This window comes from Protopterus annectens, chromosome 11.part0, assembly GCF_019279795.1.
Source record: "Protopterus annectens isolate FY-2018-M chromosome 11.part0, PAN1.0, whole genome shotgun sequence".
In the NCBI taxonomy this organism is placed as follows: Eukaryota; Metazoa; Chordata; order Ceratodontiformes; family Protopteridae; genus Protopterus; species Protopterus annectens.
In genome coordinates this window covers 181,472,964-181,545,052 of record NC_056745.1, presented here as the reverse complement: position 1 = coordinate 181,545,052, position 72,089 = coordinate 181,472,964, and positions in this window count along the sequence as shown.

Genomic DNA, 72,089 nt, shown 5'->3' with positions numbered 1-72,089 from the left:
ACTTCTTGTAGGCAACACTGGTTGTATAAATAAAACTAGAAGAAATAGATTTAATTCATGTAGCTTTTAAAAGCACTAGGCTTCTAATTACCTGAATAAAGCTGAAGTTGTGTAGAGAATGCCCTGCTGTAGGTTCAAGCTGGTATTGTTTTTTTTTCTCTCTCTCTAAAGCATAAATTACTATAAATCTTTTCTAAGTAACATTACTGAGCTGCTGTGTAATGAAAACAGTGTAGAAAGGGCTCATTAAGAAGTTATTCTGCATTTCTGACCAACAAAAGACAAATAACACTGCACCACTGAGGCAACTGTGTGTTTTCCTAGCTAATGAGAAATTCAGAGATGCGGTAAATTTAGTGTATCGTCAATGAGACAAAAGGTAAGACGTGCTTTAAAACTGTACCAGACTGTGTACACTTAAATGCAGAGCATGGTGGAAAGGATATACAAATCACTCAACAGGAGAGAATATGGGCCCAGGGTTAAATAGGGTGAAACTGTATCACAAGAACATTCAGTGTGTACTCAGAAAAACAAGAGGTTTTTTTTATTTTTTTATTTTATTATTATTGATAAGACTCCTAAATATACCAGTTTTAGGTTACAGACTGTGAGGAAATAAGAGGAAGCATGTGATGCTGTCGAAAGAAGACCCGTGGACTGTTGAGTCAGTCTGTATGTTATAGCAAGCTACAGTGTAGCTTTCCCTTCCAAATCCTTGTCCTGTCCTTTCCAAGCCAGTAAACTGAAAGAACAGACCATGACTGGGTCACAATGAGTTCCAAATAGCAAATATATTTAAAACAAAGGCACTTCAGTATGCATATGAAGTTTAATGGGCTTACTACAAATGCTTGTGTGTTAGTAGCCCATGACACACCTGCTTGCTGCTACTTGCTCAATAAAGCAAGTGCTCAAACTCCGATTAGTCTAGTGCCCCATAACTACTTAGCCCTCCCAACAATGACCCTGTAAAACTGTATAGCCCTACCAGAACCCAAACTCTAACCCTAAAACTCCGACCTAGTTGGTAACCCAAGTTCTCGCTCCCTCACTCTAGAAGTCCAACCCCCCAATCTAAATTCCCCAATTGCTCACTAACCCTAAAACTTCCCTTCCATTCCCTAAACCTAAAACTGCCTTCTGACTCCCTGATCCTAAAACTTTTCTCCCACTCCCTAACCCTTAACTCTCGTCTCTCTATCTTCCTTTAAACCTAAACCCCTTTCTTGGCTGCTGCCCTACTCTACATGACCAACCCTTCCCACTTCCTTCCCAGCCACTTACCCAAACTCATGTTTGGGTTTCAGCGTGAATGGCAGCCTACACGAGCAGCAAATCACTTGAGTCCCTGGCCTTAAGATGTGGTCTTTGAGTGCTTGGAACTCGAGTGATTGTATTCTGCAAGTAGTGACTTACCCCGGTAATAACAAGTTGCATTTGAAAAGTAGTATGGCAGTCAGTACAGAGCTTTCCAAAACTTATTTTTAGAAGAATCTTATTTGTGATCTCCCTAAATTCATTAGAGTCATATTGGTAAATTTCTCTGACATTTTTAAAATAATGGTACTACTATGAGTTGACTGCTGTCTGATTCTTCAAAGACTGATTCTGTGTCACTGAGGTACCAACATCACTTCTTATTGACAGGGGACTGGCCGACTTTCAGATTTTTCAGTTATCCCCATGTCCTTACTTCACTGACAGTGTTAACCTTAGCGTTAGAAATCCTGCTTTCTATGGTCTGATTCATTTTCATGTCATCATTTTGCAGTGAGCTGCCATACATTCATTTAACACTATACAGTTAACTGTTGTATTTATTGAGACACCATTAAAGGTAGTCACCCATAGCAGCTGAATATTTTATAGGATTCCTTCTAATCTTATATACACATTAATGTTCACAGTGAGTGTTTTAGGGTTGTGTTAATCACAGTCACAATGATCATATGTGTGGAATACAGTGGATTACTATATTTTTTCTCTTGCAAAAGATTTCTTAAGACACATGAATGTTGTAAAGCTGTAAAATGCAAGGAAGTCATTCCCTTTTACCTTACTGATTTCTGACACCGTATATACGGCTGTCAGATACTGTAGTAGACACCTATCTGAGAGCTCCATCTCATTTCAGGTCATAATATCTGTCTTTCCTCCAGACTGCTGACATCATTTGGGTGCTTCTTACATCTTATTTGATGTAGTGCCTGGTCAAGAAATATATGCATACTTCCCCCTGCTATAGCACTATATGCTGCTTGAGGGTTCCTCATCACAGCTGACCTTCAACTCTCCCCAAGACCACTCATCATCTACCTGGTCTAACAGGCTCTCTTTTCTTCCCTCAGACTAATGCTGACCAAGGCTCAGGGCTCATGATGTGATCGAGACACCTGGAGCAGTCTCATATTGCTATCAGGGAGTGCTTTACAGTACCTACCTTCCCCTTGTCCTTTCCATGGGTTCCTACATCCAAGGCCAGCTGTGCCATGGGACAGGCTGGTATATTGCCTCAACACCATGGTGGCTCAGTCAATGCCCCCACTACCACATGGACAATTCTCTCAGTGTGTCTACTGGGGATCAACTGTGAAGTATCCCTGAACACATCCCTCCAAAAAAATAGGCATACCAATTCTCATCTCACCAACTTCTCAGATGTCTAATCATTATTCAACCCCAAGTTTCCTGGGCCTTTGCTCCATTGTTAAAACATCACACCAACTCACTATGTAGATGTTCTCTTTTCTTAAATGTGTAAACCACAGTTGTAAAGTAAAATGTAGGCAAAGAAATGTAAGAGAATGTAGACCTGATGACCAAATATTCAAGCAAAGAAATTATTGAAATTGCTGCTGAAAGGTTTTGCAGAATACCTAGAATGTAGCAGATTGCAGGGCCAGGTACAACATACCATTATAAAAGAAAATTCTGCAAAACAGCTCTGGGTGATTTTTCTGAATGAGTGGGCATGATTTTGGAATAGAAATTTTAGCAATACCTTCATTACACTTAATTTTAGCAGGCTTCTAAAAAGAGTCTGTAAATGATGAAAGTAACATGAGGAGAGAGAGAGAAGTGGTAGGAGACAGTTTACAAGTAAGTGACACAGGGCTGTGGTCAGTAGCACTGTGCCTAATACAGCAATAATGACCAGTTGGGAACCTCAAAGGCCACTTCAAAAGGTATTTCTTTCAGTGTTTTCAGTAGCATAATGGGGGAGGTACAAGGTCTTTTATTTTTTAGAAGACACAGATGTTCAGTAGAAGATGCTCCTTTTAGATGAGGGAGGAAGGAAAGACTGATGAATTGCTTCATAATTAGATGAAAACTGTTTTAATGTACAAATAAATGCATTACAGTCAGGTTCCAACAGATGAAGTAAAAAAGTGCCTCCTACAAGCTTATTTTTGTACGTTTATGCCAGCGTATGTTAAGATGCAGACTTGAGTAGCACAGAAGGGCAGGACTGTGAGCTGCTAACAAGTTTCATCCTATAGCCCTGAGTGTGACTTCCTCAATTTAGACTTTATATTATAAAATTCACAGCACGTTACATACATAGAACATGCTCTCTGATCACTCCCATAAAAGCGTACTTGTAGCTAGTGAGCTTACCTTATTAAGAAATGTGTTTTTAAAATGTTTTTATGAGATTCCTTCATTGAACACCACTCTGAGATGAATGATGTATACAAAGATTATAATGCTTTCAATGGGTATATATTCTGCGATGTTTTAAAACAAAGGACTATTATATGAATCAGAAAGGAAGAAATTCAGTAGAGATATAAGAAGCAATCCTTCAAAGAAAAGGTAATAAATGCCTAAATCAAACATCCAGAGGAGGTAGAGAGGAAGTGAGACCTGTACTGTGATTCAGAAAGACTGAGATACCAGTGAACAAGAATAGCAGAAGTGTTTGCAGAAAATGGGCAGTCTGTGTAGGTAAATACGCTTTCTTAGTTTTTATGTCTCTGAGAATTTCCATGCTATTCTTCAATTATAAAATGTGCAAGGTTCAAACTCAGATCAGTCCCCTGATCACTGTCCTGTATAGCATATCACAGCCGGTGTGTTTAGAGTATGGGAGCAAACCATTTCTTTGAAAAATAAGCCAAGGCAAATTTGTGACTGCATAACAGTTCTGATAAGTGGTATTCTCTTGAAAATAAAAATGTTTTATGAGAGCATCATTATACAGTATGGAAATGATACTATGCCCTTACCATCTGTGTTAATTCCACATCTCAGAATGACACCATTACACATAAGCTAACACCTCGATTGCCCATGTGTACACCAACAGATTCAGTCTATATATGATCTGTAATGTATAAGATTAATATTTGTGAATCAGGGCATTTCCTTTTCATGTTTTACACGAATGATGAGAAAATAAACTACAAAGTTTCAACATGCAGTGGTCAATAACAAAGCTTAGCAAGCCAAAGAGTGCACATTTTTTGGGGAGGGAGTTCAAGATGGATATCTCAATTTTAAGTAAGTTGGGAGTTACGTTTAGATTTCCCAGCAGGATGAGAGCCACAGGATCGCATGCTCTATGTCAGTACAGAATCTAAATTAAGGATCTGCTGCTGATTTGCATCATTCATGTTAGTAATAAAATGCTTAACTGAGCAATGCGCACACATTTCCATCTTATATATGACCTTTCTCAGATGCAAAAGGCTCTGACATGATTACATAACTTGGAAACTTCTACTGCTCTTACATACCCATGTGCCTGAGATGCAGTGGTTGCAGAGTATGCAAGTACAATTTGTTCAGTGTTTGATGACATCATTTTGGCTACTTTTTGTAGTTAAAACTGAACAGTAAAATCAAAGCAAACCTTTATGAAAATTAGTTTATTCTACCAAAAAGGCGCTGTTATGATTTTATTTATTTGTTAACCATGTAAGCTATTAGGTACTAGTCCCTGTTTTCAAGAACAAGCAAAGACCTTTTAAAAGAAGGCAGCATTTGAATGAGCTATGTAATGGATGACTAACAATGAGTTGATATGTTAAAAGTGATGTATAATGTTTGCAGCTACAGTTAGTTGTGTTGCTATGATTTATTGTCATTTATATAAATGTCATACATGATAATTAAATAAACATGTTTTATTTATAAAAAAAGAACAATCAAAGACCTGTGTAGTCAATTTATACAGATAGACAGAGTTACAAAACTTGCAAGTAGAGACTAAGGGAATCAATCCTAGGAAAACAGAATGAAGCTTGTTCATAGACAATAGGCTCAAGCCAGTGTGCTGAAATGCCAGTAAATATATAGTTACCGTTGACTGACTAAAATATCTGATTTACAGCATATATCCTTTGCAGACTCAATAATCTACAAAGTTCCAGCATGCACCATGTAGAATGACGTCATCATTCTGAAGAGTGTAATGACAGCTGCCCACCTGTCATATAAACACACACCTAGAACACTTTGGCAGGAATAGGTGTGCTTTAATGAAGGACTGAAAACAGAGGGCAGACAATTAACAAACACAAGCTGATCATGATATAAAGGGACTAGGCATCAGTGTCCATGCCCCTTTTTTTAATTTCTCCAAGTCTTTTGGATTCTAATATCATGACAAGACTGGGCCCCATTCCTAAGTCAAAGTATGATTAAAGTTCATGAAATTAGTATTGTTTCAATCTTTGATGTTAGCCAGAAGTGCTCTTGGCAGCACCCGCAACGTACCCAGAACTGACTCCTGCAATTCGTACAGAGTTACATGTATTGGTAACATATCTAAGTATGATTGTAAATTCTTTTTTATAAGACCCATTACTCCTACTACTACTATTGGAACTATTTGGGTGTCCTTCTTCTATATTGCACTCATTTCTGCCTGCAAATCTTGGTATTTTATGGCTTTGTGTCTCTCTGTACACAAGACACTGTAGTCACTGGGTACAACACACAGACACACACTAAAACCCTACCCAAAACCCATAAAACACAAACACTTACCTACTTCTCCAACTACCCACTCACACACCACAACACTTTTGCCCCTTCTGGTCTCGAGCTACTGAAATTCGGGATTTCAGTAGTTTGAGATTCTGAAGGGAACACACACACACACACATATATATATATATATATATATATATATATATATATATATATACATATATACAGTCATTCTGAGATGAGTAAAAAAGGTATTAGAAAACATTATTCTAAAGAGTGAACATGCTCAGCCAAGGTGTTTTGCTTAGAACTTGGACTACATGCCAACATGTCTGGAATGCATTGGAAATGATTGCTGTTTGCAATTGTTTGTTGTGTCATACAGCTTTTACCACAGAGTTTTTGCTCTCCAGCATGTTGTGACTCCCTGCCTTACACAGTATGTCAGATCACCGATGGCAACATACATTTCTGCCAAATCAGGTTAGTGTACATCAGTTTGGCATTCCACCAATCACTTATCTTTAAAAAAAATGCCCCTTTGCAGCTTTTGCTAATCACTCACTAATTTAATTTACTGTTTTTATTGTATACCTAAACAATACCTCAAATGCAGCTTCCTTATGACATCACCAAATCCCTTCAAATGTCCACACTATAACATCAGCCTTCTCTTTGTTGCCTTTCCATTCAACATGATTCATCGGGATGGCAATGAATAAAAAGTACAAATATTAAATAGTATATATTGATAGCTGTGGTCATAGATTGCCAGTTTGAAATACAGCAGCAGGTCACGCCATAACAATAACTCAAGGCAAATACTTTTTTTAACATGCTGGCAGTCAGCCAGATAAAAGTGGGTCTACCTATGTGTTATGGATGAAATCACACTTTCATTTGGCTAGTTTGATGTCCAGCATTAACAGCTGTTGTGGATTTGTGTGAAATAGAAGGGAACATTTAATTTTTTTTAATATACTGGCAATTAATCAGATGAGGGATAGCTGTGCTGTGGATGAAAGCAACATGGGCTCTTCATTTGCTCAGTTCAAAGTTTGGCATTAAAGGCTAGTGTGCATTTGTGCAAAATAAACTGGAAAATGTACACTTTTTTAATACAATGGCAGGCAACCAGCTTGAGGGGGGGGGGGTAAATGCACAATGGGCAAACACAACTTGCCCACTTTATCTGCAGATTTGAAAGTCTGGTATTAAGGGTTACTGTGTATTTGTGTGAAATAAACTGGAACTCTTTTTTAACTCAACACTTATGTGGTGTGGAATGTTGCACCTCTTACAGGCCTGCACACATCCTTGCATTCCAGAGCATTTTCTGAAAAATTAACTTAAAAATCATAATATAATCAAGACTTTTCTTCTGTAGGCCATCCTAGACTAACAGTCTTAGTGTCATTTTATTAATATTTCCTTTTGTTTTCTATTTCAGTCTATTATAAGCTGGTAACAAACTTAGTTAAATAGTCAGTCCCAAGAAAGGTCTGGACACCATAAGGAGCTATGGGAGTTAACTAGAAGTATACAAAAATGTGCTATAGGCTTGAATACATTAATCTACTGGCAGGAAATAAAGTGGGAAGGGCTAGCTGTGGTAAGGATGAAAGCAACTTACCTTCTTTATTTGCATTAAGGACTAGTGTGCATTTGTGTGAAATTAATTGCAGTACTTACTCTCTTGCCGGTCCTTATGTGAATAAAATTTGAAACTTTCCCTGATTTCAAAGAATGTCCATATCTTCCTAATATTTTAGGCCTTAAACTTACCTTTTTCGTGCAACTTACAGTCTGGCTTTACAGAACTAGTGTGCATTTGTACAAAATAAAATGGAATATCTATATTTACTTTTTGGAGTTGTTTGGGAGAAACCAATTTGAAAGTGTTCCTGACTTTGTAGAATGCCCCTGGCCTTGTCTGATAATTTTGTATGCATCTCATAAAATATTTAGTTTTCTATCAAATGATTCAAGATTGCATTCAGTGTGTGTGTGTGTGTGTGTGTGTGTGTGTGTGTGTGTGTGTGTGTGTGTGTGTGTGTGTGTGTGTGTGTGTGTGTGTGTGTGTGTGTGTGTGTGTGTGTGTGGCTGGCTGTGAATAAAGTCAGCTTACAATGTTGGCATGTATTTAACTGTGGTCTGATTTTATAGGGCCAGTGTGTATTTATATGATACAAATTCAAATATTTACTCTCTAGGTATTGTTTGTGTAAAAGCATATTGAAACTGCTCCTGATGTTGCAGAATGTCTTTGATTTTACCTGATATTTTATTTTGGTCTGTTCCTCATATAATTTGTAGTTTTTTTGTCACATTATTGAGGATTGCAGTCACTAAATGGATGAGGATGCTGGCTATGGAAGAAAGCAACTTACCCTCTTGTCATTTGCTCAAGTTACAATCTGACTTTATAGAACAACTGCATGTTTGTGTGAAATAAACTTTGGGTATTGTTTTCTTGAAACAAGTTGAAACTGTTCCTGATTTTATATAATATTACTGAGTCATTTTGATCTGTTCCTCATAAAATTTGTGGTTTTCTGGCAAATCATTAAAGAACTGAAGTTGCTAAATGAAGACAAACATTTGAGTTTTAGACTTCATATCTTCCAGAAACTGTATGCCAGTGCAAATGTTTTACTGTAACAGCTTTGTAAGTATATAGCTCAATATTTAAAATGCCCTTCTTTTTGGTCTTTATCCAGCATTATGTTTTGGCTTTCTCCCTGATTCTTGTTCTGAATATTTTTTTATCATAGCTAAATGAGGTTTCCACAAAAAATGGCTATGACTGCTGGGTGAGACCAGAGGCCATTTGTGGATGAAAGTAATTTTCCATATTGTTGTTTACTCAGTTAACCATCTGGCTCTGCAGGACTAATGTGCAGTTGTGTGGAGTACCTTAGAATACTTGTGGACTGTCTTCATTTTACATGAAACAAAGTTGATATTACATAGCTCTCAATTGTCCCCAAGGTTGTTGAATCCCTTTGATTTTTCCTCACATTTTTGGGGATCTCTGGCAATTTTTTGTGGATTGCAGTCATGAAATGATGACAAACATTTGAGTTTCAGACTTCATATTTAACTGGGACAATACCACTGATAATTTAATGGGACACATGCATGGGGTAACATGTGTGTGTGTGTGTGTGTGTGTGTGTGTGTGTGTGTGTGTGTGTGTGTGTGTGTGTGTGTGTGTGTGTCCATTAGTAGCACAGGGGACAGTCCTAGGGTAAATTTTCTACTACACTTGTATAGATCTAAGCTGTGCTTCAATATGACAGGGATGAGCTTATGTGAATAGGGAATCTGCTCCACAGCAGCTGTATTTTCTGCAATATACACCTGTCTTTCCAAACCATCTGCTGATGTTATAGAAGAGGTTTAGATCCCTAGACTGAGTATTTCTGATGTCATTTGAGTTGCTGATCTGCAGTAAGTCCATCAGTATTGGGTCATACAATGCCTTGTATGCCAGACATGAGTCACCTCTTTAGAATACTGAGTATAGTGATAGGGTTTTGAGTTGGCTCATGTAGGACATATTGTTTACACCTTATATGCTTTTAGTAAGGTATCTCTGCAGCCATTCTAGTTGTAACATGTGTCTAGACAGATACATGCTAGAGGGGGCATTATACTCAATGATTAACCCAATAAAGGTAGAGTAAAGGGACACACAGATATCCCTAGATCGATACACAATCTTTATGTTTATAAGCTGCACAATATAGAAGGACTTCTTTTCTAAGTGTATAACTATCTTTTTAATAATATAATAGCAATATTTAACATTTGTCCCTGATTCTTGTCCCAAATTATGTATTTATTTGTTTGCTCATGTTTGCTTTGTCTGTTGTCTGTGGATGAAAGTAACTCACCTTCTTGTCATTTGATCAGTTTAAACAGTCTTTTTTGCATGACTCGTGTGCATTTATGTGAAGTAAGTTAGAATACTTTGGCTACTATGTGTTTGCGTGAAAGAAACTTGAAACACATTATTGTGTCCTTAATTACTATTTTATCATAATCAGACAACTGAGGTATACAAAGCCAACAATGGGACTATGATTACTGAGTTATGACTACTCAGTCTGACTTTACAGGAATGGTGGTCATTTGTGTAAAACAAGCTGGAATACTTTTCTGTGTCCATTTTCTTTGGTCACAATTGGACATTTGAGGTAGACTTGGTGTATTGTAATGACAGCAGTTTGATGAGTCTTAAACCAGTTAGATGAATCCAAAGGAAAATGTGTATTTTTGTGCGGCAGAAAAAAGTATGTAGGGGAAGTTGGGAACCCATGGCATGAAAATTGCTCAAGGTTCAGTTAGTTTACCACTGTAGCTATCCATCTTATCAAGATTACATTAATACCTAATTGTTCCAATTCATTGATCAGTATCTTTTGCATGACTCTATGAAATAAGTAAGCCAGGTCTATACAGAGTACATCACAAGATGCATTTTAATTTATAACTGTTATTATAGCATTATAGAGCATCATATTACAGGTAGTTATATACAGAGTTTCAATATCTGCATGCTAATATATGCTTTATAGTCTCAACCTTTTCAATTTTGACAATAATTTATCCAAAATAACCTTCTCCACATTTTTTCCACAACAAGAAAGTAGACCTATGGGTTTATATGCTCCTAGGTTTGTCCAATTCCCCTTTCCCTTAAAGTTGGATTTAACAAGTGTATGTCTCCAATTTTGAGGAATCTCTCCATGCATAAATGTCCTAGTTAACAACAGATATAATAGTGCTGTAAGTTCATAACTGAAGTGTTTGCAGGCCATTCTAACTAATTCCATCTCTTCACAGTGCTTTGCTTGTGTCTAGTTACATGGCAATATTTCAACATAACTTAATTCAGTTTCAGTATTTGAAGTTATCTGGATGTTACTAGCACAAATTATACCCCCCTTTGTCAAATCAAACTGTTTTGTATAAGATTTTGTAAATGGATTTACAGTGTTTTGTGTTAATGAATAAATTTTAGACTCTGCGCACAGTTTATATATTTGTATTTACCAGTAACAAATCATATATCTATATCTATAACTATCATTTTATATATATATATATATATATATATATATATATATATATATATATATATATATATATGGATCCCCTTCTAATATTTGAAAGGCCATATCATTGAATTTTGCTTTCATGAGATGAAAATCACGAAAAAGAAATACCCGAACAATGAATTTTTCCCAGGGCAAGTAAACACTTGCCCAAGTTTACTTGCCCAACATGCCCTTTTCTACATTGAATGTGGTCCCAGACTTGGTATATATAGTTGGGGGGGACAAAACCCCCCACATTAGGTGGTGTGAGGGGCATATCCCCCCCCACCTAGGTGGGTTTTATTCACTCCAGTGTATTTGTTGTTGGAGTTTGGGTAAGTGTTTTACTTGTCCTGGGAAAAATTTACCATTTGGGTATTTCGTTTTTCACAATTTTCACCTTATGGAAATTAAATTTGATTATATGGCCTTTTGAATATTAGAAGTAGATCCATATATATATATATATATATATATATATATATATATATATATATACGGGCCTACTTTACATAACCGAACTCTCAAATGTTCGAAATTCATATGGCCGAGACCATATGATCGAACATTTGAATGTTCGGAAATGTGAACTAGACCCGTAAAAATAAAAAAAATCACACATTAAACTGTGTATAGCAGGGGGGCTTCGCCCCCCTACACCCCCACACCCCCCCTACTTAAATATACCAGCTCCGAGATTGCACTACAGCGAGAACAAGGGAAACCTCCCGGTCTGCGCTGTATGCGATTTCCCGTTCAGAATGTCGGTATTTCAAAACTTCTAACATATGGTCTGTGATCATATGGGTTTCGAAGTTTTGAATTTCGGCATTCTGAAGGGGACCCATACACACACACACACACACACATATATATATATGTAGATATATATATATATATATATATATATATATATATATATATATATATATATATATATATATATATACATATATGCATACATATATACATACATAATGCAAAATAACAAACTTAACTTTCAAAGTCAGCTGAAGTCCTGTCTATCCAATTCTTGGACATGTAACTGCCATGACCCTGACTAACCTAATAAACATCCAGTCCTTTCTCATTGGTAACTGTAAATGGTGCTATACATCATAAACTTCTCTTGTAGCAACAGATCTGATGTTTCATATTGTTTCAAATTGTATCATAACTTTATGCTGTCCATCTGTATTTTACTTTCTGTGTATTGTTTAAATGTTCCCCAACAGGATTACATTGAATATATCTGTACAGAACTTGAGAAACTAGCTTGTTCTTGTTGCCATGTCACATTCCTTCTATATTTGAATGCTTTTGTAACAAGATGTACTATGTGGAGCTTTTCTCCCTGGGCTTCCGCTGAAAACGGGCAATCATTGCAGAATCGGACTTTCCTGGTAAACAAATGTAAAAAAAAATGTATATATATATATATATATATATATATATATATATATATATATATGTGTGTGTGTGTGTGTGTGTGTGTGTGTGTGTGTGTGTGTGTGTGTATTTGCATGTATAAAATGGTTTCCTATTATGGTCAATATCTTTATATAAATTTTCTTCAAGTTTTCCTTGCTCATCACTTGTGATGCATGATTTTTCTGTCCATTTTACTTATTTCAATTTTCAAAGCTATAGCTTCAACTCATTTTCATGTCTTATATTTGTATCTATCATCTTAATTATCTTATTCTTATGGAAATATATCCTCCTGACCTCAAAACAGACAAGGTGGTCATGCTATAACAATAAGTATAACTTTATATGAACTTTATATGCATTATAAATCATACCACAAGACCTCAACAAATAGTTTAGAGAATAACAACTCTACTTATTCAAAACTCATAACTTATAAAAAAGTACTTGAAAAGGGTCTTCTTAAACGTGTATATGGCTAGGCATCTTATGGTCTTTGTCATTGCTTACCTAATATGTTCCCTTATGGTCCTCAAATGTAGGAATACAAGGCTCCAGAGAAATGCTTCTGGTGTCTACCAACATTAATGGAAGCATCAGCCTAGTCTCTATAAGATTCCAGCATGATTACATCATTTTAGGAAAACAAAAGCGTGCTTGGATCTGTTATAGTACATCAGTGTCATTGATTTAGATTAATATAAGAAATGTTGTGTTTCATATCTCTACTGCTGAGCCTCTCCTTTGATCTATCTCTGTGAAATACTGAAACATAAACATAAGGCCAGATCCATAAAGGTTACCACAAAGTGTAAAGTATGCATTCACTTTGTATACACTTTCTGAATTCAAGAACAGCCCTGACACAATGCTTGTGCTGTCTTAGCACTATGAATCTGGCCTGGAGACTTTATAGATTGTTTTTGTTGTACTAACTTCCAAGGATGAACTTCCTGCACAGATATGATCTAACATAACTGCTAGAGAAAGAGCTTGTTTGCTTCATTTCAGGAAGAAGCTATGGAAACTGTAATAAATGGTTAAAGAAGAAACACTGCAGCTACTTAGTTCTTGTAAAGTTTCAAATAGAAGTATTATATTATATTATATTATATTATATTATATTATATTATATTATATTATATTATATTATATATAGCTATGATCTAGCTGGCATATAATTTGACTTGGGCAGCTCTGCAATGGTTTGAATTCCCAGAAACATTGTTAGAATTACTGCAGGATATTTACAAGGACCCAACGACAAATAGTATGAACAGTGTTTGGACTCAAAGAGGTTCCCAGTGGGAGTGGGTATGAATCGGGGTTCAGCTCTGAGCCCACTGCTGTTTATACTGGTGATGGATTACATTATCAAAAATGGTCAGAGGGGACACATCAACAAAGTCAGGCAATGTGGCATTACAGGCAGAGTCTGATCAAGAACTTCAGCAAAGAATAGGAAAATGGAAGGCAAAACTGAAGGCACATGGTATGAATGAAACTGAGTACAGATAAGAAGATGTAATGGCAGCAAATAGGGAAAATTAGAAGAAGCTATGAATTGAGATAGAAGAGAAAATAGTGGAACAAGTTAGCAGCTTTGAATACCTGGGGGGACAGTTGAGGAGACGTAAAGTATGAATGAGGTCAGTGCTAAAATTAAAGGGGCTGTGGCCAAATGGCAGAGAGTGTCATAGATAGTGTTTGAAAGAAGAATGCCAAAAAGCTTGAAAAGTACTGTGTACAAAATAGTGGTGCAACCAGTACCACTGTATGATACAGAAACCTAGGCTTCTAGCTAGAGATGATGGAAATAAACTGCCTGAAATGGGTCTTAGGATGAACACTGTGGGACAGTGAAGAAATGAGGACATAAGAGCAGAAGTCCTTGTAGCTCCAATTGCAGAAGCGGTCAAAGAGAACAGATTATGGTGGTTCAGGCATTTGTGCAGAAAGCAGAAGACAATCTGGTGAAGAAGATTTGGGACAAACAAGAAGACAAGAGGAAATGAGGGCATCCAGCAAAGAGATGAATGGATTGGGTGAGGGAAGACCTGAGACTGTCGAAGAAAGTAGAAGTCTGGCATTGAATCAAAAGTGATGGTGACAGTTTGTGCAACACTGTAACCCCATGTAAAAAAATGGGAAACAGGGGGTTGATGATGATGATGATGATCTAGCTGACAAATTGAAATTAATCATGTGTGTACTTGCAGAAAATACATATGCATATTTACTACTAGACTGTAGCAGAAGCTACGTCACCCTATGAATCCTAAGCACATACAATGACCCTATACACACACAGGTGGCATTCTTGCACCTCATCTGAGTGCTCATTTAAATGTAACAATCACAGTATGAGTGTGTATATGAGCACAAATGCACATGTGTGTGTGTGTGTGTGTGTGTGTACATGTGTATGTGTGCAAATGCATGTGTTTTGTGTTTTTTACATGTGTGTATGTATCTTTCTAAAACAAGTTAATGCACAAAGAAGGAATCATGCAGGTTGATTTTTACTGGTCTTTGCTATAAAGTGTTGTTTGTTGATGTTGCTTCGTAAGGGACGGCTTGCACCTGTCACCCCTAGGCTTCCGGATATTGGCAAAGGCTCTTGCCACCCCCATAATGCCTTTTTTAGGCAAGGCTCAAATTCTAAACCTACCACCCTAGAACACAAAAAAGTAAAAAAACTAAGGGTAATGCTGCTCAATGCCAGAAGTCTCAATCTCAAGATGCACGCACTCGAGGCCCTTCTCAGTATGGAGAACATCGATGTCTGTGCTGTGACAGAAACCTGGTTCAAGGCTCCCGAGAGCACCCCAGCACTAGCAGGTTTCACCTCATATCATGCGTTCCGGCCCCAAAATCTGGACAACACCAAGAAAGGAGGGGGTGTCCATATTCATAAAGGACACCCACACCTCAAGGTTGGTGGCAACGCACGATGCATCGGAGACCATCCAGGTGCAATTAACCATAGGCAAGACTGCTCTGCAATTTGTAGCATGTTACAGGCCACCCTCTCAAACTCAGGAACCTCACGTGGCCTTCCTGAAAACAATGGAGGGGATAAATGTATCTCCAAACACCATCATACTAGGTGACTTCAACTACCCTAATATAGACTGGGAACACTACTCAAGCCCAAACACTCTAGCCCAAAGGTTCCTGGAGTTCATAAACTCAAATGCCATGGAACAACTAGTCACCATCCCCACAAGAGGAGAAAACATACTTGATCTCATCATCACGAACATGGGATCGCAATGTTCAACACTGGAAGTATACCCCTCACTGGTGAGATCAGATCATAAACTAATCTCGCTGGAGGTCCTCATCCCGCCCCCACCTGAAATAAAAAGACCACAGTGAAAAACTTCTCAAAAGCCGACTTCACACTTCTAAAAACTAGTGTGGTCTCCTTTAAGGTCCCTGAGCCAGTAGTAAACATTACTCAAACCGCTGAATCACTTACAAATGCCTTCTACCAGCACCTACAGGACTGCATGGATCAGGCAATCCCAAACAAAACTAAGACTCTTTGTACCAAAGGCAAGCGTCCAGTCTGGTGGACCCCAGCCATAAACAAGCTCTACAACAAAAGGAGGAAGCTACTACAAGATAGAGCAAAATCCTTGAAAGGTAAGACACCTTTGATCATTATAAGTAAAAAACTAAGAGCTCTCATAAAATCATCCAAGGCAAATTTTGAGAGAAAAATCGCCAAGGACTCAAAAGACAATCATAAGGCCTTCTTTAGCTATGTTAGAAACCTAGGAGGAAACTCCCAGATATGCTCAGAATTAGTTCAAAATGATGTGAAGATTACTGAACCTACACACATTGCCAACATACTGGCTGACAGGTTCAGTGCAAACTTCTCCCCTCCCCAAAAGGAGAGATATCTATACCAGAGGATTGTAGCCCCCAAACATCTCCAACGCCCAGGTGAGAACTGCTCTCCAAAGCAAAAACACAGCATCCATGGGACCGGATGGTGTCCCCGGCTGTGTGCTCCACTTAACTCAATGAGAAATTAAACCCACAGTTACAACATCTGTTTAATCTTAGCCTCACCTCAGGATACGACGCAAGGAGTGGCGACGGTGACTGTGGTCCCACTTCACAAGGGCGGTGCCTCCACCGACCCTGGAAATTACCGTCCCATTAGCTTGACAAGCCTTATCTGCAAAGCCATGGAGAGGATCATAATGGAACTCATAAATAAAGACATAGGGAACTTGCAGACTTTGGATCCAACCCAGTTTGGCTTTGTCAAAGGCAGATCATGCCTTTTAAACTTGGTTGACTTTTTCGAGACAGTCACCAAGGCCATTGATGAGGGAAAGGCAGTCCATACAGCCTACCTTGACCTGGCAAAGGCCTTCGACACAATACCCCACTCAGGTATCATCGAAAAACTCATCAGCTTGAATGTAAACCCATACATCACAAGATGGGTTGCAAACTGGCTAAGTGACAGAACCCACAGGGTCAGAGTTGCTGGAGCCATGTCAGACTCAAAGCCTGTCACAAGTGGTGTCCCACAGGGCTCAGTCCTGGGTCCACTCTTGTTCGGCATCTACTTTTCTGAAGTACAAGCAAACACAGGAGGGTTATGGCTGATAAAGTTTGCAGATGACTGCAAACTGGGCCATAGTCGAAAACACATCTGACACAGATATCCTTCAGAAGGGCCTCACAGAAACGGATAACTGGTGCCAGAGCCATGGCCTAAAGTTAAATGCCAAGAAATGCATAGTCATACCCTTCGGGAAAAACAAGGTTACCCCTAGTTACCATATAGGTGGCAATCCACTGAGCACAGAAGAAGTCATCAGGGATCTGGGGACCCAGGTTGACAGTAGCCTTCGCTTGACACTCATGTTGCTAAAGTGGTTAGGAAAACCTTCTACATTGCCCACCTGATCATGAAGGGATTCACATCTAGATCAAGGGAGGTCATCGTCCCCCTGTACTCATCACTCATTAGACCTATGATTGAGTACAATGCCCCATTCAGAATGTATCTGACCTGACACCTGCAGCAGCTGGAAAGGCCCCAAAAGTTCCTCACCAAAAGGATAAAGGGTCTCAAAAATATGTCTTATGCTGCCCGACTGAAAGAACTCCAGCTCTATTCAGTCTCATACCGCTTGCTCAGAGGTGACCTGTGCCTGACATATAAGGCCATGTCAAACCCTGATTTGATGAATATGCTTCACCTCAAAAAATCTAGATCCCTCAGAACCACAAGGGCGGGAGACTTAAACCTTGACATGGTTATTAATAGAACATGCTGGAGGGACAGATTCATCACCCAGAGACTCCCTATGCTGTGGAACAATATCCCGGTACATGTGAGGCAGAGCACCTCGCTGGCCTTGTTCAAGAGGAATCTTGACCAATGGATGGGGGATCGCAGATATACCCCAGGGATTACTTCAGTGTCACTGCTTGACAGAGGCCCAGCAAAATAATAGGCATAGTTTTATTCAAACTAAAGGGGTGGCGAAAGCCAAATAACTATGGGCTAGGCTTATAAATGCCCTTGGGCAGATAGCCTAGTATGAACCTATGAACCTATGAACCTATGATAGACGGTATATCTGTACAAGAGCTTGCATGGCAAACTAAAGTTTCTCCTTTTTTAAGTTAGTAAACGATAATCCAAAGCAGATTTTGGAGCATAAACTTGAGAAGCAGCTTACCAGAAGGAAAAACATTGAAGGAGTAAAGGGCTGGTATTATTTAAATGAAAAATAAGTTATAAAACTGACCACATATTACCCACTCAAATCACCTTAATGGAATGCACAGACACTGTTTATAGAATGGCATTGTACCATTATTTGAGCTATGCAAATCTTTGCTGCAATTTGAAAACAAGGTTGCCATTTCACATATCTGCCAGACTTATTACTGGTCATGCCACATGTACTATTCCGAAGTTACAGGGGTTGCACAGAATTTTATGGCCCTACAGGATCACAGTACCATCATCCATGATGTTGTATACTCTAGACCAAGGAATATTCTTAAATCTTTCTGTCTACTTGGCCATGGCTTATAATACTGCACTTGTATATAGAAAACATTAATTGGGAAGTATATACCTAGGGGAAAACCTGATTAGTAGCTTGGGTGACATGTTGTGCTTGATGGGCTGTGCTGAGTGTGGATGTGGTTACAAGCCTGTCTGTATAGTATTCTACCACTATACATATTGCTGCACCTTTGTTTAAATATATGGACGTTTGGGTATCTAACGTGTTGATGTGCAGACACATCGGCCTTTCATTCATCAGAATATTTTTGTAACATTTCAATGTAGGTGGTCTGCACTTGCAATTCCATATGATATTCCTGTCATGGGGGCTGTATCTCATCCCTTACCCTTTCATGATTGCAGACGTAGCTGTAAGCACTCACTTACATATCTGTTGTAAACATTGCGAGCTGTGTGCTGGCATTTCATGAACAGACTAGTGCTTTAATTTCTGTATCCGTTTACATGCCACCCCATCCAATTATTTACAATGCTTATGAATACTGGCCAATATCTTTTGATCCTCCCTTTAATTCAATCACATAATTGCCTACAGTTTCTTGAAACCCTCATTTATTGTGAAAACTAAATACCCAGCAAATAAATAGCTGATTTTTCTTTGGCTCAAGAATGCTTTAAATTAATCTCTTATAATTGAGAACTTGGTTTTCTCATGTTCTTTGCAGTTAAATGTATTAAATGCCTTTAGGATTTCCTCACTGTGACAAGTAGAACATTTTCACACTGTATATTTTCTGGCTTTTCTGCAGTGCCACTCTCAGTGAAATACAACTTTAACATCTGCATCCAAAGCATCCGGTTTTCAGACAAGTTACCATGTAACTATAGAGACATTGGTGATTGTAATAGATTAGTCCAGTGATGGTGAACCTTTTGTGTTTGTCATGTCAAAAATTCAGAAAATGCCTAACTTGATTCTGCTTGCATGTTACCCCCCCCCCCCCAAAAATAAAATAAATTAAATAAATAAAAAAAATTAAAACAGCACGGCTGTCAATACGTGATAAATCTCAACAGAATCAGGGACAAATCAAGAAATAAGAGACATAGATAGTTTTAAACTACTAGTACTATTAATTTGAGACATTGATAGAAAAAAATGAATGTGAATTAATATAAATTTTCAGAAGTAAAATTAGTCTATAAATCTAATTTTTGTCATCATTAAGTATAAAAAGTTTCCAGTTTTAGCAGGGATTAAGAGGGACAGTTGAGAGGAATGTAAAATAGCACACTCCTAGAAATGCAGACTACTTACCCCTTGCAGAAGTGTAACCATGAAGAGAAAACAATGTCAGCACTGCCCTTTGCAGACTCTATCAAGAAGGTATACCGAAATAGTCTTTGAGGTTAATAATTTCCTTACATCTGCAGAAGTGTTGCTGAACTGGCTCCTGGAACAAAATAATTCAATGCACTTCACACAAGTAATAAATGCAAAAGCAGTTCCTTTGGTAACTCAGCTGTTGGTGAACGCTGGTGTGTCACCCAGAATGTCATGGCATGTCACCTTTGATACGCGTGTCATAGGTTCTCCATCACTGGATTAGTCTCTCCAGCAATCAGGAGCTTTCCTCCCAGGGTCTATGCTTAAAATGGGCTGCTATCCAGTCAGACTTTCCCAGCATTCAAATGTCAATAAAATAATAAATATATTAAATAAATAAATAAAAAATAAATAAAAGCATAGGTTTGCACTAAAATGAAAAATGAAATAAAATTGTTCAGCTTTTTTTTTTTTTGTGAAGTGGTATTTGAAAATGACAGTAGGACTAGCTTAATAGATATGGAAATCTGATGATTTTGGAAGTTTTAATGGACAGTACAATGATTCAATGGTAAAAATCAATGCTCTACAATGATTCAATGGTAAAAATCAATGCTCTACAATGATTCAATGGTAAAAATCAATGCTCTACAATGATTCAATGGTAAAAATCAATGCTCTACAATGATTCAATGGTAAAAATCAATGCTCTACAATGATTTAATGGTAAAAATCAATGCTCACAACTCCATGATCCAGGGTTTAATTCTGATGTCCTGATATTGTATTTATGAACTTTTTTCGTGGTCTTTTTTTGTACCTGCAAGGGTTTTATTCTGTTATTTTTGGTTTTCACACTCTGTCAGAAACATGCTAGTTAACTGGATACACTAAATTGTTCATATTTTACCTTTTCCTATGTGTTGTGGGTTATGGGTATAAAGGGTCTTTGGAGCAGATTACTTAATTGGTTAAGAAATTTTAAATAAATAAAATATGAGAGCAAGAAAAATGTAGTGGAAATCTTTTCACATTGTTATTGAATGTGTTTTTGTGGTAGTTAAATATTGCACTAAAAAGATGTTGTCACATTTCCTTATAACCATAAACTCAGAATGGCTTTTACATATCATAAATTTCATCTTCTTTTAATATCATGCAAGATATATCTGTAGAAGTATTTCAGAATGGCTTAAGTGAAGAGGTATGAAGCAAGAAATTGTAATACCATAAGGTCATTGCTTCAAAGGTCAGCTAGATAGAGACTACATTATATGTTTTCCTTATTATGGTCAACATCCAGTTTTAAATCTATATGTTATAAGCATCTGAATATGAAAATAAAATTGCCAAAGATTCCAAAGACAACCCACAAAGCATTATATAGCTATGTCAAGAATCTAAATGGCAATGCTCAGGTCTGCTCTGAGCTACACTAGAATGGCATTAAATATACTGATCCCAAGAATATTGCCAATATCCTGGCAGATCGATTCAGTGCCAACTTCACCCCCCCTCACCCCCTAAAGGGCCCATCTCAATACTGAAAGATTGCCAAATTCCAGTAACAGCCACACAGGTAAAAACCACACTCTCCAAAGCTAACAATACAGCAGCCATGGGACCAGACGACATCCTGGGCTGTGTACTATATGAACTACAAAATGAACTGGCACCTCACTTAAGTGTCATGTTTAATCATAGCCTCACCTCAGGCTTCATGTCCACTGAATGGCAGACAGCTACAGTTATCCCACTCTACAAGGAGGGGGATCCACCTTGGATCCTGGCAACTACCGCCCGATCAGTCTGACGAGCCTGATTTGCAAGGCCATAGAATGTATTATCATGAAACTTATAAACAAAGACATTGGCAACCTTCAAACACTGGGCCTCACCCAGTTTGGGTTTGTGAAGGGCCGATCTTGTCTCCTGAACCTGATTGACTTCTTTGAATCAGTCTCCAGGACGAGGGTAAGGTGGTCCACACAGCCTATCTGGACCTAGCCAAGGCCTTTGACACCATCCCCCACTCTGGAATCATAGATAAACTTACTTAGTTGGGCATTAATCCCTACATCACTCAATGGGTTGCCAACTGGCTTACTGACAGACCCCACATTGTAAGAGTAGCCGATTCCAAATCCAGTGCCAGACAAGTGACGAGTGGAATAACTCAGGGTTCAGTCCTGGGACCGCTCTTGTTTGGTATCCACTTCTCTGAAGTACAGGCCAACACTAAGGGACTCTGGCTAACAAAGTTTGCAGATGACTGCAAACTGGGAGCCATTACTAAATTCCCAAATGATGTGGATATTCTGCAAAAGGGCCTTACAGAAACAGATGCTTGGTGCCACAGCCATGGGTTCAAGCTTAATGTCAAGAAATGTATAATTATCCCCTTTAGGAAAAAGCATGTACCCATGAATTTCCATATAGGCGGCAGTGCACTAAACACCGAAAGTGTGATAAGAGACTTAGGGACACAGCTGGACAGTGGTCTCACCTTCAATAACCACATTGCCACAACAGTCAGGAAATCCTTCTATGTGGCACACTTCATCACTAAGGGCTTTTCATCCAGGAAAAAGGAGGTCATTGTCCCACTGTACTCATCCCTCATTAGACCCATTATAGAATACAACGTCCCATTTGGTATGTACCTCTCAAGACATCTGCAACAACTGAAAAGGCCGCATAAATACCTCACTGAAAGAATCACAGGTCTAAAGCAAATGCCCTATGCTGACCGTCTAAAGAAACTCCAGCTATAATCTGTCGCATATCGACTACTCAGAAGTGATCTCTGCTTAGCATACAATGCCATGTCAAACCCAGAGCTGTTGGACATGCTACATTTAAAGAAATTCCACTCCCTCAGAGCCACACGCTCCAGGGATCTAAACCTTGTCATCATAATGAACAAAACATGCTGGAGGGATAGGTTCCTGACCCAGGAACTCCCCAGACTCTGGAATAGACTGCCCATACATGTCAAGCAGAACACCTCTTTGGCCATCTTCAAAAGCAACCTTGACGATTGGACGGGAGATAGGAAATTCACCCTGGGATCATGTCAGTCGCCCTGCTAGACAGGGGTCCAGGGGAAAAAAATATTGTGGGAAGAAATAGCCAGGGAATTGTTATGGCTAGGCTTGTATAGGCCCTGAGGCCGATAGCCTGGTACCAATCTATGAACCTATGAACCTATAAGCATGCTTACTGGAACTCCCTGCTAGGTTCTCCTGTAATTCAGCCATAAAATTTAATGTTTGACTGACAGCTCCTTCTGACACGAATCCACATGATGTCCTAGAGATTGCTAACTTAGGAAAGTCCCCACCCATTTCTTTTTGATATATTCCATAACTTTCTCAGTTATTACGGTTTAGTTAATTTGGCTTTGTAGGATTGGTGTGCATTTCTGTGAAGTTAAATTGCAATATGTTACTGTGGCTTCTGTGTGTCTGTGTAAAACAAACTTGAAATGCATTGCTGTGCCATTTTTCTGTATTACAATCAGACATTTAAAGTATATTCATTAGCAAAGAGATTATAACTGCTGGCTATGTTGGATGTTCTGCCTGTGGATAAAAGTAACTTACCTTCTTGTCGCCCAGTCATTTTAAACATCTTTAATCTAGCTTTATACAAAGTATGCATTTCTGCAGAGTAAATTCAAGTAGTTTATTATAGTGTGTGTGTGTGTGTGTGTGTGTGTGTGTGTGTGTGTGTGTGTGTGTGTGTGTGTGTGTGTGTGTGTGTGTGTGTATGTGTGTGAAACTAACTTGAAATGTATTACTGTGGCAATTTTTTTATCACAATCAGAAGTCCAAAGTATACACACTCAGCAAAATGACTATAACTTTTGGATGCAGGTTTAGGGGGTCTTTAGTTGGTTGAGAAATGCTTAGCATCTTGTCATCTGCTCATTTTAAACCATGTTTATTCTGGATTTGTATGGCTAGTGTGCATTTGTTTGAAGTTTGGAATATTTTACCTTGGCTGATGTGTGTTTATGTGAAACAAAATTACATAAATTACATTACTGTAGATATTATTTTATTAACATCAAACAGCTGAAGTGTGCTCCATTAGCAAGCTAGTTATAACTGCTGGGCAAGATTGAATGGGTCTGTCTGTAGATGAAAGTAGATTACAACCATGTCTTCTCATTTTTAAATGGTCTTTAATCTTTCTTTGCAAAATTAACGCTCATTTGTGTTAAGTAAGTTAGAATGCTTTTCTATAGCTACAGTATAGTCATGTGAAACAAATGTAAACTATAGTACTTTTGTCATATTTAGCTGAGTCAGATGTCACTGGTGTCCTTAGCTAGCAAAATTGTTGTAACTGCTAGGACTGGGTGAGAGGTTATCTGTAGATGAATGCAATTACGCCTTTGTCGTCTATTCATTTAAGCAGTATTAACTTGGTTTTGTAGGACTACTGTGCATTTATATGAAGTAAATTGGACGACTTCACTGTAGCTACACTGTACATGAGTGAAATAAACTTGAGGCATGTTACTGTGCCACTAGTATTAGTATTTGTATTAGTATTAGTATTAGTATTAGTATTTGTATTAGTATTAGTATTAGTATTAGTATTAGTATTAGTATTTGTATTAGTATTAGTATTAGTATTAGTATTAGTATTAGTATTTGTATTAGTATTAGTATTACCGCCATCAGAAATTCGAGGTGCACACAATCAATACTGTAGTTATAAGTGCTGGATATGATGGCTATGAAGGCTGTCTGTGGATGAAAATGACTGACCCTGCCATCATGATTAAGTTAAACAGTCATTCGTCTGACTTTGCAGAACTAGAGTAGACTTGTATAAAGAAGCTGGATTACTTTACTGTGGTCATTTTTATCATAACCAGACATATGAGGTAAACACACTCAATAAAGTGGCTATACCTGAGTAGCAGGGAAATTGATGGAATAATGAAAGCAGTTTGAGTGGTCCTATTTGGTTGAAATGTTCTGAAATAGGCATTGTTTGTTATTGTTGGTTAGTACATTTTCTTGCACTTTTTGCTGGAAAAAAGTTCCACACTGCCATTTTTCATGCACAAACAAATCTTGCTTTATTAAACAATAAATATAATGTAAAACAACTGCTACCGAAGTATGCATTCAGAACAACCAGGAAGATGAACCCAAAAGAACATTTGCATTTATATTTGACCCTAAAAAAGTATAATTGGGAGCCCCTTGATTTGAAAATTACCGCCATTGTTGTTCAAGGTTACAGGCTGAGCAAAGATGAGGAACGTCTTGACATTTAGTAGTATAGTAGCTACTGAGAAAATATAACTCCATCCTTATAATCCACAAAGAACTTTAAATAAATGAAAACTAGGATTTAAATCATAAGTTGCTGAACATATGATTACTTATCTAGACAAGATAATAGCATGGGAAAGCAATTTTTGCAGCAAGTTGGCTAAACTTTTAAGGTTTCTTAATTATAACTCCAGAGTTGAATTAAGTTCTGACCTCTAACTGTTCTGAGGATTTTGCATACTTTTTCCATGTCTGCATAAGTTTTTTTTTCAACTGGTATCCCACATTTCCAATTTCCCGGAAATTTAATTTCCTTACTTACTCAGTTAATAAATAAATGCAGCTGATATTTGATCCACCCCATGTGTTTTTCTCATTTGGCAGGAAAGATTTGGATGTCATGGTTGGAAACATCATACTGAGGATAACAACAGGATTTCTATTTCTATTTACTCACTTACTGCATATTCTAAGGCTTTCATGAGTACCACAACATTGACTGCGTCACATGGTAAGAGTGATTGTGTTACCACATGCATGTTTCCACTTCAAATTCTGTTGGGTATGAGGGCACATGACTTGTCTATGTTTGGCCATCCTTCTAGTCTCCACTTTGACATGGCAAAGTGCTATATAATCTATTCACCTTCTCCTAAGAGACAGAAAGAACAGCTGACTGTTGAACTTTTAACCATCTACTCTTGGCCATCTTTCTAGAACCAAAAATTCTAGTCAAATCTTGGTCAACCACGCAACAGGTTTATACTCTAATCCTGTACTAAGAGGCAGGTTAGTTATGTAGGTAACAATAATAGCTTGCTGTACAGACAATGCCAGTGACAAGATTCTGTCAGTATCTAAATACTATTACTCATGCATTTTCTGTTGGGAGTCGCAATATTTCATCGCTTAAACCTACAGTTTCTAGCTCTTAAAATTAACATTGTTTTATCTGATACAGAGTCAGAACAAGTTTTATGTTCAAATATTTTTTCACCACAATAAAAAAAGTCAGGGGCACAAACATTTTGTGTTGTCTGTCTTACATTTCCTTATTTCAGGTACCATGTTTCTTGCACATAATTTTTAGTTTCAGTTTCTACATACTCTCATGATACAAAGTGCCACCTACTGGCTCTTCCTTAGGTCAAGGTTCAGCTGTAAGGCAGCAATCATTCTTAATGAGGACTAAACATGTGCATGTATCTCCTGACGTTGGCCTTAGCTGATTGCATAGTGACATCTTTAAAAATCACACAGTTAGCAATTTTGCTTAAAATTAATGATTAAGGAAACTGAGGCCAGCTGCACTTATGTACATATGCACAGGATGGCGCAGTGGTGCAGCAGTAGCATTGTCGCCTCACAGGAACAGGTTCTCCAGTTCGATTTTTGGCTGAGGTGCCTTCAGTGCGGAGTCTGCATGTCCTCCCTGTGTTCGTGTGGGTTTCTTCTAGGTGCTCCGGTTTCCTCCTACATTAAAAGACATGCATCTGGAGTGTTTCTCTCCAGGCATCTGCTGAAAATTGGCTTTGTTCCAAGTTGGACTTTCCCGGTTAACAAATGTTAAATAAATAAATAAAACATCCATGAATGCATACAGACATACATTTGGCTGGAGGAGACAATTTGTCTCTGTAATGTGCTCGTGTTAAACAGCATCAGCTGTGCCACCAGCTCGGTTCTTTGCAAGTTTTCCTCACTCCTACATCTGCCCCAAGTTTCCCTGCCTATAGTTGTAATCTCACTGTGCACCACATAATTTGACATTTGTGTTTAGTTTACACAGTTCTCTGTAAATTTTAAACAATTACTGCATTAGCTTCATTCTAAAACCTATACATTTTTAACCAAAGAGCAGCATTTCAAACTTTGATTGTCCTTCATTTGAACAACATATGTCCGCACTCAAGCTGATGATGCGTTAGGCTGAATATGAGTATACATTCCATTGCAATGAATGAATATGGTATATTAAGAGATGGATGATGACCTTCAAGGTCATAAAACCCATGGTTTGGCTTTCAAATATCATTCATAGAAAAGGAGTATACATTATTGGTCTTCTAATCAAAGGTTTGTCAGTTGCAAAGATTTATGAACATATGTTATTGCCACTGTTAGAATATAACTCAGATCTATGTTAAAAACTATTATCATGGCTAGGTAATTGCTCCAGAGAGATTGGTAAGGGAACACTGCTGTCTTGGATGATGAGCAATTCCTGGTACAGCAATTTAAGCTATACTCCCTGCAAGTGGTCAGCAAAGAGATTAATGAAAGTACAGCTCCCTGCCTTTAGGTGCACCGCAGTGCCATCTTTGGCACTAGCAGCTGTATTATTTCAGCTTTCACTGAGACTTACACGCACACACACACACTCACACACAAAACCACATGCACACACGCGTGCGCGCACACACACACACACACACACACACACACACACACACACACACACACACACACACACACACACAGCACACACATGCACACACATGCACACACGCACACACACACGCACACACAGCACACACATGCACACACACGCACACACGCACACGCGCGCACACACACACGCGCACACAAGCACACACACACGCACACACACACACACACACAGAGCACACACATGCACACACATGCACACGCGCACACACACACACACACACACACACACACACACACACACACACACACACACACATGCACACACATGCACACACACACACACACACACACACACACACACACACACACACACACACACAGCACACACATGCACACACACGCACACACGCACACACACTAGCCTATGATCTCCTCTTCTGTAGATCATTGTGTGTATGGTTCCTATTCAGCTACTGCTAGATAGCACATGAATATAAGTACTGAGCATGTGCAAGAACAGTGCCATTTTGCACAGTCAGCCAGAAGGAATGCAGTCATGAATGGAGATGCACATGAGACCGTGTTTGAAGTAGTGAGTGAATCAGATTAAATACGTTTCAATTACAGTTTCTGACATGTTTATATACAATAAATATCTTGAATACCATACAATGCTTTATCATCTCTTTTGAATGCATGAGACAAGCAACATGGTGCCAGAATGGGATCTGAAGTTTAAGCAAAGCACAAGCCATGAAGCATTTAGTTAGAAGTAGAGGAATATACCAGAGTGAACTTACAAACAAGCAGAGGTTATTCAAAGGTACTTAAATTTGTTTAAATGATTTTTCAATCACCAAATGTGTGGCGAAGCATTCAAAATGTTCAAAATAATTACCGAGATGAATGAAATGTCCAAAATTGAGATATACTGATAAAAATATTCAAAATAAATACAAAAGTGTTTGAAACATTTTCTGAAATGTTTAAAATGTACGAAAATGTTAAAACTACCACATTTCTTCACAATGTACTACTTTTTCGCATTGATTAAAGCTTTTCAAAGTATCCAAAATTTCTGGAATGCTCGAGTGTTCACAGTGTCAAAGTGAAGACTTTTCAAAGAGATTGTTGTGCATTTGAGCATAATTACAAGTGTCTGGTCTATGCTTATGATTAAACATATTTCATTGATGTTGTAGAGGGATTTCACAGACCTGAACCACTGGTGTTTGATAATAATATTGCTGAGAATTGGAGAACAAAACCATGATATTTTCATACAGGCTACTTTTTTGATAAAGACGCATGTACAAAGGCATTCATACTTCTTAATTTAACAGGCTCGGAAGCCATTGAGAGGGAATGCTCATTTGTGTATGCAGCTGTCGTGTATGCAGGGGAGGGGAGAACCACCATACCGTGATACAGACTGAAATGAGGGGGAAGACCCTGAGTGCTTAAAATGTAATTTAGAGAAATGTGTAAACCCTCAAATAAATATTACAATGGAAAGGCACATATTTTACACAAGAAATCAAAAGCCTAGTGAAACTATAGCAGCATATATTACTGACTTGAGAAATAAAGCAAAAACATGATTTGGTGACCTGTGAGATGAGTTGATTGACAGACTTGTGAGTGGTGTTAACAATGATACAGTGAGAAATATCTTGCCTCAAGATAGTGATTTAATGTTGAGCAAAGCCACAGAGATTTGTCAAATATATGAGCTTACAGAGAAGCATACGGATATGCTTATGAATGAGAAAAGCATGCATACAGTGCCTACCAGTGTGAATGTCGATAGTGTACAACAGAAAGCTAAAATAAAAAAAGAGATATATAAGCCAAAGGGCATGGCAGTACCCAGTTTCAACCATAAACAGAATGGGTTCCACAGCACATAATCTTATTGTTGGTTGCCATAATTGTGGGGGCAGACATGAACCTAAATGAGAAAAGTGCTTAGCTTTTGGTCAGCAATGTCACAAATGTAAAAAGTAGAATCATTTCAAAAGGCTTTGTAAGTCTAAAGTACTGCAATCTTTTAGAAAAAGAGAGCATCTGAAGAAGTTAGATAGCCATGAGCAATCTTTCTTTGCTGATGGTGTCTCTGTGATTGATGAAACTGTTACTACAGTAGACTATCAGTTGGCAGCAAAGGAAAAAATATTTTGTACTGTTCGGATTAATGGAAAATCTGTAGAACTTAAAGTAGATACTGGATCCAAGTGCAATGCTGTATCAGCACAAATGTTTGCCAAGGTAAAAGCTTGTGAGAAACCTAATTCAGCAAAGTGTGCTGAGCTAGCTCCTTATGGTGGTGAAGAGATTCAGACTGATGGCACACTAGTTCTCACATGCCATTCTGCTGGGAACAGCTATGACTTGAAGTTTTACATAGTCAAAAGGCATGTGCAGTCACTGTTAGGCTTCAAAGACAGTTTGAGTATGGGACTTATTTCATTTAATGAGGAGGTCCACCATATAAGTCTAAACAACCATGATAATGTTACACAGAATATTTTTAGTAAATATGCTGATATTTTCAAAGACAAACTTGGCAGACTACCAGTCACATATTTCATGAAGTTAAACCATGAAGTAAGCCCAGTTGTCAGACCAGCAAGAAAGTTTCCAGTAGCCATGCAGAGCAAAGTAAAAACAGCACTAGACAAAATGGTGAATTTAGATCTGATAACTCCCAGTAAAAGAACTAACTGAATGGGCATCCTCCATGGCTGTAGCACATAACAAAAGCTCAGATGATATTTGAACATGTATTGACCCCAGAGATTTAAATAAAGTACTTAATTTGATCCCAGAGATTTAAACAAAGCACTTAAACACCCTCACCATCCGATGTGCACATTAGAAGAAGTAGCAGCTCTCATGCCAAATGCCACTAATTTTTAGTATTGGATGCAAAAAGTTCAATTTGGCAAATTTAACTGGATTACAAATATTCATTGTTAACTATTTTTAGTACACCATTTGGAAGGTACAGATTTTTGAGAATTCCATTTGGGATAAATTCTGTCAGTGAAGTATTTCAACGTGTGATGGAACTAATTTTTTCAGGTTATCCATGTGCTATCATAGTCGATGACATTATTGTAGGGGGCAATGGTAAAGACAAACATGATAGAAATTTGAAGAAAGTTCTAGACCATGCACTTGAAGTCATTCTTAAACTGAATCCTCTGAAATGCAAATTCAAGCTGAGAGAAGTTACTTATGTGGGTCATTCGTTTACCAGTTCTGGCTTACAACCAGATCCATTTAAGCAAGCAGCAATTCTTGAGATGCCAGTACCAGATAATGTCACATCTTTGCAACGTATGATCAGCTATCTAGGAAATCTCATCCCAGATCTGAGTGAGCATTTAGCAACATTACGTGAGCTGACACGCAAAAAAAAGGTCCTGGTGGGCACAACACCAAAGAGCATTTTACATTTTGAAACAGAAAATTGCCAGTCCACACACATTGAGATAGTGTCATGTTCGTAAACCAGTAACTCTTTCATGTGATGCTTCAAAGTATGGTCTTGGTGCAGCATGTCTTCAAGAAGGCATACTAGTAACCTATGCATCCAAAACCTTAACCCAAACTGAGATACAGTATGTGCAAATTGAAAAAGAACTTTTAGCAGCAGTGTTCGCATGTTCAAAGTTTAGTGATTATATTTATGGCAAACCTGTCCAAATAGAGACTAATAACCAACCTCTATTGACTATTCTGAAAAAGCCAATGCATTCAGCCCCAGCATGTGTGCAATGCATGATGTTAAAATTGCAAAAGTATAATTTCAATATTGTTTATAGAAAAGGCAAATATTTATACCTTGCATATTCTTTGTCAGTAGCACCTAGACAAACCACAGAACAGCATGACAATGAGAAAACAGACTTTGAAGTCATGGAAGTCAAAACATTTTCCTCATCACATCTTGATGAACTCAGACATTAAACAGCTTTAGACCCTGTTCTTCAGAAGCTGAAACATGTTATCAATCAAGGATGGTCAGTGCGACAAAATAGTCTACCATTTGACATGCTGAAATATCTTCTTTACTGAGATAAGCACATGATGGAAAATGGAATCATCATGAAAGGTCCTAAAGTAGTTATCCTTTCATTGTTACAACAGGCAGGAATTTATCCAGATTTTACATCATGGACACCCGGATACTTATTCTACCAAAAGAAGAGCAAGAGGCACAGTATTTTGGCCTTCTGTGTCAAAACATATAGAGAAGGAAACTGTAGCATGTTCTATTTGCAATAGTACTAAATTGCACCAACAAAAAAAGATGCAGGAACCTAGGAGAGAAAAATAACGGAGTGATGGAAATGAAGGGGGGGGGCTTGCCGCCTGTAAGAATGCATTTATTTGTATTTTACTGTGTAGGGCATTTGCTTGCTATCTATACAGGCTCAAGTGTATGTGGTTTTAGCATATGTTTACCCAAGCTTTCAGTTACAAGTTATTTTAACCTGGGAATTGTGCTACAAGGAGGGTAGTTTCACAGGCTCTGAATGGATCTTTAGTTTGATAATCCCCAGAGAAAGGGAAAATCTCCCAAGTTACATGCTTTTGTTTGAAGTGCATATCTTTACGGGCTAACTTTTCAGCTGTACTTTTTTATAAGCCAGCCTCTTGGAAAGTTCAGTAAGCCATTCCTTTACTCATGGTCTACACCTGACATTTGGTATGAATGCTCAGCATCCTATGATACCTGGCTATCTTTGCCATCTCACCACATTCTCATCCTGGCATGTAACACTGCTAGCAAGAATTTTAAAAATGTGCTTCCAGCCATGGAATCCTACATTTTATGGCAGGACTGAAACTCTGACCAGTGTGTGTGTGTGTGTGTGTGTGTGTGTGTGTGTGTGTGTGTGTGTGTGTGTGTGTGTGTGTGTGTGTGTGAAGGGGTAATCTTCTGAACAAGTCTTATTACTATGGGCTGTTTACAATATTTTAATTTTGTAACAAGTTTTTATTTGAAAAAAAAGACTTCTTGGTCCAGACAGAGAGGTTAGATAGATAGATAGATAGATAGATAGATAGATAGATAGATAGATAGATAGATAGACAGATAGATAGAATACAGAAACTGAAAATAGAAATTCCATATTGCTGAGTTAGATTTTAAAAGATAATATATGCTAGTAAAATGCAACATTTTGTTTTAATGCTTACAAAGAACAGTGAATGCTTCAATTTTACAACATTCATTGTCACTGAGCTATGCCTTTAGCTTAGTCATTGTTAATTACTTATTTGGAATCAGCATATTTCCGCTTTGGTGCTTTGCACTACAAGGGTCTACACAGTTATTGAATTTGGCAGCATGGAAAATAGCTTTTGGAGTGACCTTTATCAACAGTACATTCACTGCAGGTTTATGTGGCTGTTTTCATTTCCAGATATACCCATGTGATACAAAAACATGCTGTCTACATGTGGCTCACTAAAGACTCCTGAATGTATGAAATAAATGTATATTACTGTGGTTGATAATATTTACTGACTACACAGTGAGAAATGTTGTCACCATGTCATTTGGTCTTAAGTGCAACCATTTTGACTTACTTTATTGAACTCTGTGTATTTCTTTCTTGATAATCTGTATGCATCTGGGTACTTCTTCTTCTTTTGGCTTTTTCCTGGTTAAGGGTCGCCACAGCGGATCACCTGTCCACTCATGATTGGCAGTGGAGTTTTACAGTGTTGAGGTGCCAGCCTGATGCCCAACCTTCCACAGAAGGCACACACATGCACACACTCACACCTAGGACCAATTTAGAGTGTCCAATCCACCTACAGTATGTCTTTGGGATGTGGGAGGAAACCGGAGCACCCGGAGGAAACCCACGCTGTGGTTAAGTAATTCTATATTCTACAGTTGCCAAATTGCTGCCATGTGTTGTGATGGAGTGGAACCTAATTAGCAAGAAGGTTAGGATATATTTTCAGAGCATGAAAGGAGAATTCAGTAATTAATCCAAAGCTTGAAGCCATTCTCAGTTATGGACTGTGTAATAATACACCTTAAGACTTTTTGAGACAAATCTTTTCTCTCCATTAGTCTGCAAGATATCTTAACATGACAACTCGCCTAATTAATGTAATTCCCATTATAGACTTTTGGTACTCTTTCCTGGTGGTTCTGAATCATCTTTACTTCAGTACTGAATAGCAAAATGCTTTTGAATCTTCTTCTTATTAATATTAGTATGCTTTGTGCTTTAATCCTAAAAGCATAAAATAAGCACAGCCTTTCAGTACTTGTTCCCTGTCTTACACTTATTCCTCTGTGAAACTGACCCCAGAGCCTCCTTATATCAAAAACATGTTGCTGTTCAGAAAGCACAAGCCTTATAGAGAGTCCTGGATTAATTTCCCCATCTCATGCTAGGACCTTCACCCTCTGGTGGAACAAAGCATCATTGTTATTTAAGGGCAGTGCCACAAGGATTCAGTGTAGCTCAGCATGCCTTCTGAGTTCAATATGTCCATGAGATTAAAAATGGTCTCTGTAAGTTTTATACCTGTTTGACTGGACCAGGCCATGCATTTATCATGTGCCATCTAGAATATGTTAATATAAGCACATACATTACATACATAAATGCACACAGAAACATGCAGAGAGCTACATATCAATGCTTACTCACACACACACACGCACACACACACACACACACACACACACACACACACACACACACACACACACACACACACACACACACACACACACACACACACACACACACACACACACACACACACACACACACACACACACACACACACACACACACACACACACACACACACACACACACACACACACACACACACACACACACACACACACACACACACACACACACACACACACACACACACACACACACACACACACACACACACACACAGACACACAGACACACACACATATACACACACACACACACACACACACACACACACACACACACACACACACACACACACACACACACACACACACACACACACACACACACACACACACACAGACACACAGACACACACACACACACACACACACACACACACACACACACACACACACACACACACACACACACACACACACACACACACACACAGACACACACACACACACACACACACACACACACACACACACACACACACACACACACACACACACACACACACACACGCACACACGCACACACGCACATAGTCACACATGCAGATATAAATACAAATACACATAGTCTAATTCATTGCAAGCTAGTGAAAGTCGTTCAGATGTTGCTAGTTCATGCCACAAGCCACACACAGACATATGCATAGGCTTCTTCAGGAAATGAGAGCTGCTCCTGGTGCTCCATCTATCCCTATCTTAGTCAGTACTCCAGCAAGCTGAGACCTTTACTAACCCTTAGTTACTGGCTCCAGAGATGTAAACCATAGTATAGTGCTGTTGGACAAGTCTGTGACATGTTCCCAGGAAAGGTATCATCATCATAATAGAAGAAATACTATTTCCTTTTCTGAAAATATGACATTCACAACCTTTAAAGGAAGAGGACATTTTACAAAATGATTGAAACAAGAATAAATCACTGTTATCTATTTGACTGCTACTGGAGAAAGAAAGGTAGATACTGAAGGGATTTCTCTTTAGCAGAAAGGTGACGATGCTCAGCAAAGCTTGGTATCTTATAGCAATCTGTTCCAAGACTATACATGCTATCTTTTAACGGCTTCTCCAAGCTGTAAACTGGCACATTTGAATACATTGTCCATAGGCTTGGTGTGAACTGTCTTGTAGCTGTATCTATTAATCGGAGCTTCAAATTACATTTTGAGCAGACTATATGATTTGGACAGCAGGTTTCATATGTTTTGGGGATGCTGCGGCCTGTACCAAATGAAGGCAGAAAAGACCAACCATCTTTTCTGAAATGCAGAGCAACTGGTCTCCTCTGACGTGTTAATATATGTGGATACCAGTCAAGGTTTTGCTGATGTCGTATTAGTAGGTCAAGTGACTTCTTCAGTTCCATTTGTTTCACCGTCCTGTTAGTTAGTTCCTTCTTGCACTGTTGACTTAGGTACTGCAGCATTTTGTCTAGCTGAATACTTTCCCTCCTTATAGCATTTACTGAAGATTTTCCTGCAAAAAAAAGGTTACAGATATGAAAATTTATTTTGTAAGAATTCCAAAACCTGATGACCCTAAACAAAGCCTACGGAAATAAAAACATTTTTTATTTGATGATGGAAATAATATTTACTATGCAAAAAATAAACAACATCATCCAGTCAAATAGCATAGCAGTAGTGGTATTATCGTGGCGACACTGATCACCTGAGTCTGAGAACACATCCAGGGAGCTGGAGGGACAGACAATGAAGGCGGTAGGACAACTTAGCCTCTCCAGTGGGAAGGGAGATGGCTGACTAGCATCCATGGAAGGCCAGGAGTACAACAGATGGTGACATACAGCCACACTTCTTTGAGGATTTAAATCACAAACTTAAGTGGGTTAACTGGAAATGGAGGTCTGTATGAGCTAAGAAGGCAGATCATAAGTGTAGCTGTTGTACACCATCTTCTTGGCCTGTGTCACCCACTGAAACAAAGAAATAAGAACACTGATATGCCCTCACCTCATTACTTGGCTAAAGCCAACATGCAAAATGAAAGAGAGCACCTAGGCTACTGAGTGAAGAATGGATTCCCAGAAAAGCCTTTAGCAGTACTTGATATAAATAGGCTGAAAGGAAAGATAGAGGAGCTTCATTGTTAAATGTGTGGCATTTTTAAGGGCATAATTTCCATGTCAAACAAACTCGGGATTGCCATGAATGTTAAAACAACAATTTGTGATTTAAGAAACATGTTAACAAAGCCTGTCTCTCGTACCAATTCTAAATCTGTGTCCTTTGTCCTCATGTAAGTGAAATAAGTGAGAGAAGACAGTTCCACTTCAGCTGAAAAATATCACAGGACTTCACGGATTAATGGTGATGCTTACCAGGCATGATTCTACTGTGCTTAACAAAAAGTCATTTGCTTCTCTTTCTACAGTTTTTAATCCTACTACGGTCTCAGAAACACCTCATGTAATGTATACACTTTCCGTGAACAAATCTTTCTGACATCTGTCTTAAATATAATTCTTGGTATTTGTTTCTTAAATGGTAGAACAGCTTCTCTATGGTATATTTCAGCTTATTTCAGGAGAGTTTGAAGCCTCTTGGGTTACAGATACCAAGGATATACTGTACTGTATTTAAATATTCGGTTTTAAATGCACAAAAAAGCACAGAATCTCCTTAAAAATAACTTTCAAGAAAGGGTGATTTAAATGGCCACTGGGCACACAGACAAATTCATAAAAACAGCTTACTTGAGTTTGATTAGTAACTCAGGAACTGGAAGAGCTGGTGGGGGAGGGTGGGAGTAAATAGAGGGTGCTGTCTCATCCATACTGAGGGGAAGGGTGTTGGTGGCTGTAGTCCTTTAATTGTTACTGAGCAAGTTGAAGCTTGCCTCACACCAAATAGGATAGACATGGGATGGGAACTTTGTTCTATTAAGCCAGTGATAGAAGACCTCAGTATATGTTTGGGGAAGCAAGCACATGTAAGGGGACAGTATCGCAGAACCCTGCAGTAATGCAGATGCTCAAATCAGCAACCAAGAGTTGGGTTACGTGTTAGATACCAACACTGCCCCGATGAATGCCTGAATGATGGCATCTGTGGGCGTCTCTCAACCAAAAGGCATCAGTACAACTACAAGCGGTACTTTTTCTACAGGAAAGAAATGGCTGGTAGATTAACATGCATGATGGTGGTCAACAGCTATCAGGGAAAATAGATTTTGGCAGAATAAGGTCGCCACATGACATCTTGAAATGGAAGGCAGATATAGCTCATTCATATGCACTATTTTTCAGCTATCCCTCTACATCCTGTCTGCATGCATGTTTCTTTTATCCCAATCAGTATTCATGTGTATTTCATTTTCCCACACCCCCAAAATCTGTGTCTACATTGCTGGATTACTTTCTCAAAGAAATAAAGATTTCTATGTTGGTATTGAGTAGTTTTCTGTCAGTGTCCCCCGCATAAAGGAACCTTTGACTTAGTGGTGCCAAATAAACTCACAACTTTACAAACCTCAATAAATATACAGTTTTGACTGATAATGATTGCAGGACCATAACTATTCATTTTGTTACTTTACTTGTCATGACATATGGGTTCCAATAGTTAAAAGCTTTCCTTACTAACCAACTATTAAAGGTACAGACAATTACAACTATTACCCTCTCAGATTCCCTTCTCAAAGGTATTCTACGGGTATCTGTTCTAATCTGTTCTGCCATCATACTTTTCTCAATATTTATCGACAAACTTTCTACAGACCTCAGCATCATTCTGTTTGATAACATGGTTACTTACAAGTCAAACCCTTCCCTATCAATCAGTAAAAGCCACCTAGAAGAAACTGCCTAAACATTCACATGCTCATACCTAACCCGAAATAAACTAAGACTATGACATTAGTAAGTTTTAAAAGGATGGCCAAAGTACCAAATAATTGGGCTAATACTTAACCAAAAGAGAGTCAAATCAGTTCAAGAATACAAATGTTTGGGTATCCGGCTTGACTCTTAATTTTTGGTATCATGTGCAAAACACAAAGTCCACTGTAAAAATGCTCCTCTTCTAGGCTAAATGAATCTCATACATCCTTTACCCAGAAATTAATGCTGCCACAGGAGAATTAATTAATTAATTAATTAATTAATTCATTCATTCATTCATTCATTCATTCATTAATGACAGACTGCTAGTGTTTGTCTAGGTGGAGGTATTATGGACAAACATTTAACAGATTCATTGAAAATGTTCTATGAGTGTGCCTATATGTTTACATTATTTCTGGCATGTTTTAACCATAATCTGGCTAATAAAGTATTCACATAGAGGTAAGAGTTGTGACTGTTTTTCTATGAGTGCAGGTATGAAGGTGCCTACTTGAAACCAGCTATTGAACTTGCTTTCTTTTCTTCATGTGAAACTAGCATGTATGTTTAAACATTTTTATCGTCTAACCTCCAAATATGAAAAAAAAAACAACGTTAAAATAGTTTCTCATGTTTCTAAAGTTGAATGTTTTGGAGAATGCTTTATGAGTAAATTCATTATCAAACTCGTTTAATTTTAAATATCTCAGTGAGCTGCCAAATTGATTTCTTAAAAAAATATTAGCAAACACTTAAATACTGAAAAGAATTTAACAAGAAACATCTGTCTACTGCCCACTTTAATTTGCTAAAGTGCTTTAAAGCTGAACTCTGATTTGCCACTTTTGTAAATAAGCAGTCTGACAGAGAAAGTTGCTGCATTTCTCTCTGTCAGCAGTTGTGAGGAGAGTGAAACTGAATATGTTGATGTATACACAGAAGAGGATGATTAGAAGCGATGGTCCAGATTTCAGTGCTTTTTATACTATTAATGACTGAGTACTTTGAGTAGAAAACTGACAATTAATTAATGAAAGATATAACGGGAGTATTCCAATGCACATAGTACAATGCACAAACCTGTTACTAACAGGACTGTTCAGCAGACTACTAGAGTATGATTCAAGAACGTCTGTAGTGCTACAGTGGTGTGAAGCCTCCACCAAGTAGTGTTACAACAGTCTGATAGATAACGCCATATACAAATAGGTTAATAATAGTGTAATGGGTGTTTACTAGGCTACAGACCAAAAGGGCCTTTTCAAGCGTAGCCGTGTTATACCTGTGTTCCATAAGGGTCCCTATTAAATGAACAAAAGTTACGAATCCCAAATGCTCACATGAGCGAAAATGTCGCAACTCAAAGTTACTTTTTTTCATCCCAGTACAGTGAAGATCTGGATATTAGCCCTTTTTTCGCTGTATTGCAATCTTGGAGTTGAAATGTATATTTAGCCCCCCACAATAGCCTTTTCGAGTTGTGCCATTTTCGCTCATGTGATCATTCAGGATTTGTAACTTTCATTCATTTAGTAGGGACCCTTCCATAACTGACCTTGTTTAGATGGTCGTTATTCAGCAATGACTGCCCCTGTCTATAAGAGACCGGTTGCACTTGAATAGGGCCATTGAGGAGCTCTGCTCATATGAATTGGGAGTTTATTCCAGACATAGGCATGCAAAATATGCCATGGCCCTGGCTAAAAAGCAAGTGATAGTACACACACACTAAATACCTAAAAAAAAGAATAACAGTCTTAGCACATACATATAGTAAAAAGTACGCCTGACAAAATGCATAACCTTTACTGAACCATGTAATGGTTGCATTCGGTTAATGTTAGACATGGGCATCCCCCAAGGAGACTTCTCACATTTGCATTGCTACCAAATTAAGTCTGGAACCTGTCTAGAAGACACAACACAGCTGTATAAATGATTACAGTGTTATACTAATTCTCATATGTCCCTAAGTTGATACATGTCCCAGATGTATAATAATGTTAGTAACATCTTCACCTCTACATCTAAAACTGCCATAGCCAGAACTCACCTCTAATCAGCATTACTTTATGCCTCCCCAGTTCTAACTAATATTAATAAAACTGACCTAAACAAACTCTCCACATGGTGCAACAAAATAACTAGGTTCACAGCCAATGCTAAATCTCCCTCCCACCACTGTCAATCCCTACATAAACTACACTGGCTATAATTTCCAAACTTACTAAGCTACCACCAACTCAACATAGCTCATCAAATTCTATACCATCCTGAGAAAACCCATGTTCTAACTGGTATTTTAAATTTCTACAACTCCAACAGGGAATTACAATCCAGTAACAAAGCACTGATCGAAGTCAATCCAAGCAAGAACAGCTCTGGAGAAGCCCTATTCTCCCATGAGGTCGCAAAAGCATGGAATATCTTCCATTCTGACCTCAGGTTACAAAATTGCACATCCACATTTAAAGACCTCATCAAATCACATGTTCACGCCAACACCCTCTGTAACTACAATGACCCCCCCAAATCCTAACCCCACTGTAGGCAGGTTACCCCCTGAGGCCTCTGATGAATACTTTCACTGTTGTTTTGGTCCACCTATGTACATTGTATATTTTGTAAATATTGTAAATATGTGCTTACTCTGACAACCTTATGTACATATATTGTACGTCTACTGTAAGATCTGTGATCACATATCTGTACTATGAGATTGTATTGCATTTAACTGTTGTTCCCTTTTATATGTTAACTATCTATCACTTGTTATCCTGCCATTATTATTGTATTTAACTGTTGTTCAATTTCATATGTTCACATTCTACCACTTGTTATCCTAGTATTATTATTGCATTTAACTGTTGTTCCCTTTTATATGTTAACTTTCTACCACTTGTTATCCTACTAATTGTATTGCATTTAACTGCTGTTCCCTTTTATATGTTAACATTCTACCACTTGTTATCCTACTATTATTGCATTTAACTGTTGTTCCCTTTTATATGTTAACAATCTACCACTTGTTATCCTGCTACTTGTATTGCATTTAACTGTTGCTCCCTTTTATATGTTAACATTCTAACATTTGTTATCGTACTAATTGTATTACATTTAACTGTTGTTCCCTTTTATATGTTAACCTTCTACCAATTGTTATCCTACTAATTGTATTGCATTTAACTGTTGTTCCCTTTTATTTGTTAATATTCTACCAGTTGTTATCCTACTTGTATTGCATTTAACTGTTGTTCCCTTTTATATGTTAACAATCTACCACTTGTTATCCTGCTACTTGTATTGCATTTAACTGTTGTTCCCTTTTATATGTTAACATTCTACCCCTTGTTATCCTACTAATTGTATTGCATTTAACTGTTGCTCCCTTTTATATGTTAACATTCTACCCCTTGTTATCCTACTAATTGTATTGCATTTAACTGTTGCTCCCTTTTATATGTTAACATTCTACCCCTTGTTCTCCTACTAATTGTATTGCATTTAACTGTTGTTCCCTTTTATATGTTAACATTCTACCCCTTGTTATCCTACTAATTGTATTGCATTTAACTGTTGTTCCCTTTTATATGTTAACATTCTATCCCTTGTTATCCTACTAATTGTATTGCATTTAACTGTTGTTCCCTTTTATATGTTAACATTCTACCCCTTGTTATCCTACTAATTGTATTGCATTTAACTGTTGTTCCCTTTTATATGTTAACATTCTACCCCTTGTTATCCTACTAATTGTATTGCATTTAACTGTTGCTCCCTTTTATATGTTCGTATTCTACCACTTGTTATCCTACTAATTGTATTGCATTTAACTGTTGTTCCCTTTTATATGTTCGTATTCTACCACTTGTTATCCTAGTAATTGTATTGCATTTAACTGATTTTCCCTTTTATATGTTAACATTCTACCCCTTGTTATCCTACTAATTGTATTGCATTTAACTGTTGTTCCCTTTTATTTGTTAATATTCTACCAGTTGTTATCCTACTTGTATTGCATTTAACTGTTGTTTCCTTTTATATGTTCACATTCTACCACTTGTTATACTGCTACTTGTATTGCATTTAACTGTTGTTCCCTTTTATATGTTAACATTCTACCACTTGTTATCCTAATACTTGTATTGCATTTAACTGTTGTTCCCTTTTATATGTTAACATTCTACCCCTTGTTATCCTACTAATTGTATTGCATTTAACTGTTGCTCCCTTTTATATGTTAACATTCTAACATTTGTTATCGTACTAATTGTATTACATTTAACTGTTGTTCCCTTTTATATGTTAACCTTCTACCAATTGTTATCCTACTAATTGTATTGCATTTAACTGTTGTTCCCTTTTATATGTCAATCTTCTACCAAATGTTATCCTACTAATTGTATTGCATTTAACTGTTGTTCCCTTTTATATGTTAACAATCTACCACTTGTTATCCTGCTATTATTATTGCATTTAACTGTCTTGCCTTCTAAAAATGTCAGCATCCTACTAATTGTTATTCTTTAATAACCACAACCTAACTGTTATTCTTTAATAACCACATCCTACTAATTCTTATTCTTTAATAACCACATCCTATTAATTGTAATTATTTAATTACCACATCCTACTAATTGTTATTCTTTAATAACCACATCCTACTAATTGTTATTCTTTAATTACCACATCCTAACTGTTATTTTTTAATAAGCACATCCTAACTGTTATTCTTTAATTACCACATCCTACTAACTGTTATTATTTAATTACCACATCCTGTTATTCTTTAATTAGCACATCCTACTAACTGTTATTCTTTAATTACCACATCCTACTAATTTTATTTTTTTAATTACCACATCCTACTAATTTTAATTCTTTAATTACCACATCCTACTAATTGTTATTCTTTAATTACCACATCTTACTAACTGTTATTCTTTAATTACCACATCCTACTAATTGTAATTCTTTAATTACCACATTCTACTAATTGTTATTCTTTAATTACCGCATCCTACTAATTGTTATTCTTTAATTACCACATCCTACTAACTGTTATTCTTTAATTACCACATCCTGCTAATTGTTATTCTTTAATTACCACATCCTACTAATTGTAATTCTTTAATCACCACATCCTACTAATTGCAATTCTTTAATCACCACATCCTAATTGTTATTCTTTAATTACCACATCCTACTAACTGTTATTCTTTAATTATCACATCCTACTAATTGTTATTCTTTAATTACCACATCCTACTAGTATAGCAATAATCCACGCCTGGGTGTGGGTAATGCTGGATTTACCCACGGTTGTTGTGGTTTGGTCACGAGGGCGAAGCCCGAGTGACCAAACAAAGCCAACCATGGGTAAATCCAGCATTACCCACACCCAGAAGTGGGTTATTGCTATTATACAATGACATTATTTAAGGAAAAAAATAATTACTTTTCTTAAATAATGGCATTGTATAATGCCTCCTTGCTGCCCTTCCACAGCTGTCTGGTATTCTGCGGCAGTTCTGATGTACTGCGCATGCGTATGCCTACGCAGTACATCAGAGCTGTGGACAAAAGCAACGGAGAAAGCAAGATCTCCATTGCATTTTACAAACTGTCTCACTATGTTAAAAGAGTTTAACATAGCGAGACAGTGTGAAGCAACGGAGATCTTGTGTTCTCCGTTGCTGTAAAAAAAAAAGTTATAGTAATGGAAAAAGTCCGGGCGACCGTACCTTTTTCCATTACTATAACTCTGATTTACAATGTGCATGTTTTTGAATATTAATGGGCGGGTCGTTGTATAATTGTTATTCTTTAATTACCACATCTTACTAACTGTTATTCTTTAATTACCACATCCTACTAATTGTCATTATTTAATAACCACATTCTACTGACTGTTATTCTTTAATTACCACATCCTACTAATTGTAATTCTTTAATAACCACGTCCTACTGTTATTTTTTAATTACCACATCCTACTAATTGTAATTCTTTAATAACCACGTCCTACTGTTATTCTTTAATTACCACATCCAACTAATTGTTATTCTTTAATAACCATGCACTGGCACTGTAACATCTTGAAGCTTTTCTCCCCAGGACTCTAGCTGAAAATGGACACTAGCTGTCCAGTCTGATTATCCTGGTAAAACAAATGTTAAATAAATAAATAAATGTTTGATGTTTGCAATGCACAGCTCTGGATTTTTCCCACTAATGTGCATCAAGCCTTTCAGCTTGCCAGTGTATAAACTAATGAGCAGGTCAAGAGTAGCATCATGTGTGTATGTGTGTGTGTGTGTGTGTGTGTGTGTGTGTGTGTGTGTGTGTGTGTGTGTGTGTGTGTGTGTGCATTTGTGTGTGTGTGTGTGTGTGTGTGTGTGTGTGTGTGTGTGTGTGTGTGTGTGTGTGTGTGTGTGTGTGCGTGTGTCTGTGTGTGTGAGGTGATATGGGCAAATGTTTGTTAAATGTATGTATGTCTGCATGAACACAATCAAGCACTGTGCTAGCATTACACACTGGCATCTTGGACAGTGCTGAGCCGTGCATGGTAGAGTAGTCAATTCAGCATCGTCACCTCAGCCATGAGAACTACCTCTGTCTGCTAGTTTCATGTCCCTGGCTAGAATTTATGCTGCTACCGAACAGTGACTGATGTCAACTGGACAAGCAGTCATCACGACTACGTCCAGGACAATGACCACTTGGCCTATCACATCTGGGTGTGGACACTGCAATCACTGACAGAGCAGTGCAAATAGTTCTACCACACAAGATGAATCTTGCATGGCCATGTTGGCTAACACCGGATGAAGTTGCAGCTCTATGACCATGTCAATGCTGATTCTCCCCCAGCAGATGTTTCATTACAGACACTGCCTGATCCAGTGTGTCATTCATCCTGTCCAAGGAGTCACTCACATAGTACAGGCAGGCCTGCATGTCAAAATTCACAATGTTTAGTACTCACACTATCTCTTCTGAGACCCTTATGGAATATGCCTCCTTGATAGCCTTACACATATGTCATGTGGTGCTAACACACCAACATCAGGAGCAGGAGGGGCAGCAGACCTCCTTCAAGTACCTCAATCAACAAGTCTATGTGCCACATCACCCTCAAGATGGCTATGGTGAGAATCAACTAATTCTGCAACTAGAGTAACCACACCACCCTGATCAACTGTATCACTCTCAACCTGTCCTGTGTCTGCGGTCTCTGTGTTATGAGTATGCATAGGCATACTGACTGTGTCTGAAATAGGGACAGGAGATGTTGGAGGCACAACCTCAATGCCAGAATGACTCTCTGTGCCCCCAGATTGTGCCTCTTTATCACCGCCATCATCAGCCAGATACCAATGCTCTGACATCAGCTGACAGGAGTGCCACTGCAGGATCAGCTATGATAATAAGTATGCAAAAAAAAGAAAAAAAGAAAAAGACAGTAAACAACAATCAAATGTATGTTATGCGATGTTAATGAAATGTTAACTTTCATTTACACATACATACAACTAGCTTTCGGGTAGTGATAAGAATACAGAAGGTGTGTTTACCATGTGCAGGTGGTTGTGCAATGGCAGAGCCAGATGTCCCTATATATAAAAAACATAGATGAAACAGGGATAATAAGCATCACCAAACAAATGACAGAAGAAATTCAATTGCCTTTACAGCTGCAGAATAAGACACATCTCAAATAAATAGTTACTGTTCACGAGGCCATTAACCCACTCCTTCCCACTGTCTGTCTGTGTCACTTCTATCCCTCCCCGTGTGAGTCTCTCTCTCTCTCTCTCTCTATATATATATATATATATATATATATATATATATATATATGTGTGTGTGTGTATGTATATCTGCATGTGTGTGTGTGTGTGTGTGTGTGTGTGTGTGTAGATATCACACAGATATATGTATGCAATGACAATTATTTATTTAAATAGCATACCTGGCATTTCTGCAATAGACACACTGGGATTGTCTTTCATGTCAGCCCTACATCAAGGATTCTGTGTGAATCCTGTGCTGAGCTGTCTTGATTTCTGAGAGTGAACAGGAACTCCTTTGCTTCAGTCAGTGATGGTTCAGTAGGAGGACCACCCTCAGTAGTTATATCTTCATGGGCAGTTGCAGCTGCATGATGTCTGGCCACTGTAATCATAACAATGGCCCTATGTCTTCTTTTGGAATATGTGCACCCATGGCCTCCCACCACATTAACATCATTCACCACCTAGTCCCATATAAGGTTATGGAAAGACTTAACAATCCTGCTTCTCTCTAATAGGAATGACCCATGGTGACATAGGGCCTGTACATAACCTGTACAATTCAATTGAAAAACAAAAAAATCTATAAGGGAAAAATATAAAAAATAAAAAATGTAACATGAGCTGGTTGTATAAGTGTGCACACCCTTAAATGAATATTTTGTTGAAGCACCTTTTGATTTAATTACAGAATTCAGTCTTCTTGGGTACACACCTGCCATCAATTAAAGAGACTCTGATTAACCCCAAATAAAGTTCAGCTGTCCTAGTAGGATTTTCCTGACATTTACTCAATTGCCTGCTACAGCAAAAGCCATGGTTCGCAGGGAGCTTACAAAGCATCAAAGGGATCTCATTGTTGAAAGGTATCAGTCAGGAGAAGGGTACAAGAAAAATTCCACAGCATTGGATATACCATGGAACACAGTGAAGACAGTGATCAAAAAGAGGAGAAAATGTGGGACAACAGTGACGTTGTAAAGAACTGGAAGTCCCTCCAAAATTGATGAAAAGACGAGATGAAAACTGGTCAGGGAGGCTGCCAAGAGACCTACAGCAACACTGAAGAAGTTGCAGGAATTTCTGATAAGTACTACTTGTATACTACATGTGACAATAATCTCCTGTATTATCCATATGTCTGGACTATGGGGTAGTGTTGCAAGAAGGAAGCCATTTCTTACACAGAAAAACATCTAGACCCGGCTAAAATTTGCAAAACAATACATCAAATCTCCCAAATGCATGTGGGAAAATGTGTTATGGTCTGATGAGACCAAGGTTGAACTTTTTGGCCACAATTCCAAAAGGTACGTTTAGCGCAAAAACAACACTTTGAATCACCAAAAGAACACCATCCCCACGGTGAAGCATGGTGGTGGCAGTATCATGCTTTGGGTTGCTTTTCTTCAGCTGGAATTGGGGCTTTAGTCAAGGTGGAGAGAATTATGAACAGTTCCAAATACCAGTCACTTTTGGCCCAAAACTTTCAGGCATCTGCTAGAAAGCGGAAGATGAAGAGGAATTTCACCTTTCAACATGACAATGACCCCAAGTATGCATCCAAATCAACAAAAGAATGGCTTAACCAGAAGAAAATAAAGTTTTGGAATGGCCCAGCCAGAGCCCAGACCTAAATCCAATAGAAAATCTGTGGGGTGACCTGAAGAGGGCTGTGCACAAGAGATGCCCTTGCAATCTGACAGATTTGGAGCACTTTTGCAAGGAAGAGTGGGCAAATATTGTCAAATCAAGATGTGCCATCTTGACAGACCCCTACTCAAAAAGACTGAATGCTGTAATTAAATCAAAAGGTGCTTCAACAAAGCATTACTTAAAGGGTGTGCACACTTATGCAACCAGATTATTGTACGTTTTTTTTTTATTTTTATAATTTTTCCCCTAGTAGATTTGTTTGTTTTTCAACTGAATTGTATAGGTCACATTAAAGGTGGGAACATTTTGAAATAATTTATTGTGGTCTCATTTTTTATATCACAAAAACCTGGCAATTTAACAGGGGTGTGTACACTTTCTATAGCCACTTTATATTAATGTATTCATCCATCCTACACAAAATACATGAAAAAGTAAGGCCTCATATGAGTACATACAGCTTAATACAGTTTCCTTCTCCACCCCAAATGCAAAACAAAGAACTTTATAAAAAAAATTCACAGAAAGACAAATATTTCTCTCACTCTGTAGTACATTACAGAATTTAAAAAAAAATGTACACCTGTCAAGGAAAAATGGTCAACGCTTTTTTGTCTTCTATGCACTTCCATGGAGGTCAGCCAGACAGACATCAGAGCCTTAACAAAATTGTCACTGCAACTTCTAATGCAAGAACCCATGACCTTGGTAATAATTAATACAATAGTCTTCTGAAAAATGTGGTCAGCTTTCAAGAGTGCAACATAGAAATTTCTATTACACTGTTATCATTATTATGTAGAAAAGTACTGCTTGGACAAAAATAACTGTGGTATACGTGCCCATGCTAACAGCTACTGAGAATAATGTAGATAATAGAATAATACTTGTTTTGTGAAATGCAAAGCATAACCAAAGTACATGAATGTGTACCTACCTTTGAAGCAATTCAGTTGTGAAAGTAGAAAAAAGTTTGCAAAGCAAGTAACAGCAAGTAGCAATATTGAGTTCTCTGTATCCAAAAGTGTCCCCTACTATGATGAGAGTTCTTTAGCTACACTGTTACCATTATACAGTGCAGATTCAGCCCTCTTAACTCTGTGAATATGCACATGAGGTGTGAAATCGTTAGCATTCATGACCTCTACAATCTGCACTAAGTGCAGGGATGTAAATGTGGTGTATGGGCCTACACAACTGCATAAATGCACCCTACCTATGTGAGGACAAGCACTGAGAAGTGTTACCTGCTAAGTGCTTGCAAGTGTGACTATTTAATCTGACTGCAGTATCAATCCGAGTATGTCAGGCGAAGGGACTTACAAGAAATTTTGTGACTACAAATTACTGACTTAGGAGAGCAACATTCCTGGCATTTATATGAATTGTTTATGACAACAGTTTCTGCCTCTGAATACAATTATGTCTGTATTTCTAAGAAAATAAATTACTCATTGAAACATATATCAACTGCAAGGCAAAGCTCATAAAGCAGTCTTGAAAGGGAAGCATAGATGCAGGAATGATGTTCACAAATTAAAGAGAAGCAAAGAGGTGCTGTGTTCACATATTTTTTTTTATATTATGTGATGAAAGATTATCTTCCCTGTTGCCAGTATCGCACCCATCCAGATGTCTAACTGCAAATTACACAGAACAAATGTCAGGAATTGTTGCTGTTGCACCCTGTAATGCCAATTGATACAATGTCACATATTGAGTATAGGTTACTTCTTTTTTATCTCCGCAGTATACTGTTTGTGGAACATACTACTAAGAATCTGAGATATCTTTTGTGAATGCCCTGGTGTCCTGGGGTTCTAATCTAGAGATGACAGTGTTTGTGTGAAAATAATGATGTTTAATGAGAATATATTCATGCTGAAATACAACAAAGTGGAAGAAATATCAAAAAAGTATACATTGTAACTACTTGTTTCATAACGTTTCCTCTATTTCATTATGTTTTTTTTTCTCCTCATTATTTGTGCGCCATTTGGCATTGCACACTGTGGACTGGTAGCAGTCCCTAGCAGTGAACTATGGTTCACTGCCTAAGGAAAAAAGTGAAAAATTGAATTTAGGCTGCCTGTGTTCAGATGTCAGCACTGTCAATAGTACTTAGTGAAGAAAAATGTATCTCTCAGGTAACGTTCTCAGTGGCAGAAGGTATAAGTGCAGTGATCTTAGAAAAACAACTGCTAATGTAGGGTTCAGATCCATTTTACAGATGGGGGGTCTGAATATTTACACATATTTTGTGATATCATTCTGTAGTTGTTTAAAAATCAACTGTTCTTAGTATTGCTAACAACATGTGAGCTGTTGTCTGCCTACTTTCACATTATTTGGTATTAACTGCAGTCTTAAAATTTGTGCCAGAAGTTCAATTTGTGATGAGTCAAGGAGATTTGAGAAGGACACTGTTACTGTAATACACTTCTTGCTAATGTTATTGGTAGGTATACCCTATGACTGAGTTAAGTTTCCTTACAGGTTTTTTCTCTGTCAATTATTTGTTGATTTTTTTTTTTCTAAAGCCTCTTGTATTTGCTCCCCGTTAGGCAGTGTGCAAACATGGTTCACTGACTAAGTAAAAAAGTCTAAAACTGAATGTAGGCTGCCTTCTGTAGCTTAAACAAGCCTGACTCTGGTGTGTGGACATCAGCACTCTGGATAATACTTAATAAATCAATTCCTCCTCTCAGGTACTATGGCACAAGGTATACGGAAGTGGCATTAGAGAAATAGGACAGGTGATGCAGGGCTCAAATCCAGTTAACTGATAATTTTACAGAGGGGGTCTGAATATATATTTTCACACATTCTGTGATATAATGTTATTGTTTAAAATGAACTATTCTCAGTATTGCTAGCAGCATGTGAGGTACTATCTGTCCACTTTCCCATTATTTGTCATTAACTACAGCTCTGATAAAGTCTGCCACAAATTGCATTTCTGATGTTGCAAGATGTGAGAAAGATGAATGTGTGACTTGAATGCACGTCTTGATCTCATCATTACTAGACAAACTCATTGATTGGATTTGTTTCATTGTCACCTTTTTTCCTCTGTCATTGTTTTTTTCTACTGCCTTTTTATTTGCACTTAACTTGGCAGTGTACAAACATGGTTCACTGCCTACGGGAAAAGTGAAAACTTTAATTTAGGCTACCCTCTGTAGCACACATAAGCCAGACAGTGATGCATGGCCATCATTACTCTGGATAGCACTCAGTGAATACATTCAAGCTGTCAGGTAACTTTCCCTGTGATACAAGGTGTTAGTGAGTGAGTGATCATGAAGAATAAAGGCACCTGATACAGTGTTTGATACCACATGACAGATACTTTTACAGAGGGGATAAGAATGCCATTTGTCACATCATTTTGATTAGGAATGTCACAGTAAATGCACATGAGAATCATAACTATGTTTATTTTTAGAAATGCATAATTACTGCTTACTATAGAAGGCAAATATAATGTGTGTGAATTATGTTAAACATGACAAAGATGATATTTAATGTATAATGCACATGCATAGTTATGATGTGCACAATATTTTTGTTCTCTTTATTGAGTTTTCATGTCATAAGTATTTATGTCAGTATGTGAAGTATGTATGTATGTATATATGTATGTATGTATGTATGTAACCTAACCCACCATGTCTTAGTCGTGTCAGGCAATTGCATGCATCTGAGATGTATTTACAAGTGAAAACACTGCCTTTTACTTAGAAATGCAGTCCCATGACTAAATAAAGTCACAGAAATAGAGGCATCTGTCAAGTATGTATATACTCTGTCTTGAATTACTATACCCCTAATTACTATTTTAATAAGCAAGTTCTCATGTAGCAGTGACACTTAATCAGCACAGTTAAGCATTTTATCCTTTTTTTCTCTTGGGTTCGATTCCCAGGTGGTACTACTCAATCTTACCAGTATCTAACTCACAACATGCCAATATGTCACAAGTCATGCCAGTTTTCATCCAATAAACTATGATTATAACCAACACCATGAAGCATATTTGGGTTCAGCACTGGAACATGTCACGATAATTTGAGCATCGGACATGGCCAAAGCTGAATGCCATATTTTTAAACCTTCTGTGCATCTTAAGTACTCATTGCCAAAGCATCTGGCAAACCATTCTTGTGCTTCCAGTTACACAAATACAGTTGTCAAGGTGGTGCATCTTTGTGCACAAGCTGTTACACACAAGATCTAAATTGGGCACCATTCCAATCCCATATTTCTGGCCTGACTGCTGCAGACATGTCTGGTGATAGTAGAGAAGGTGTTCCATTTAGAGCACAAAAGTGCAGTGTTGAGGAGACCAGGATTTTTGTGGCACTCTTCATGAAGGACTATGGCTGGAGGCTATTGCAGGGGGAATATACTGGGTATCAGTATAAAGCTGAGGCCCCGGTTAACTTCCTATGATTTTATTGACATTACACAAACAACACTGCATGACTTTATTATTCTCAATGTTTTGCTTATTGTTAATGCAAATAATATGTGTTTGTGTTGTTTACATGCTGTTGCAGCAGTGTTCTCCATAATGTCTTGTGAGCATTATCAGTATAATCCTGTATTAGATGCTCTCCATTTACAAAGACCTTGAACTACTTCCATGTCATTAGATCTGTGTTGTCATTTGTCACTTGTGTATTTTGATTGCTGTTATATTACTGTTTATGATGCACATGTATATAAGACACATGCTTGTCTAAGACGTGTCAATGAACTATACACCCCATCTATGGTTGTCCAAAGACAAATGTTAAAATGTGTCCTGTTCGAATGTGCATGTCATAGTTACTGTACAGCTCATATCTTATTTATACAAGATAGAGTGGAGGATACAGCACTACAATTAATCACACATACATTCCTTGTATGTACATGTCATTTTCAATAACTGCACTATATGCTAACTATTATCTTAACTCATCATGTTATCAACATTAATGTCACATTTAGTTCCCTTTCTTACAATGATGTATTGTGTACCTTTCACATCCATTGTTAACATCTGTTTTTAAGTTATGTAAGCACTTGGAAGCAGGATTATTTCTTATCACCATCACTGTGAATGTCTTTCTATTGAAAAATGTTTCTTTGTGAAGTTGTCATATTTGAATGCATTAACTGAGTGCATTTTTCCATTTACCCTCCCCTCATAATTATCCCTGCACTGTTCGCATTGTATTCAGTGGAAATTAGCCCAGTTTCACGTACCTCTGCATCTACATGCTTAAAAGTCACTTGTCTTTACTTCGCATAAGCTATCCACATGTGCTCGAATAATATGATTGCCTACAGGCAAGTATTTTTGATTACATTATGTGCTTGTGCTCTTAGCACTGTTTCCTGGTCACCAACACTACTGCTGGCCATGAAACAGTGCTTAGAATCGTGTAAGCACAATGAGCAGCATGCGTATTCAGTGAGCGCTGATGCTCATTGGGTAACACCCTGCAACCATGTAGGCCTGCTGGCCATGAAATGGTGCTTAGAATCATGTAAGCACAATGAGCAGCATGCGTATTCAGTGAGCGCTGATGCTCATTGGGTAACACACTGCAACCATGTAGGCCTGCTGGCCATTAAACGGTGCTTAGAATCATGTAAGCACAATGAGCAGCATGCATATTCAATGAGCGCTGATGCTCATTGGGTAACACACTGCAACCATGTAGGCCTGCTGGCCATGAAACGGTGCTTAGAATCGTGTAAGCATAATGAGCAGCATGTGTATTCAGTGAGCGCTGATGCTCATTGGGTAACACACTGCAACCATGTAGGCCCGCTGGCCATGAAACTGTGCTTAGAAACGTGTAAGCACAATGAGCAGCATGTGTATTCAGTGAGCGCGGATGCTCATTTGGTAACACACTGCAACCATGTAGGCCTCCTGGCCATGAAGCGGTGCTTAGAATTGTGTAAGCACAATGAGCAGCATGCGTATTCAGTGAGCGCTGATGCTCATTGGGTAACACGCTGCAACCATGTAGGCCTGCTGGCCATAAAACGGTGCTTAGAATCTTGTAAGCACAATGAGCAGCATGCGTATTCAGTGAGAGCTGATGCTCATTGGGTAACACACTGCAACCATGTAGGCCTGCTGGCCATGAAACGGTGCTTAGAATAGTGTAGGCACAATGAGCAGCATGCGTATTCAGTGAGCACTGATGCTCACTGGGTAGCACACTGCAACCATGTAATCCTGCTGGCCATGAAATGGTGCTTAGAATCGTGTAAGCACAATGAGCAGCATGCATATTCAGTGAGCGCTGATGTTCATTGGGTAACACACTGCAACCATGTAGGCCTGCTGGCCATGAAACGGTGCTTAGAATCATGTAAGCACAATGAGCAGCATGCATATTCAGTGAGCGCTGATGCTCATTGGGTAACACACTGCAACCATGTAGGCCTGCTGGCCATGAAATGGTGCTTAGAATCATGTAAGCACAGTGAGCAGCATGCGTATTCAGTGAGCACTGATGCTCATTGGGCTAACACACTGCACTTATGTAGGCTTTGCCTGAAGCCTACACAGTTGTTAATGAATCGCAGCAAACATCCTCATCAACGGTTTGTAGCTCTTAAACAGATTATATAGTCAGATAGTAAGGAGTTGTTGGGGCACAGCTCTCTTGCTTTATTAAGGTAATTTACAATTTTCTTGGCACTTTGTAATATAGCAAAATAAGCAAGTGAAGATAGATGTTTTAATCAGCATTACATTGGTCTATGTACACAGTTCCTACAACACTGCATACACTACTGTCAGTAGGGAAATACAAAGTCCTTCTCTGCTAATGAGAACAGAAACGAGCCCGCACAGTCAAAACTCACAATGTCTAGCCAAGTAGTCTTGTCAGTACGCTATATGTGTGTCACAATCTCTGATTTTCTCAGTTCTGGGTGAGCTGCTTGAGGGCAACTTCTAAAGATCTAATAAACAAATTAATATTACAGAAGCCACATACAGGATGTTTACTTGAGGTCCCTAGCAACATGGTAGATATACACGTTGTTGATGTTGCCATTGCTTTTCTAGTCAGAGAGACCTTCTCAGATTTAGCCAAATGTTTGTCAAAGTAAAATGATTAATTGCCCAATATTTGTATGGGACATAGACATTTTTCAAGGTGCAGAGTTATTTTGGTTAGCATCAGTAAAAGGAGACATATTATGCTCATTATATGTGTGAATAAACAACCACACTAAAATTTTAGTATGAAAGTACTAAAGACCCAAGCTCAACCATCAGTGGCCTTCTATTTTGTAAGCATAGGATATTGCACATCATAGTCACAAAATCACAAAAATTAATACATCCTACCACTGCCTAACTCAATTTCGTCATATCCTTTCATTTCTCCAGAAGAAAAAAAATCTCATTTTCACCTTATTGTTTCACTTCTCCACACAAAAATCTTAATTTTTTAAACTGCTATGAACTATTCTCCCTTATATTCAAACATTATGACATGCATGCAGTACCTTTACTTTGATATCCTGCAGTATATTATAAAAATTTCTTTAAAAACTAGAACCTTCCTAGAGCATTGAAAATGTGCCACTATAACAACCATCCCCAAAATCACAAATCCAGCATCCCCTGACCATTTCAGCCCAATGTCAGTACTTTCAGTCCTCCCCAAAAACCTTGAAAAAGGTATCCTCAATATGTGAAAGTGTATCAAGAAAAAAGTCTTCTATTGAAACTAACATGGCTTTCACAACAGCAACACTACTCATACTGTCTTCCTTCCTTTTCAAATGTATCAGTAAATACTTAGAAAATGACATCCTAACATGTAGCATATTTATAGAAGTAGACAAAGCCTTCAATTCTATGACTCATTATTTTATTTATTTTTCTCTTTGTTGACCAGTTTAGTCTCACTAGGCCAATGTTCTCTTTTCAAAGGATACCTGGAATGGTATTCAAACTGATTACGGGAAATGTAGCCAGTACAATGGGGAACTTCCCCTACTCTTCTTTCAATAAGTGCCATGGGATCTTTTACATCTACCTGAGTTACACCATCTCTAGTAGATGGAACCTCAGTTTAATGTCTCGTCCAAATGAAGGCACACTCAGAAGTGCATCACTCCCTTATGCTACATGCACACGCTCAGAAGTGCATCACTCCCTTATGCTACATGCACACGCTCAGAAGTGCTTCACTCCTTATGCTACATGCACACGCTCAGACGTGCATCAATCCCTTATGCTACATGCACATACTCACAAGTCCATCATTCCCTTATGCTACATGCACACACTCACAAATGCATCACTCCCTTATGCTACATGCACACACTCACAAGTACATCACTCCCTTATGCTACATGCACATGCTCAGAAGTGCATCACTCCCTTATGCTACATGCACACGCTCAGAAGTGCTTCACTCCCTTATGCTACATGCGCACACTCAGAAGTGCATCCCTCACTTATGCTACATGCGCACGCTCAAAAGTGCATGACTCCCTTATGCTACATGCACATGCTCAGAAGTGCATCACTCCGTTATTCTGCATGCATACACTCACAAGTGCATCACTCCCTTATGCTACATGCACATGCTCAAAAGTGCATCACTCCCTTATGCTACATGCACACACTCAGAAGTGCATCACTCCCTTATGCTACATGCAAATACTCAGAAGTGCATCACTCCCTTATGCTACATGCACACACTCAGAAGTGCATCACTCCCTTATGCTACATGCACACACTCAGAAGTGCATTACTCCCTTATGCTACATGCGCACATTCAGAAGTGCATCCCTCACTTATGCTACATGCGCACGCTCAAAAATGCATGACTCCCTTATGCTACATGCACACACTCAGAAGTGCATCACTCACTTATGCTGCATGCACACAGTCAGAAGTGCAACACTCCCTTATGCTACATGCACATACTCAGAAGTGCATCACTCCCTTATGCTACATGCACACGCTCAGAAGTGCATCACTCCTTTATGCTACATGCACGCACTCAGAAGTGCATCACTCCCTTATGCTACATGCACACACTCAGAAGTGCATCACTTCCTTATGCTACATGCACACAATCAGAAGTGCATCACTCCCTTATGCTACATGCAGACACTCAGAAGTGCATCACTCCCTTATGCTACATGCACATACTCAGAAGTGCATCACTCCCTTATGCTACATTGCTGCACTAAAACATGAATCCAAGTACTTGCTATGGAAATAGAACTCACATCCTTTTAATCTTCTAGCACCATCTGAGTTATCTGCTGAGCTATTAGCACTATAACAAAGCCACTGACAGTACAACATTTATTACGAATGACTATAGACACAACCACAATATGCAGTAGATTCCGTTAGTCTGAGATGGTTCCAACAGTACATTTAGACAAATGCTTGCATGTACTCTGCCAAACAACTGTGGAAGAAATCTCCTTGAAATAAGCTCATGCTGGATTCTGTTTAGTATAACAATTTGGCATGTCACTTTATTAAACAAAACAAAACAACAAGAAGAGCACTTCCGTTGAAAACACCCCTCTGAACACAAAGGCTGAATGGTATTTAAAGAGACACTGCTGACCTCCTCAAGACATGCTTTTTATGATAAATCAGAGAGTTTGCCTTTTATAGAAAGATGCATTGTTATCACTTAGAGATACTGCAGTATTTTCTCTCAGTATATTACTGGATGCTGATTGATAAATAGAACTCACAATTATTTCTATGCAGTTCTCATAAGCCATGCAGTTCTGCATCTCTGTATACAAGGAACTGGATTTTTTTCTGGTATTTTTAGTCTGTTTCTGATGTGAATGTGCCTGCTGTTTTACCTGCTGCATACTGTCTCTAAACAACTGCTAGATGTTTCATGCTAGGTGCAGCATTAATGGAAAAGGACAGCTTTTTAGAATTATACATTTTGGAACACAGTTAAATTTCATAATACAACATATAGCTTAGAAATATAAATTTCAATTATAAATTCATACTCAGAAAATGCTATATAGAACTATACATGCAGACTTACAATTCTTCTGTATAGAAGTCAAAGCATATAACTACATAAGTGTACTAGTCCTGCAACTATGCCATATATGTGCAGGTATGATTTCTGACTTCTAAAAATATGAGATTAGAAGCCAGCTCCATTGGCAAAGATGAATAAAGTCTTGAATTGTGCTTCAGATGGCCCACATTTGACTGGTGGTCTGGAAGCGAGAAGGATCTGGCACAGTGGATGAGGGAACAGATTGACAATTTGCCAGGTCAACCACCTTAGAGAAAGGAATGGCATTAGTGCATGCAGTGGACTGAGACTTCAACACTTCCCACTGTTGCATGTAGTACCACAAAACAGAAGCTGTATGTGTGGTAGTGAATGTGTCTGCTGTGAAAATACATTTGTGGAAGCTACAACTGCAGCAAAGGGATGTAGGAGTGTAACAAAAAAAAATAGTCCTACAGTGGATGATGAGACCCCCCCCCCTCAGATAGTCACCAAATGGAGCAAATGAGCCAGTGGGTCTCACCCATGGAGGAGCAAATAGGTCAGCAGGGCAGATAAGAAGGAGACGATGCTCATGTGAGATAAGGATCCAAAATATATACACACATGATTACCTAACAAAACAGAGAATTATTGTGTGAGCAAAAATAAGAACGACTGATCTAAAATATTGAAAAAAAAAACAAAACAATGAAAAATAAAATGTATAAGGCAATATTTTATGCTGAGAGCAACCCTCCTGCACCCCCTACTGATTGTATATGCCAACTCCAGGATCACACAACAGTGAAGAAATGGCAAATTCCTAGCCTATCAGTACTGTGATCTTGCACACAAAACAGACAGTTTTAAGAGATGTGAGTTTGTTAATCCTGCAAAGCAAAAAGAACATTTGATATTTTGAACAACAGAACTAAGATTTTCAGCATAACTAGGATTTGAATCCATGATTTCAATGTCTGCCTTCCATACAACCATCACTATTTCCAAACCTACATCCTCTTGAGTTCCCAGTGCTTCGCAGTCAGCCTAGTATTCATCTTTCTCTTCACTGGCACTGTTACCAACATCCTACTCACCAATAACTCCAGCCTTTATAATGCTAACTTAGTCATCTGGTCGTCCATTGGTAACTACTACAAAATATCTCACAAAAAAAAAAAAAACTAAATTCCCTTATAATTGGTATCATGCCATAAATTTAGTATTTTTTTTCAAGAAACAAATTTGTGTTCTTTAGCACTTATAAAAAGTTACCATCCATAAGATCAGTTCCTCATAGCCCCTATACTTTAGAGAACTCCAACAGACACTTGTGGCATAGATGGATAAAACCCTGACTATGACCCAGATTCAGGACCTGGTTGTAGGGGAGTAATTAAACAGGGCCTGCTCACCTCTTTTTGGGATGTAGAGTTGCATACATATTAGTTGGGTACAAGCTCTGTTCTCAGTACATAATGCAGACTGCAGATCAGAGTTTCTCCCCTACGAGAGGGACACAGAATTATGAGGGGGTGGCATTATTCAAGAAAGTGAATGGCATGCTCTCACAAAAGCCCGTGGCATACCTATCCCTTGAGCAACTATGAACATGTACAAGAAAAGAAAAACATAAGAAGACACATCCTGATCCTCTGTAATGAAATTAACCACTCTTAAGTGGTCAACTCTTGCAATGAGGGTAATAAATAAAGTGATGTGCTTTCACCCCAGGAGGAATGAATGGACTGATACAGTGTCAAGACTCTCGAAAGCAAATATATTCTCATCATCCAGTGTCATTTTATGCTAGCCTTCTAATGCTTCAACTGCTAAACCTGGGACACCATCCACACTTAGCAGAATCACTAAAACCATGAACGCACTCCAGATCTCTATATACACCACATGCATTAAATTAATTAAAATGTGCTCCAGCACCATTTTTCAAGAGATTCCAAGACCTTCACTTTATCGGTCATAAATCTATGAAATTGTGTTACCTGTAATCATCAGTAAATCCCACTTACCCTGCTTAAAATAACACTAAATAGCCACTGATTGGTGCTTCTACTTGATAGGCACCATTAAGTGGGGGTAACATAGAAGACATCCACATTGAGTCCAGGCATGTGGATGGACACATCCACTTCCTGCATATATATATATATATTATTATGAAATCTGTATCAGGTGAGAAGAAACTTAGTGAACAGAGCATACCAAAATCTTTTAACTACACAATATCTTCAGACATATTTTGGGCTTCAGACTCACTTTGGGTTTACCTAAAATTCTCTTGAAAATTCCAGGGTAGGTGGCCTCATCAATTGAAAAGTGTTGCCTTAGTAAGTAACATTGCATTTTGGTAGTCAAGACAACAAAACAAAGAGCTATTGACCTTTTCCAATTCACTATGCCAAGTTTCGTTAACTAAGAACAGAAAAGAAAGGCAGTTTGCATCCTAAATATGTGTATAGGCATGCCAGCAAAGTCTACTAAATAGATTGATCATCTTCATGTAGCCTCATTTCCCTTATGGTACCCTAAGTGAGATGTGCAATGATTTTGGAATTATCAACATCTCCCACTGTGAGCCTTTTTTGCATCTCAGCTTTGGAAATGCAACACATCACAGGTGTGCATTTTTTTTTCAAATTGAGGCTCAATTGCTTTAGTAATGTAGACATTGTACTGGGACTGAGTTTGTGATACTGCATGCAATTATAAAACAGCAGGGAATTGGCAATATCATGAACTGCTCTGATTGTTCATGGGAAGAACAGTTTCTGGAATTTGAGAGACCCCACACCAATATCATATGATCTAGTGTTTTAGATGGAGGTCGTTGGTCTGGAGTGAGAAAATAGCAGGATATGGATAAACAAACAAGAAGGTTTCACAGCATTAAACAAATATACCTGTTTCACTGAAACATCCAGGTTTTTTCGCTGACATGGTTATGACCTTCTTTGTAGAGTCTCCTACAAAAAGCAAATAAGAGTTAGATCAGAAGTGGTTGCCTAATGCTCATCTATCACTCACATTTAGCAAAACATGGAGAACTAGTGCAACTTTTTTGCAATAATTTCTGAGATTATAAAACTGAGGTTAGCATTTGCAATTATTTGTATTAGAGGAAGTAAACTAATATTATTAAGTAACCAGCTTTGATAGTGACCTGTACATTTTGTTGTTAGATTAAAACAATGCACATGATGCTCTGCCAAACCTCTCAACTGCCCGTAATATTTATGGACAGCCTTAATCTGACTTAAAATTTTGCTCTGTCTGACTGCCTCAGTGATCATCTCCCAAACTATGCAACCAGACATCTCACACATCCACTTAAACAGCATATTTATAAAACAACACGCAACCTTTCCAAGTTTAACACAGAAATGTTTATTACTAACCTATCATCTATTACCTGGGACTTCCTAAAAATCCTCCCTTTAAATGATGCTGTAAATGAATTCAGTACAACTTTCCTGAATATCCTAAATAGCCTTGCACCTCATAGAAGGAAAAAACTAAAATAATGCAATTTAGCTAATCAAAATGAGGAGAACGCTAATGTAGGTAGATAAAAAGTATGGAAAGAATGGCAAAAATATAAACCACAATACCTTGAAAACTTCAGAATGCTTTGCAATCATACTAAAAAGCAAATTAATGAAGGCAAAACACTATACTATAATAACTTTCAGAATAATACTAAACACAACCCTAAAAATTGTGGACAGCCATTAAAGAAATCTTGCATCCTGGACATAAATTCAACCCTAACCTCTCTCCCAAAAACTCATTACTTGAAACCACAATACAATTCAACACTTATTTCATAGCTAGTATACCATCTGCAACCCAGGATTCCCCAACATCTAATCCTGACCCTGCCCAGCAGCCATGTATCATCACATCCGCTTTCAGCTTCAAATCTGTACCCACATCCTATATAAAACTACTCTTAAACAAATTCACACGATGCTCTACTTCAGCTGATGACCTCTTAGTGAGTACCTTAAATAGCAGATGATAGCATTGCCTACTCTGTCTCAATCTTTATAAATAGGTCAGTTCAGGAATCCCACTTTCCCTAGAAAAAGTCCCATGTTATCCCTCTGCGCAAAGGAGGAAATTCAACAAGCATTACTAACTTTAGACCTTTGGCAATCTTATCCCTCTCACCAAAATACTTGAAAATGTATTCAGAAACAATTGCTAAACTATATCCTGCTGGAAGAACTTCTATTCCCCACACAAAATGGCATCCAACCTTCCCGTAGTACTAACACTACATTTATACTGTCAATAAAGCTAGAGATAATAACAAACTAGTCTCCTCCTTATTTGTAGACTTGTCTAAAGCCTTTGACACAGTTTGTCACAGCAAACTTCTACTTCAAATGCCCTCATTAGGTCTATCAAAGCCTACCCTTCTGTGGTTCAAAAGCTACCTATCCAATAGGTATAAGTCAGTAAAATGGCACTCCACCCTCTCTCCATACCTCCCAGTCACCACTGGTGTACCACAAGGATCTCTCCTTGATCCCCTCTTCTTTAACATTCTGACCAACACCCTCCAAACATCCACACAACAGGCCTCCCTAATACAGTATGTAGATGACTCCACATTTATCTGCACATCTGACAATGTGCCACACCTCCAAACAATTACTTGGGGAAACTTTAACAGCATATACATATTTTGTAACTCACAACTCATGCTAAATACTAAAAAATAAACTGCTACTTTTCCCCCAAATCCTTCTCCCATGAGAAAATAAAATTTAAAGTCCTCTCTCTTGATAATACAACCATTAATTCACTTCTTATAGAAGATTATTAGGGATGATAGTGGATGAAAACCTTAAATTTGACCTTCATATACAAAATTGCATAAGAAAAACTCATCAAAACCTAGGGATACTTTATAGAGCCAAAACTTTCTCACCAACACAAGTAAAGCTAAACTTGCCAATACATATCTCTCCCCTACACTTCTTTACAGTGCTTCCATCCTTACTAACTTTCAGGCATCGCAAAAATCAAAACTTGAGTAATGCTTTAACAAAGTTGCTAAATTTGTAGAAAATTCCCCTTTCCGAACCCACCACTGTATAGCACTAAAAAGCCTAAATTGGTTAGAACTACCCCATCAGCTAACATATACACAGCTTCTTACCACCTATAAAATAATCCAGGTTCTAAATAACATTCTAAACAATTATATTCCTAGTTGGTCATTATGATCCAATAACCAAGCTCTTCTGTCTGTTCACAAACCTATCAAACCTGCTGGGCATTGTCTGTACTTGTATCATGTTGCTAAGGCCTGGAACTCCTTATTTCTATCCATCAGGTCAATACCCTCCCTCCCATCCTTCAAAATCATTTTGAATGACTTCCTAGCCAAAGGCTGGCTCTGTTCGTGCTCAGCACCAGGATAAACTACATCCCTAAATGTGAACAGGTACCTGTTCGTACCTTACACCTCCTCACTCTTCCTTCTTCACTCACTTCATTACTTTTATCACTTTCTCTCTCCTGGCTTTCTTGCTAAATATACTATAAACCTGCCTTTCTCACTTCATATTGCAATTCCTGTTTGTATTATACTAACTTACCTTTAATTTGTCTATAAACTGGCTAAAATGTCACTTCATATTGCAATTCCTGTTTGTATTATACTAACTTACATTTAATTTCTCTATAAATGGGCTAACATTTCTCTAACTGTTAAATCATTGTCATATAACTTGTATCTAGTCTTAACCAATGTTTTCATATTATGTCTAATTTGATATAATTGTTTAAACTGTTTTTGTTTTATGTATTATTAATGACTGTATAATTATTATTCTTAAAAAGTTTTGCAATATTTTGGAGCTTTACTTCCGCAGGTTTTTGCTGAAAATGGGCTCCTACCCAGTTGGACTTTCACAGTAAACAAAGGTAATAATTAAAAATAAATGCAGCTCTGTTTGATTTGGTTAGTGAGCACTATTAAATGCTTGAAAAGAGAGGCAGAAACTTTTAAGTGCATCTCCTTAGAGGTGTGTATGGCTAGGCATCTTAAGGTCCTGTGATCATTTGCCTAACATTATTCCTCTGTTCTATGGCCACCTGTAGAAAGCTATTTGTGGAACAAAGGGAAGGTTGGAACAGTGGATGGCTGGGCTTGTTGTGACCAAGGCACAGGCAGCAGTAGTCCAGCTAGGTAGTTGCTGTGAGGCTGTATGAGGAGCAATATGACTATTGTTACATGGCAATGTCAAACAGAACTGTGTTGCAAAGCATAATGTGTGTATGGAACATATGTGAAACAATGTGGGCACTGCGAAGCGTAACCAGAACACAGATTAACAGATACTGGACTGGTGTAAATATGTATAACATGTGATGGCTGTGCTTTCTTGGGCACAGATATACATAGACTGTGAACAGGTTACATGTCACATCAGTGTCCATCCTAATGCTACCCTACTAGGATGCTATGGGAACCTGACCTCTGATGGTTGGGTATTGTAGGGGCTGAGCTTAATGTTGGCAAAACCATTGATGTATGCACACCACATCAGGTGCTGCATATATGATATGCCCACTCACTGACCATAGCTCAATGTCCACATTTATGGTCCGGACACATTTCCAAAAAAAAAAGAAAGAAAGAAAGCACCTACAGAAGTTCTCCCATAAAGAGACAGTAGTGCTAATGCAGGCTTTCCATGAACATGGATGGCAGATACTAGGAAGAGATAATAGTGACTGGCTCTTCTGTGACCATTTGTGGCATGAGCTGGTGGTGGATGTGAATGCTGTCAATCACCACAACAGAGCAGTACATCAGGTCTAGTGGAGGATCACGTACATGATCTTGCATACCTGGCAGAAGGCTCACAACACTGCATGGGAGAGGATGGTCATAGGTGGACATCCACAGTCACAGACCACCCTGACTGCTATGAAGGAGTTCCTGTTGTCCCTTTTTGGGGAGAAAGATTAGACTTTGATATCTGGCAGAATCCTGGATGTGGTAACTGCACTGGAAGCACCTTCTCATATTTCTGTAGGTGATGTAGAAAATTGGCATTACCTTATGCCAGTAACACAGTTTAGGGGAATTAAGTGCTATAAGCACAGAGATGATTAATAATGCCATTTCTCCTCTACAGGCACATCTAGGATGCAGATAAAATGGCATACCTATCAAGGAATCTCTGTTTACATTTTTTACAAAGCAGTAGTATTGATGCATCACTGGATGGTGGGATTGACACATAATAATATTGCCATATGTGCATGCATATTTGTATCCTTTCATAGGTGCTGTGGTTATGGGATCCTTCGACAAAGAACGGGACATGCTTGATGCTGATGCTGCATTGGACAGTGACAGTGATGATGGCTTTATGGTAGCATAGTCAGGGGGCATAGTGCTGCTGTCAGCCATTTTGTCTGTGGTACCCACCCCGCCTCACCAGAGCCCATGGAAGGACAGGTCATGCCCAATGCACCTACTCAAGCAGCGCATCCTGCTCCTGTACCTGAGGTTGGCTATGATGCACCTACAGAGCATGGATACAGGTATCAGGAGATGCAGGCCTGTGGCCATCACTATCATACCTTCAGTCAATGCCTGATATGGATGTCACAATGGATGTGTACAGCAATCATCCTGGCAAGGCAGATGCCACCACACCACCACCATCCCCACCATCACCATGGCAAGATTATAGGTGTGCTATGTAGCCTGTGTGACCAAGTACATAAGGGCTTGAAGTACATGACCCACCTCAGTGGCATGTCGCACAGGCACCTGGGTGCCTCCACTGCCTCTATGTGACACTGTCCACACTGTTTCTGTGGCCATTGCTCATCTTCCTCTACTTTTTTTCAGGCCAAATTCACTTACTACTGCCTCTTCCATAGCACCCACCTGTGGGGTGACTGGTGAAGCATGTCATGGGCACACACAAAGTTGTGAATTGCATTGGTGGTCAAGCACAGGCAATGGTCAGGAGTTCATGGGCTCATGGTTCCCCATCATCCCTGCCACTGGGTGTTGGTGACATTGCTATTGTTTGGGGAGGATACACAGATGGACAGAGATGACTATGGTCTACATTCTTCTTACTGGAAGTCTCAAACCTCTGTGACAAGCATACACATAATATTTAGTCTGTGTCCCTAGCACACATTCTGAACACTTACCCAGTATGGTTAAATACTCTCATTTCCCTCTCAGGAAGCACCACCCCCTCCCTATACAGTACATCCAGCTCCCTAATCCCTGGGCCATATCACACACTTTCATCCACTATCTTAGTAAACCACCACCCCACCTCTGTGCCCTTTGATAATACTTATCATTGTGCTCCTCCACACATGTGTATATGATGACTACTATGCCCTGCCCTCATAGCTGTGTTACATGCATAGGTGATGCCTGATGCACAGCATTGCCAGTCACTGCAGTAAAGAGCATAGCCTGAGTGTAATATTGCATGCATCAGTTTTAATCATTATTGTGTGTAATCTGATCCATAGTCCTTGACCAGATAATACCTTTTTGCAAATGCTGGAGCATATTGTGACTTCCTCTGCCTTACATAGTTTTGCCCTGGAGCTAATTCATCCAACGGCTCCATAGACAGCGCTTCCTCTACTTTTTCATCTGTTCTCTCTTGTCATCTGTTAGCAATTCCTTGCTCTAGCTGTTTCCATATAATTATGTTGTACAGCACTGACAGACAATAGATATCTTGCTGCAGGTCTCCAGAGAATACTTCAGCATCAACCAGAGGAATCTAGGCAGGAGAAAGGGGCTTTCATCAGTTTGAACACATGCTTAGTGATATTTTGGGTCTGCAACGGCCATGTTCTGACAGCATAAGCCATGGTTCCAGGGCATAATCTGCACTGCAAGTAAAATGACCCTGTAGAACGTCACCTCTAGACAAATTGCTGTTATAGGTCAGATATGTGCCAGATGTTGGAACTGTTGAACTGCCTGATTAGCGCACAGATCCATTTTATATGATACCCTGTACATTGCAAACCAGCTGGCAACTGATGGAGTGAATAACCCTTTTAGCCGATGTACTGTTGCCCATGTGGAATGATGTAGGTAGAGCTTATGGCATCTAGAACCTAATGGAAAAAATGGTCAGTTTTGCACAGTCCACAAAGTACTGTTGCTTTCCTTTGTTTCCCCTGGAAACCCCATATGCTCATTTAAATGCTACAGGAACACATCAAGTAACTGGTGTGATATTCATAAGGTGCCTGAAAAATACTTACCATGTCCTCAGATGGCCACTGGAAGGTTCATAGGTTCATAGACTGGTACTAAGCTAACTGCCCTTTCGAGGCATTTTAAGCTTAGCCAATTATCCCTTGTGAGACTCAAACCCTGCACCTTGTGTTTGCAAGGCAAACACCTTAACCATTAGGCCACCCTCCCAACACCTCCTGCACCTAGAATACTCAGAGCTACACATACCTTTGCATCTGGAGGGATCAGTATTTCACACATCCTACAAGATTCCTTATGAGGACAGCACATGTCTGCCAGCTCTCATATGGTGTTTCTGTCCACAGAACAGTGGTCAGCTATGTCCCTGCCATGAAGATGATGATATATTAGGTGATGTTGAATCCTTTTGTGATACAGAGGTCAATGGTGTACTCAGTCATGGAGACTGGCTGTGAGAACAGCCCCTTAAATATGTTGCTTGGCTATGACAAGTATTACACGTAGTAGCAAAGCATGTTTTCCCTTCTTGTTCAGCAAGAAATTTCAGTGTACAAACCTGTTGGCAGCTAACATTGATTGGGCAACTTTTATTTGTTTCTGAATCACAGTGTCATATTGTTTACCCTCATTTGCAATTACAGTGATGCTCATTAGCATAATGCTGCTGGTGATACAGTTGTTAGCATATTATGCTGACTGTGAAATTTCACCTGCTTCTACAATGGCTCTACCTGTGTCTTTGAATTGGCTTTGCCTTATGCTCTGATATTTTTCACTCAGTCTTATCTAATTGATTACACTATATTATATATAAACACCATAGGGTCAAAATCAAGAATGTATGTTTTATAAAATACATTAGGGTGTGTGACGACTGGGGAGAGATGGGCGAAGGCTGCCAGCCTAGTCAAATAGAATTTAATATATAATTCTATCAACTGTATAAATAAATATAAAATACAGGTTTGTGTTTTTAAATGTAAGAAAACACTGTGAAATGTGGAATTGCAAAATATGTGACAACATTGCACTCTACTGGCCCAGTGAAGCATGTTGGATCCCTTCATGTTAGAATTTGGCCCGAGGTCAGCTGGATGAAGATTTCATGCTCATTGTTTTAAGGATAAAGTTTATGACCAGAATTTAGATGTGGAAGGTGCTTTTATTGCTTTAGTTTCTCTTAGTATATACATGTGAAATGTCTTGTATCGTTGTAAGTTTCTGAGGAGGTGTTAGATTGCTAAATAATGCAGTTTGTGGCCTGAGAACTCAGACCAGGTGTTAAGATGATGCAATATGAATACCGGGAAAACCAAGTGTCAAAAATGATGTAATTTTGGGAGGGCCTTAGAGACATGTTTGTTAGTAATGTTTAAATACTATTTCTGACAAGCGACTGTGAACATTTTGATCTGGACATCTAATTTATCAGCACTCTGCTTATGTTCACATGTAAGTTTTTAGCACTGTGATATCTTGTAGGAATAGTTAAAGCTAGCAAAGATTAATTAGGTATTTTTCTTTTAAACCAGACTTGTCCTACTGTATTATTTTAAGTTTCTGTGTGATCTGTGAACTCTTAGATATCTCTGTGGTGCAGTAGTTTTGTCTTGTGTTTTAATTATTTATTATTAAATATTTTTAAAACCTTCTACCTGTGGCTGCTTTGTGTAGAGATAAGCTCTAGAGTACATTGCATATTTATATAGAGTTTATTGTAATAGGCCATTTTGATAAGCCTTAGACTGTATAGTCACACTACCATTGGATATTAATATTGCACAGTAATAATTGGACACCCTTTTAAGGGCCTTTTAGTAGCTGATATTATTAACTGGGTGGTGGCAGTAATTACTACTGTATAGTCTGGGTAAAGGGGCACAGCTGGAGAATCTGTGTCAGCCTTTCCCAGAAGTGTCTGTAAAGTTGTATAAATACTTATCTCAATGTGTGTGTGTTGTGTCAGCTACTTGGGCAGGGACATGAAGCACTGGTTAGACAGAGAGGATGCTGGATGTTCTAGCGTGCCCAGTTAGGTTGAGACCTGGACCCTATAGCTGTGCCAGTGAGGAGTCTTATTGGGGACCTGGTGAGCAAGGGAGCAGCCAGTCCCAGACTGACTGTGATCTTTGTGTGAACTTAAGGGAAATTGTACTTTACTGTGTGTATTAGTTATCCTTTCCTCTTCTAGGAGACAACCTCCCTGGTGTTAGTGGTGAGGACTGAGGCTCCTTGATTGCTGGGCCAGGCTAAAGTCGTCACAAGTGGTGGCAGTGGTGGGATCTACTTCACATACTAATTGGCTTGTAGTGGTGTGGGATAGAACAAATTCCTGTAGCGTATGTGCAGTGATCTCTAAAAGTGATTTGTACTCTAAAACAACCACGCAGTGTATACCAAGAGTTCAGATCACAACTGTTTATTTCTTCTGTTAGCTTAGTGTTAGTCAAGGTGAGCAGGCAGCATGTCAGCAGAAGAGTATGGAAAGCTGACAAGGAGCCAGCTGGCAGAGATGTGCCAGGCTAGGGGGCTGGTGCATGGAAACCTGACTAAGGCAGACCTGACTGCAGCCTTGGTTACAGCTGCATCAGAAAACAGCAGCCTGGAGGATAATCAGACTGACAGTGGAGATACAATATCCTCGGAGAATGGACAGCTCAACTTTTCTGCCATGTACTTAAACATCCAGCTGGAGCTGAAGAGACTTGAGTTGCAGACCAGGCATATGGAACTAGAAGCAGCTGAGAGAATGAGGAGCCTAGAAGCTGAAGAACAGGAACAGCAGAGAAAGCATGAGAGGGAAATGCTGACTCTTCGCCAGAGTCATGGAGGTAATGGGGAAGGGAGTAACCGGACCCCAGAAGCACAAAATGTCAGTAAATTTCTTCCACAGTTTAAAGAGGGGGATAATTTTGATAGCTTCATTTGTATATTTGAGCAGGTATGTAAGCAGTATGAAGTTGACCAAAGGCTCTGGGTACGGTTCCTGACCCCCTTACTCCATGGTAAGGCTGTAACTTCTTTAACAAAAAATGCATGACATTGACTGTTTTGATTATACTGATGTAAAAATACATTTGTTAGAATGTTTTAAGCGAACCCCTGAAATGTATAGGAAACAGTTTCCTGACCATAGACGCAAAGCAGATGAAAGTGTATGTGAATATGTTGTTGAACTGAGCACTTGTTTTCATAGCTCGGTGAGTGGATGTCAGGTCACCACTTTTGAAGGGCTAGCAGACCTTTTGGTAAGGGAACAAGCCCTTAGCACTTTGCCTGAGGACATGAGGATCTGATTAGCTGATAGACAGTGTGCTATTTCAGAGGGGTTGGGTAAGAAGGGAGACCTATACCTAGCAAGCAGGGTAGCCCTGCACAGGAAAGGGACCCCTAGTACTACTCATGAGACTAAAGGAACCCATGGTGGGCAGCACAGACTGTTCCAACAGAATCCGCCACTAGCAGGGGAAGCCACTAGTCCAGGTATACGTCCGGGAGGTAGGGTTAAATGTTTTGAATTCAACCAGTGGGTCATGAGGCATACAGGTGTCCACAGAGGCAAGGTGGGGAACCAAAGGTGAGAGAGCCAGTAAGTGGGAAAGACAAAATGCCAATAGTAGGTTGTCTTGAGACAACAGGGGTATGGAACTACCATCCTGCAGATGTCCTGAGAGGGAAGGATTTGGATGAGGCAGTACCATGTACTTACGCAGTTAAATGCAGTGAGGCTAGGAGACAAGCATGTGAGTCTGGCAGCCTGGGGGAGACCCAGACATACTGCATACTTGCAGCCAGGACTGCTGAGATGGTTACTTCAGGGAGTGAGATACACTGTAGCAGTGAGACTGAATGTGAGCCACAGCTGCTTGTGGGTACTGATGTTCCTTTGGGCAGGGTAACTGCAAAGGTAGAGGTGAGTAGTAGTACCCAGGCTGAAAGTGAGGCACCGCTGTCAGAGGATGCCAGACTTTCAGTGGAAGGGGAGCTGGGAAGGGTTACAAGGAGAGACTTGAGACAGGCTCAGCTCTCAGACCCTACATTGAAAGGCCTGAGGCAGGTAGCTAGGGAGACACCTGATTCTCAAGGGAAGGGGGAATCTGTATAATGGAACAAAGGGTTACTGTACAGAGAGTGGGCCCCTGAGGGAGGGCTAGAAGGTGAGAGAGTGCAGCAGTTGGTAGTGCCTAAAGCTTACCATCTGGTGCTTCTAGCCATAGCCCATGATATTCCCTTTGCAGGTCATATGGGCATAAAACATACAAAGAGATGTATTATGCAGAATTTCTATTGGCCTGGAATTTCCAGAGATGTAACAGGGTACTGCAGGATCTGTGAGCAGTGCCAAAGGGTAGGCAAGGCAGGAGACAAGGTGAGAGCTCCGTTGATGCCTTTGCCTGTGATTGAGGAGCCATTTCAGAGGGTAGCTATGGATACTGTGGGTCCTCTGAGTATCCCAAGTTCCACAGGAAAAAGTATATCCTAGTGATTGCAGATTATGCTACACGATACCCTGAGGCAGTGGCTTTGTCCTCCATTGAGGCAGAGAAGGTGGCAAATGCTTTGCTAGAGATTTTCAGCAGGGTAGGTTTCCCAAAGGAAATACTGTCTTACAGAGGTGCCAATTTTATGTCAGACCTGCTGGCTTGTCTGTGGAAGTCCTGTGGGGTGAAGCACATGAAGACCATCCCCTACCATCCCCAGACTAATGGTCTTGTTGAGAGGTTAAACTCTACAATCAAGTCCATGCTACAGGCATTTGCAGATCAGTTTAAGAGGGAGTGCGACAAATATTTGCCCCATCTGTTGTTTGCTTACAGAGTGGTTCCCCAGGAACCCACAGGTTTTTCACCCTTTGAGTTGCTGTATAGGCATAGAGTGAGAGGTCCACTAGATTTAATTTGAGATGAGTGGGAAGGTGAGGGTCAGTCTCACAAGGAGTCTGTTGTGGCATATGTCCTGAAACTCAGGACAAGGCACAGGGAACTCATGGGCTTGGCCTAGAAGAACCTGGCAGAAGCCCAACAACAGAAAAAGGTGTGGTATGACAGGAATGCTCGAGCTAGAGAGTATGCTGTTGGGCAGCAGGTGATGGTTCTCATTCCTGTCAGACACAACAAGCTGCAAGCAGCTTGGGAGGGACCCTACAAGGTGGTAAGAATGGTAAGTGCTGTTAACTACATGGTGGATGTGCTAGGCAGACAGGAGGGGCACAAATTGTACCATGTTAACATGATGAAACCTTACCATGATAGG